This window comes from Rhea americana, unplaced genomic scaffold (assembly GCF_003343005.1).
Source record: "Rhea americana isolate MKP2758 unplaced genomic scaffold, rheAme1 scaffold_83, whole genome shotgun sequence".
Classification (NCBI taxonomy): domain Eukaryota; kingdom Metazoa; phylum Chordata; class Aves; order Rheiformes; family Rheidae; genus Rhea; species Rhea americana.
Genome location: NW_028187012.1, coordinates 3,380,106 through 3,452,194, shown reverse-complemented (window position 1 = coordinate 3,452,194; position 72,089 = coordinate 3,380,106). Strand labels below are relative to the sequence as shown.

At 38.8% G+C, this 72,089-nt stretch overlaps 1 long non-coding RNA gene across 1 annotated transcript; it reads left to right on the top strand.

The window, feature by feature from the left end:
* Window positions 1-37,164: 37,164 nt before the first annotated feature.
* Window positions 37,165-68,121, top strand: LOC146585299 (uncharacterized). The gene is made up of 5 exons (XR_014898036.1): window positions 37,165-37,369; window positions 37,982-38,129; window positions 62,072-62,151; window positions 63,818-63,959; window positions 67,980-68,121. It is a non-coding gene; the product is annotated as an uncharacterized LOC146585299 (long non-coding RNA).
* Window positions 68,122-72,089: the final 3,968 nt, after the last annotated feature.

Below are 72,089 nucleotides of genomic sequence, written 5' to 3'. Positions count from 1 at the left end.
TGAAGTTCTTTTCTCCTCTTTGCACGTGTCCAGATCTTAAATAGCTAAGGTGCTGGTAGCTATGCCAAGGTTTCTGTTAGTAAGGAGAACTACAGGAACCATAAAGGGAGAAGCAAGTGTTCTAATCAGAAAGAATTAATGTATTTGAAAGGATTAAGGTGCGGAAAGAGCAACTGGATACTCCAGTTCTGGTTCTACTTGAACCAAAGGAGGAGCGCTGCCAAGTGGTTTGTTCTTTCCCAGCACTGGCTGTAGGGTAAGCCAATTAAATTTCATGGAAAATGTGAAAAAAATGTCTACAAATTCAGCCTGCAGCAATCCTTGATTGGTTTTGTTCTTTTATTTCAGAATACCTTTTGGTAGTAGTTCTTGTAAACTATGCTCTATGTGTTAAAGCTTTCTTGATGTGTTTTGCCTAGTGACACTGTAGGAGAATGTCAATTGTATTTGTAACAAATCTGCTTGAGGAAATATATCATTACAGTGCTAGCAGTCATTATGATTTTTGTCACTAATCATTCTCCTCCCCCTGCCTCTGCTTACCCTTTTAAAGATGCCTCTTCTCGCATTTTTGGAAATTCTGGTATGTCCTGGTTTCCCTACGGAAACGCCTAGGGAAATAATGTATAAGATTATACAGCTATAAGGTGGTGCCTACAGAAGAGATTTGACTTTCTTTTGAGTTAAAAATACCCACAAAAAGTATCTGCTGGAGCCAAATGTTTATTTACAGTATCTCAACTCCATATCAGATCAGTCTTGAGATTAATATGCCCTCGGATGTGAATTGTTTGCAAGACTCCCTTCTGTGTCATCGAACTTTCATGAACCAATTGCAATTTTCTCAACTGTATTAATAGTTTATTAAACATACCTTTCAAGTCACCTTAATTTCTCCACCTCCCTATAGATTATCCATAGCACGCTGCCAGCTGTGTCTTCTCTAGGCCAAGTATTTGTATTATTCTAATTTTGAAAATCAAGCGGACAGGTCATCAGGTTTCAGGAAATTTGTGTCCTTTGATTGGAAGAACAGGAGGTGCTGTAAGAACTCGGATTCAAAGACGATTTAAAGGGATTTAATTATGGCTCACAAAACTGGTATAATTTACAGGAACTGCCTTAGCATGCATGCTGTGGGAACTGAGTTAAAAGTAATGAGCAGAAAAAGAAAAACCTTGTRTGTGTGTGCATGTTATGGTGCTATGATAATACTTTCTTGTCAATGTGTACCTTTCCTCCAATGAATATACATGAATTGTCCTCAGTGTCTCTTTATGATTCCTTACTCTTTAAACAGGATGCTATGAGCTGTGTGAAGGCGTTGTGAGATGTTTGTACTGCTGGATATGAGTTGTTAGGAAGTACGTTGAAAGTTTTTGAAGGGCATTCAGTACACCTTTGTTTTTGTTTTGGGGTTTTTTTCTTCAACCTCCAAATGTTGTTTGATTTAAGCTAAGAACTAGCCATAACTTTCCACCTACCTGAAATCTTTGCAGTTCATGTCAAAAGAAACATAAAGCCACCCATACTAGTTTTTARATCTTGTACAGCTTCAGTTTTTGAATTACTATTTTACATTCCTTATGTCAATAAATAAATTCTCATCTGTTGGCTTCTCTGAATCAAGGACTCTAGGTATATGATTTGTCTGCAGGACTGGAGTGCTTTTGCAGTGCTACAAAGAAAGCTTTTCTTGGATACAGCATAGATGCAATGATATATTTTTAATTTTGGAAGCATTGCTGTAGTAATAAATTGTAGCCAGCTCCGTAATCTCTTGACAAATGGTTAAACTTCTTATCTGGATCATCACCCCTCTTGGCAGCATGTTTCACTGTGCCTAGCTGGCAGCACTCTGTGGACATAAAACCTGTACTGAAGCCTTGGCAGATGACAACGTGTAGGCAGAGCTGGTTCATACTATGTGGAGAAGAGAGATTTCCCAAAGGTGTTTTTGGTATAAAATGCCTCATTCGGTTGCTTTTACCTTAGGCCATGTTACTATCTACTGTTACAGTGACCTTGCAGATAATCACTGCTTCAGGTGAGCTAGCAGTCTGACAACGCTGGTATTCACAACACAGAAATGGCCATTAGAACAGTAAGTTAGTAGTTATCTACAAACTGCTCTGGAGAAAAAGCGTTTGTTGTTATTCCTTCCAGCCTCACAAGAGTAAATTTAGATAGCTGGTAATACTTGGTTTCTATAAGATAAAATTAGGTAAAAGCCCTCTTATATTTATGGGTGAATACCTTGCAGCGAAAAATACTGGAAATTACGTGTGATTTATATAGCTTTGCTATAGACAGCAATATAAATTTCTCATTCTTCTATACAGTGGGTCAGTTTAGAGCCCAACAAAAGCTGGAAATCTGGCTCACATGTATAGTGAACATACAGAGAAATTGTAAGGCTACCTGTTCTTGTGTCTGACATTTCTTAGCAGCAGGCTAATAATAAGAGATGAGGATTATATCCTTTCCAACAATCTTTGAGGTATACCCTGAAAATGCATTTCTCCAGAGATGCGCATATATACATGTGATCACAACCGTGTGGTCGTATCAGCAAAGCACTCGCTGATGAAGTGCTCATGCAAAGGAGTAGGTAAGCTTCCTGTGATAGCTTGGCATAGATTAGATTTTTGGATAATGTAAACTGTTTTAGCTTCCTCATGAACAATAACCAGATAGTCCAGATACTGACTCTGACTATTTTATGGAGGATTTTCCAGAACACGCTTGATGTAAAACAGTTGCTGAATGATATCATTGGAATGATATCTCTTATCAGGACTCAGGGCATTTTCCATAGTTTCTATCTCCTGGCTGAGGCATGAATATAAAAGTTCCTGATTGCAATGAAATACAAACAAGAGCCACTGGCCAAAGTAAGAACGCTGTCAACTTGCCTTTTCATGCAATAGCTTCTTGTGCCTGCTCTACTAAGCATTGTTATCTTTGGCCTTCTAAAATAAGCTTATATAAAGGATTTTGTAGAAGTGTTGATGGAATGGAGGATGGGGGAAAGCTATGAACTCTACTTTACAAATAATAATTTTTGATTTAAAAGATTTTCTTTATCTGGGAAAAAAAAAACTTCTGCAGAGACAAACTGGAGTATAACATAAGGCCACAAAAGCTTTAGGGATGTCCTGTTCCAGCAAGCTTGTCTGGGTTATGGGCAGATGTCTTGGATGGTAATAACAATGACTGAAGATTCTGTGCATAACTTCTAAAACACTTTTTCCTGTGTTACTCACACCTCAGATCTGACTCTTATTATTCCTATAGATTGAGATAGCAGCTTGTCTCCAAGCATTTTGCTCAGAGTTCACCCACTGGTGATTTTTTTAAAAAAGGCAATTAAAAATAAATTACTTTGTTTTTTGAGAAGAATGCTTCATTCCTTTGCTGTTGAGATAAAAGTTAAATTAAGCCAGAAAGTGCCTTCTTGAATGTAATATCCTAGATAAAGCAGCTTCCTCATGAAAGGCAGGAAATAAATTCACTGTATTACATTTTACTTTTGCACAGCTAGACACAATCTCTAAAGAATAAAACTGAATAGATGGGAAATCATCTCAGGAGGAACTGTTTCTTTTAGAAACTGCCAAAGCATCTACCTTCAAGAGTTCACTTCTCATTTTAAAACATGTCCACTTTTCAGGAATAAAATTGATTTAAATCTCAGTTATCCCTGAGCATCCAAGTTGTAGTTTAAAACTGTGCTGTAAGGAAAGGACACTTCAGTAATATGTTTAAGCCAATCTGAGTCCAAAAGAAGTTGCCATTTTTGTATGGTGCTGTATAGAACTGGCTCAGATCGGTGCTACTTCTTGCCTCTTCCTTATCTATTACAATGTCATTTTCCTTCCTGGATTAAAAACAAACAAACAAACAAACAAAAAAACCCATACAGCGCTGTATGTATGTCAGTTAGACTAGACTGTGCCTTTAGGTCAACATCTATTGCCCCTGGCAGCAGCTGCTAATTATTTCAACCTAGTGCCTGCATCGCCTCATGAAACATAGCCCCTGGCTGTATAAAGGAAACTTTTTGTTTAGGGAAGCTGCTGAAGTGTATGTCTTTTCCTCATTCCARTCGTCTTCCTTTAGTCATCTCCATAGTGACAATGTACACCCATGATGTACCTTCAGCAAAAGGGAGTCAGGAATGAGAAAGAGCAGAGAGGCAGCTCATTTAGCACTAGGGGACTAGACACTGCGGGCATGTACTGCATCATCAGATGGTGAACAGGACCCAAACAACCACCCATAACCTGTAACAATCAGCTTCCAATGCATCCTAAACATGGGCTTGTGCTTAGATGTGAGACTAYGAAAGGTAAGCATCGTGCCTAATGATTCCATGATCTACACTGGTTTTGGCTGGAACTGCCATGTGAAAATTATTATTTTTATATACTATGCTGCCTTTCTAAGCCTTGAGGTGCTGAAGGAGATCAGTCATAGCTATTCCATCTGTGAGGGATTTTTCTAGTTTGTATGAATGGGTTTGTGGGTGATCAAAAAGGAATACAGAGCATTTGGAAGTGGTATGACCACGGTTGCCCTCCCATTCCAAACATGATGTGCAGCTTCCCCTGCTACTCTCTACAGAACTAATTTTCCAGAAAACCCAAAGCAAGGCAACAGCATTGATCAAAAGTATGGAGTGGAGTTCAGTAAGACTTTCAAAAGATTATGACTCTTCTTGGAAAAGAGATGACTTTGGGAAGGACATGATGCAAAGGTAGAGCTATTAGTAGCTCAGAGAACGGGAACAGGAAATGATTATTTTTTCTTGCAGCACRGAAACTAGGAGGCACCAAACAAAATCCTTCTGTAATAGGTATAAAAGAAGACAGTATTCTCACATGGCATAATTAAAAGGTGAAACTCATTACTACAGGATATTATGAATGACRAAAATAGATTTGACAAATTAATGGGAGTCTATCAGACATGATTAAGCACAAAGACGTGGGCTCATCTAGTTCAAGGAAAATCAAAGCTAGTAGGGTAAGGCTGAGAAAGTGTCCCTGGGTGCTTGTAYGCTCTTATATGCTTTCCATGAGCATCCTAAGCCAGTGATGGACTGAATACTGAGCTAGGTAAACTTTTTGTATGATACAGCATAGCAATCCCCGTGCAAAGAAAAAAAATTGTAATGCTACTATTCAGCTAACAATAATAATAAAAAAGCTAACTCTTTAAAAAAAATCTCTTCTGGGGAGAGATAAATATAGTTCAGAAAATGGTATGCAGTGTTTGTTCTCCAGGTTTTCCCTATATTCTGTACTGCAGACCTAATCTCTAATAACAAGGATGAGATGAAATAACAGCCTCTGCTTCCAGGAGGACACTTTATAAACTGGTATCATAACACACTACTATCAARTTGAATAGCCTTTAGCTCTTCCAGTGTTAATTCCTGTAATTTCAGTGGTGTATTGGTGAGGAAAAATAAAAAGTGACAAGCAGTTAGAATGCCTTTTTCCAAAGTGTGATAGGAGACATGAATAAGAGTCGCTTGTTTGTATATTATTTTCCTTGAGCGCTCCCTCAGCTGTTTCTGAATAGTCAAGCTCTTTAGAGCATCTCCAGTTGGCTCCTACAAGTGATTTGGGTTATTTTGAACATGGCTATCCAAAGCTTTCATAGCAGATAATTCTTTTGATTTTATTTTTTTCATTTGCAGCTCTGTTCTGCTTCCAAGCTGCAGTGGGTCAAGATTTTATTCTGCTTTGCAATGAGACAAGATTTCTTGGGTTCGGTTGACCAAAAAAAAGGGGGGGGGGAAGCTGTGAGGACATAAGTACATATAAAACAATTATTTTAAACTACCTTGGGGTGACAGCTGTGTCACAATAGTTATATTCCAAGGTTATTTTCAAATTCAAGGGAGACTCTATTGCCTTTGTCTAGAAGCACGCATGTGAAAAAACATGAAAACAGTATGTAACTTCAATCCTATATCTAGCTGTTTGTAGCAAATAAGCACTGTAGAAAGCCTGGAGGAAAAATACATAACACAATTCTTTTACCAGGGTGTTTTCACTGCGTAGTGTACAGCTCACTCCTCAGTGCAAGAGAGCCTTGATACAAAAATGCTTGTATAGCAAATGAAAACTACAGAATGAAAGATGGGCCATGGGAGTTTGTATCAGTATTAAAGCTGTAAAGCATGCCTTTACATCAGTGCTGGATTGCACTCTCATATGTAATATTTGGGGGGGAAGAGGGAGAAGAGAGTGGATTAAAAATTCTCTAARATAAGTAATCTCAAATGTGAAATAAATTACTGTGAATGGGAAATAGGATGTTTCTTTTAATGAATTCTTCCACCTTTCAGTAAAGAGCTATGCTATGCCTAAAATGTGCCTAATTTTCAGAGGGGTAGATAGAGAGCAGTCGGCATTTGGGCACTGGAGGCAGAAGCAGATTGCAGAAAAGCTTATACCAACAAGTTAGCATGGTCTTGTGATCTTCCTGCAGAAGCTGTTACGCAAGGATGATTATAGCCTACTTTCACTGTAAATTGCTCTTGGAGCTGAGATTAAAAGTATATCCTGTGAAGACTGTTCAAATGGTATGAAGGAGGTATGATGCTATATATAAAAGCTTCCCCCCAAGATTATTTATGAGTACATATTGGAAAAATGGAAACTTCAAATTGCCTTCTGATGGTGGTGTTTCCTTCCTACAGAAAGTGCCAGTGTACACATATGAAGTCTTACGTTGTTCCATTCTCGTCCTTTCTAGTGGATGTGTGCAAACTGCTCTGGTTAAATTTGAGGAATTATTAGTTGAAATTCTCTTGGATGTGATTCCTATTTTGTATTTGTAGTGCTTGTTTTGGTTAGGGAAAGCTCTTCGCTTCCTATTCTGAAGGACACTGTGATGAATATTTCCACTGGATGGAGCATCTGGTGAATGGAGGGCACATCTTTATCCATCAGAATTCCAAGGACGCTCTCCAGAAAGCCAAGCGTAAAGTTAGCATATCTCTGGAGACAAAACTCAGTCATAGCTAATAAGCTTTGGATCCTTTTGCCCCTAAGGTCCTTGTCTGCATTTAATAAATAAAATACATATATAAAATAAACATCAAGGACTGCTTGTTTTATTTATTTATTTTYTCCCATTCTGACAGGATGCTTGTAAGTAACTTCAGACTTGTTTTGAATTTTCATGCCAAAACTCACTGGTATATCTTGCACCAGCTGACAGATAGAGCAAAGTCCAGAATTTGCGCTCCATAGGGACTAAAGGCCTTTTCCCACACCTTGGGGTTGAGATGTGTAGTGCACCTGGGAGAACAGATATCTTGCTATTTGGCTTGTAAGCAAGCCCAAAACTAGGACAATAAACCAACACATTTTCTGGATAAATAACATCTTTTCAATTGATTTTGAATTATATATGTATATGAYACCTATAGTATTTAATAAATCTGTGATTTCTCTTTTTTTTTTCCTATCTTGCTCCTTTATGTAAATTGGCTCACAAGAATCAGTGTTGAATAGCTTCAATATTTGCAAAGAGCTTGTCCAGCCTTTTTGCAGCTGGAAGTATTCAGCAAACCCTGCTGTTAGCTTCAGGTGCTTTGAAACCAATTTTTTAGATTGAATGACTCACTAAAAGGCAGCTTTGCCCAGTTTTACATGTAAGAGCAAATATCACTTTTGCTTGTTTGTTTATACAGTTTTTTTTCCCCAGGTATTTAAATATTTTTCCATGTACTTCAGAATCAGGAAAGTGTCTTTAGTTTAATCGATTGCAAAAATTCCATTAAAAATATTATAATTATTCTTAGAACAAGTACTGTACATTTCATCTGAATTGCTAGCTCTGAAGTTGAATGTTCCTGGATTAGCTCTAACTGGCAGAAATCTCCTTTTAAATTGATTAGTCTCACCTGTTGGTTCAGGTGTACAAAAATAACAAATCTTTATCCTGCAATTTCAGTGGAAGTACAGAAGTACTTCAGGCAGAGACCTGGATATAGCCACAGCAACAGGATACTGCTTTGTCTAATCCTTTACTGTATTTAAAGCTTAGCCGTGGCTAGCTGCRGTAGATCTGCAAAGAAAGCATTTAAAATTACAACAAATCTGAATTGGTGGGAAATGGGTTGACCCTGGAAATCTCTGCTTAATCTTTTCTTGGCTTCCATCAACAAATCGGTTCCAGTTATGCAATGAGCCTTGAGAGCTATCAGCTGGGATTTCAACTGGTGGCTGCAGATATGCCATATGGGTGAAAAGGATTATTTAGTATGCAGGTCTCAGGTTGTACTATTCAGGTTACAATTTCCTTTTTTTCTTCTTCTTCTTTTTGTATTGCTCTGGCATATGGCGCATGGACTTTGGATCTGTCTTTATTTTTATGGCTTTTTTTTTTCAGTGTTTTTGTTTGTTATGGTCCAGCATATTTTCAGTGTTCTCCTCCTGGAGCACTCCTCTTCCATATTACATTTGCTTGTGCCTTAGCAATTTTCAAAAGAATCTTACATTCAATCTAAATAAACTATTACAACATAAAACTTGGAAAAATGAGGAAATGATCTTACCATTAAAACAAAAAAAAAAATCAAAACTTTGCTTTCAGTGAACCATCCACTAGTTATATAAAATGTCTAAAATACTTTCTAAAAAAAAGCTAATAAAAATGATTATGATGGGATGCTTGAAAAATTTTTTTCCCTTCTAGTTGTTGGAATTTCAGTCTATTTTTAACTCCTGCAAATGTAGCTTATGGGTTTGTTTTGTTTATCCTTTTCTGGTAATGCTGTATTAGATATTCAGTACAAAATAGCAAAGCTTAACTAAATTTTGGCCTATATAGATAGACATGTGGCTCTTAAGGCACATAAATCTGCTGCCTGGAATCCTAAACTCTGGTATGAGCCTATCTCTGATTTCAGTGCTGAGACCCACTGATTTGGGGGAAATTCAGTTCCTTGATACAGAAACGCTATGTGTTAACACGGATGCCTATAGATGCCTTAAATTTTTAAACTAAATATATAGTTATCAACAAAAGGCTAAGAGCACTGTACTTTCTCTAGATAGAAACACTGTTACCTAAACCATTTTAAAATGTTTTAATTCTTATTGGCTACCCCTAGGAAGGGAGGAATTTGGAGAGAGAAATTTCATGAGGAATCTACCTTTCTGCTCTTATACATCATATTCATTCCTCATTTTTTGGTTTCTGGCTCTCCCTGTAAGACTTCTGCCAGCCTGGGGCAGTGGCAACTGGTTTAGGAGTCACAGCTGTATACTGATATAAAAAGAAAAATACGGTGTTTGTGTGGATGTATATGCTCTACATCCTGCTGTTTGCAGGCTGGGATCTTGCATGCTGATAAGCTTAAAACTTTACTCAAGGGGAAAAATCTGTTGAGTAACCTTTTCTAACGATAGTCTATGTAGGAACGACTATAAAAGTTGTACAGAGAAAATATTTAAGACTAATCTAAAAAGTCATTTTRTTATTCAAATGAAAGATTCTGGTCTGAAGCAATAGTGTGCAACGTAATTATTAATTCTCAGTAAGTTCTTAAGCTTGTTGCTTGACGTAAGACATGGTATGATGTGAATTTGATGTCTAATCTTTCCTCCCTTGCGAGGTGTTGTATATTATGCTCTGCCTTCAGCTGCTAGTTAGCGCTTATTTATTGTATTTATTTATGGGATTTTTGCATGTTGTATGCCTATTGGGAACCCAAAGAACAGGTTTGAATGTTCTGTTCAACAAGTTATACGCAAAATTTTAAAAAGCATCAAAACTAGTAGATGCCTACCTAAAATGCTATCTAAGCTTTCAGATGCTCACAAGTGAATTGAGGGAGCTATTTATTCTCTGGGGCACTACTGGAAATGTTGCTGTTCTCATAGCCTCATAAGAARAGTAAAACAGCAACAACAAAAATATGTATCCTCCTGTGTGAATGCAGGCAATTCGCCTTATTCTGTCATGCTCTTGTATTGCTTATTTAAATTACAAGTCCTCCATAACAAGGGCTCCTTACTAATGTCCAGCAGAGCAGGTATGTGTTACTGTAATATGGCTATATCCTGTGGCATTTGTATGCGCTCCTCTTTGATCAATCTGTTTTAAATATTGTATAAACTATAATTGTCCATGCTTTGCGAACATGGACTTGCATTATTTTTTAGTTAATCATGACTTCTTTCTCTGGGCGGTAATAAGATGCATCATTTTTCAGTGTTTTTCCTTTATTTACAGAGCAGCATYTGAAGATCTGTGCTTTTCAATAAAACAGTTATATCGCAGTTAATGTCATAGTCTTTTGGAGGAATGGAGTGGAATTAATGGAAGCTTCCTCAGCTTTCTCAATAAACTGAGAAAAACTATATGAACTATTGTGAGAATTTTCCAAATCGTTCTTACTTCCCGGCATTTGTATTTCTGGGTAGGATTCATTAGAATGTCAGAGGAGTTTAGGTAGTATTTTTTCCTTTTAAAAAACAAGGAGGAGAAGTTTGCATATTCCTAATCCTCACTGTTTGAGAAATATCATCATGTTCCTTTCATATGACAAAAACCAGGGCATGAGTCCTACTTACAACTGGAAATTATTAGGCTTTCCATTTGGTGACTTTCAAAATGTGGAGATGTTTATATTTTCCTAGTTTTGCTGCATTAGGAAAGTGAAACGTCTTAAACATAATGTCTTACTGGAGACACTTTTATGCTCATTAATGTCTTGAGAAGTTTTCCATATGGATTGTAAAATGACTGGGGATGTTGGGGGRAGTCTTCTCTTTGCATACTTCCTGATGAAGAGGACATGATAAGTTTTGCTGCCCATCTAACAATCTGRAATTCCTCCAATAAAATCCTTTCTGATCTTTGCAAAAATCCGTGCAAATTCTCAGATGTGCAACCAATGGTATCTTTGACTGTTTCTCTCTTTTCAGTTAGAAATAGCTTTAGTTTCAAACTAGTTTAGTTTCAAACATTCTGTCTGATGTCAGGAACACGACTGAAATAATTATCAAGAGAAAGTAGTCTTTAGAGGGTGTTGAAGGTTTCACKCTAGCCTTTCCAACCCCTGAAAGTGTAGGGCTGCTTCTACCCTTCTGTAACTGGCCCTGAAACACAGGGATATTCCTAAAACCCTAGGCAGGGTTTTCTGTTGCTGGAGGGTCTGGAATCTGAATGTCCTTTTTATGGACTCTCGTTGCCTTTGGGCACGTTGGTGCATCCAAGAAAACAGTCCTTGGACACAATTACTTCTGATGGATCAAGGATTCAGGTTTTGGAAAAGAAAATTAGAGAAAATGTTGTATCTGCTATTTATCGTAAACCTGATGCCTAAAATTGCATGCAAAATTTATCTAGTATTGCCTACGTTTTCTTAATCTTTGAAGACTAAAATCTATGGTTAATTCTTTCTTATTTATAAAGAATGTAATGTACTTTTTGGTTATTTTAGATATTATAACTTAAGCTGTCAGAACAKTATTAATAATAGAAAGATCCTATATTTAAAAGTCTGCTTGCATGGTACAAAGTCTAGGGATATGATAAGTAGAGTCCAAATTAATAGTGCATGTGTTCTGTGGGAGAGGAATTTAAAGATCTCAAGTGCATAGCGCTTCAGGAGAACTGCTAAACTTTCCAAAAGTCACTAATGTGAAAATTCAATGTCTCTGCAGGAGCTCTGCCTGTTTTTAATGTATRTACTGATTGAGCTGTGTAGTACTGAGTTGATTTAGGAGATCATTGATTTTTTTTTTTTTTCTTTTTTAACCCTTCCAGTTTTAGATGCTCTATCAGTAAGATCTCATACTTTAGCATTGTGGTGTTTGAAAAGAAAAGAGAAAAGAAGAAAAGAAAAAAAAAAAAAAAAAAAAAAAAAAAAAAAAAAAAAAAAGCAAGTTGGCTCTAGGCAGCAGAAGTAAAATAACTTTACTTTCAGTCATTTCCTGAAAAAAAAAAAAAAAGATGCTCGCCTAAAAAGAAACAAGATAGTGTGCTTATGATAATAGCTGAGTAAATTCACATTTGTGAGGAAGGAATGTTGCATCTTGCTCAGACRCAGAAAGCTGTTCTCAAGGAACGTAACTGTGTTGATTGAGGAAGAGTGTGTGGCAGTAAAATGGGGTGTAGCTGCCAACCAGCTATCTGAGAGTAGCCGGTTGCTTCAGCATGGAGTGCTCTGAACATGGTGCTGGATACTGCTGCATGGAGCAAGCCAGTGATAYCTTCTGCTACACCCATAAGCCTTTTGGGTAAAATTCAGGCTTTCAATAGACCCCAAAAATGCAGACTTMATTATCAAGTAATCCAAATTAGTACTCCAAACTTAGGACATCTTTGGATAGCAGTGGTTAAATGCCATACAAAACTATGAGATTTTTCCAATGAAATCTGATTCTGGAACRGTGCTGCAGATGGAGCACCATTCAAATTGCCCAGCAATGCACATCAATGGCTGGCATCTTACTCCTGAGAAAACATCAGTCAGGCCTGCTAGATATGTCAGGTAGCATGAGGAGAGACAAATTGGTATGGGCCAGAACCAGACCAAGGTGCGAATCTTCTGCAGTTAAAATAATCTGTGTGTGTGCACACATCAGCACATAAAGTGGTGACCTTTAAGGCTTGAAGGCTGAACTCTGAGCTGACCTTGAGCATCCACTGTGTACATGGCTATTTGAAACTACAGCCAGTGACTGCTCTGCATGTGGCCTCAGAAGGTGCAGATTTGTGCATGATTTCCTAGCATCTGCCCCGTATGCTCTTCCTGGTACATGACAAAGTATTTCAACACAACAAAGTATTTTGAGATACTTTCCTGTGATTCCTCTTACTGGGCAGTCTGATCCCTTGACATCAGCCAAAACTCAGCCTCCCTGGGATCACAAGGCCTTTCTGCAGAAGATTTGAAGAAAATGCGAGCTCTAGCTCCATGACCTCAGAAATTTAATCCTAGGCATGCAGTTTCAGTTGGTATGTCATTCCTCCCCCCTGCAGGTGTATTAAGCCCAAGATCACTGTTCATGTTCCTTTGATAATTACTAGCTGTGTCTCTGTGAAAAAACAGAGCCATGAGAATGTGAAGCCCTATCAGAAAAGGTTGTGGAGCACAAGATGCAGTATACWTGTTGGACCTCAGACGGGATAGTCCTGAAATAAATCCAAATCTTTGTTCTTTGCTTAATCATKCTGATAATGCACTCTTTTATCCAGCTAGTCCTTTTCTTTCTATTCCCTTCTTTCCTGATTTCTGCTGGTTTGGATATGGTGAATRTCACTGCAGTTAACAGAATCATAACTGAGGCTTCATGACCACTGCTGAAGATAGAACATGGGTAGGTAATTTAACAGAGAATCGAGGCATGTTACAGGTGCTAATAACTTTTTCCTCATCAATCAATTTGATAGACTTAGGCAYGTGCCTAAGTGTGTAACAGTAGTAAATCAGGTTGGTCAACGAAGATTAAAACAGCAGCCTCCTAAAAGATTTCCCCTTCTTCGTACCTTATTAGATGTGCAGGGATAGAGACRTTCAGAGCGCTACTCAGGTTTATTTGCAAGTCTGTCTCAGAATCGTGAGAGAGAGCTTTCTGAACCCRCATCAGTAGCAAGGGAAAATATCAATATTTGAAGGCAAATGGCTTTATAATAAAGTGGAAAGCAAACGTCTGAGCACCTGAATCTTGCAACCGTTGTTCGAGGTACAATAGTGGTAGAGCAGCCCACAATTTAATGCAAAGAGTTTCCGTCACAAAATGAAAGTAATCCTGAACGAAGTTTGAGAGCTTAACTGGCAGCTTGAATGAGGAAAGGTGGCATTTGCAGTGTGCAAAAGCCTAAGATGAAAAAGATGTAGTAGGATAGCATTTTGGAATGCAAAAATGTTGCTATGGCAACAGTGTTCTCTCCATGGGCTTTTCTTTCTAAGAAATATTGTAGGTTGGTGCGGGCTACAAAATTGTATGTATGATGTAGAGAACAGAAAGGAATTTCAATCACGATTCACAAGGAAACATGCTGCACAAACAAGCTTTTATACAGAGGTGTGGGTGGTTTTAAATGGCTGCTTAAGTTTCTAATRAAACAGATGTCAGAAAAGATTTCTTTCAAGTACCAGTCTAAGCATAAGCGGGTTTTTTTTGTTGTTGTTTTTCTAAAATACTTTCYCCAAAGTGTTAAAAATAACTCCTTTCTCTTGGCGCCATGGAGGACTGCTACTGGTTGTAAATGAGCTGGGAGGTCACTGCTGCTGTTTTCTGAGAAATGGGGGAGGATGCAAATTGTTGGAATGTGAAAGAAGAAAAACATCTCTGCCTAAAAAACACATCTTTAAAGTTTGCTTTTCACTTCACCTTCAGGCAACGAGGTGTTAAGTCTTGAAGTATGTTACTAGGGGAAACACGTGGTGACATGGAGGGAAACAACATGAACCTGAACAGCCTAAGGCAGTACAGAGCTGTTTATACTTGTGCACWATTTCTGGGTCAGTATGGGTACACATAGGTAGGTAAGCATAGAGAACTCAACAGAATGACAGGGATGCTGAGTCCTATTAAAAATAATAGTAATAATCACATGCAGAGAGTCTCACTGAAAAAAAAAATAAAATCTAGTACGTTGCCTAGATTGCAATTTTTAAAAAGAACATGCTTATTTCAATTCCCATTTTAAAGACAGAATTCCCTAACTTTGTAAAATTAGGTAATGAGCTCATCATGGAATGAAGCTGTTTTTTTTTTTTTTTTTCCTCCTCCCTTACCAAAGAGCATGCGACTAGCCAAGCAGCATCACATCTGTGCTCCATCTGCTTCAGTATTCTGCCCCAAACGGGTGCCAGTGCTCTTGGGAGGAAGGTGCAAAAATTCCATATTTAGATGTGAGAAAATCTGCATATTTACTCAGTCCTGTGGTTTTCAATTTACGTTTCCAATTTATGTAATGTAATGCGCATCATGTGGTTTACTTGTCTTTCAAAACTTTTGYACAAACCCTAGGTAGTCTTGCTAGCAGTTGAAATATCCTCTCCCTTTTTAAACCTTCCAGAGTTCTCATCTCTACCCCTTTCCACGGTGTATAGGAACATACAAGCAGAAAAAGGGAGCCCTGAGGCATCGGGGAATGGAGTGATACATTTTGACATGTCCTTTGATATTAATTGAGAAATCTGTCCAAGGGGCGCTGCTGGCCTGAGCTCAGGCGTCGTGAGCTTTGCCTGGTTAAGCCTTTGCTTTCTCCCCAGCTTCAGGCTGAGGAAGAYGGACTGACTTCTGGTGGAACAGTGTAGTGAGTATTGCCTTATGCTGTAGAAGTCATAGCATGTGAACTCCCGAGCACGTGAAAAGGATAAGAAATAACGTGGACAGTTTTTAATATGTGTGTGTATAGTTTTTTTTATATCTGTGTGTGYATATGTATATATGTGTGTGTATTTATATATATGTATGTATGTGTATACATATAAACACACTCGTGTTTGTGTGTTTATATATCTATATATAGCATATAAATATATACATACATGCAGGCTAGCCTAGTATCAGGATGTCTTAAAGCAAATTTCATTAGAGGGAACATGTACTGTTAATTTACATGATGTGCTCCCACCTACACCACGGAGGCTWGGTTGTTACACCTGATCACCCTGTATCTTCTAAAGCTGTTGGTCTACCAGCTAAAATGCTTCTTGGCCACTAGATAGCTTCTCGTGGAGAAGCTGATAGGCACATCCTTGCAAATGAGGAAAAAGCTACTGGCTTCTTAAGCTGCTGAGAATATTTCATGTGAAGAAAAGGCAGACGGTGAGATGCTGCATGTGTCAGAAGGGTTGAGGGGAGAGCTCCTCAGACTGAATCATTTCTTCTCATTGTAAACATCTGCCACTCGACACAAGCGATCACTGCTGATCTTGTTGCTTCCGTGTTGTTTATTTTGTGCTGATCTTTCAACTTTGTTATCAAATGAAGAMGGGATTTTAATGCATCCTGTTTTCAGTGTAAGAGACAAGTCGTTTAACTATTTTCAACGGAACATTTCCAAAAATGTTTTAAGATACTGGAGAAAGGAGAAGATTTTCARCATTTTCAAAAATGAATGTTTTCCTATCCAAAAGAGAACTCTCTTTTTTCCTCTCTATCTCTCTCCAAAAGTGAACATTTTCAAGGAARCAGTTTTGGTTCAGCTGGATTTTTAATTTGCAGTCATTACTTTTTGATTGTATTGAGTCACTTTTAAAAGTCGAAGTCAATGGGGCATTTTCATAATTGAATGAGACAACCGGGGGTGGGAGGGAAGCAAGTAAGAAAGACCTGAATAAAAGAAGGCTGGACGCTGAAGTGGGAAAGGTAGGCAGGATGGAGAGAGAATTGGTTTGGGATGGTAATAGGATGGGGCAGGTAGATCCAGAGGGAAGATGAGGCAAGATAAAGCAGGATGTGTACACGTYGCCCTTGAACCAAGCTGCGGTTACAACAATTTATGAACTTTCCAGGAGGAGAGCGGGGGGAAGAAGGGCAAATGGAGAGGGGCACAGCTAAGGTCTCTGTAGTTTCCAKGAGACGAGCAGTGTGCACCAGTCTTGCTTACCTGCTGCGCCTTCGCCAGCGGCTAATGCAGTCTGAGGAGACGGTGGGATGGAGGCAGCCACATTACCACGCAGGGATGTGAAAATAGGGCACTATCTTTAGAAATGGCTGCAAAATGTATGCCTCCAGTGTGACTATTTGTCATCGTAAAAAGGTTGTTTCACCCGCATTAAAACTTCTGTGGGAGTCTACAGCTTAGAATGAACTTACGGGAAAAATTCCATACTGTTCACGCTTAAAGAAGGATTTTGGTTTTGCTTGTTTCTTTTGGGTTATATTTTTAACTTTTAAAGAAAAATCTATCCATCCATCTATCTGTGTGTGTGTGAGTGTATGTATTAAAAAGTGAATGTGTTTGTATATACATATATATACACATGTATGTATGCATAGACATATAATTTGTCTGTCTATATGCTGTATAGAAGCAAATCAGTTAGAATTCACATGTAATGCAGAAGACAAAAATGATATGTCACCGAATCTTTGTCTGAAACAAAATAGTTTAAACTGTAGTGGAACACATAAGTATATATGAGCGTTTTGCCAACAGCAATGAATGAATTAGAGAGGCTTTAAATACACTCATATCCATGATTTTTAGCCAAGCAGTGTGTATAACTGATCTAATATAGTGCTAGTAAAGATAATATTTCAGTAAATATCTCAAACAGTATTAACTCCTAAGGATAAAAGTATTCTGAAGTTCCATTAAGAATAAATGTTTATCCTAGTGTTTGTCCTTTACCTTTCTTCATCAATTCAGTTCATGTAACAAATGTCTTTTAACTTTAACCTGTTATTAATCTTGCACAGCTTTCACTTCTTTTCTGTAGTTTGTATTCTGTATTTCCATGATGTGTGGAATAACTGCAGGTTTTGTCTGTGTGAGTTAGTTTTGGTTTGGTCCAAGCTCAAAATAGCATACTGAAATGGGTAGTAACAGTGTTAGCCCAGGCACTCATATCACACTTAGTCTGTTGATAGAAATATCATTTTAACATAAAATTGATAACAAGGATACTTGTCACAAATGGTAGTAATGAAAATAAGTTTAAATTTGTTACCATATATATATAGATTTTTATATATAGATTTATGCATACATGTGTATAGATGCAGATATATCGGCTGCGTTTGGGGGGATTGACTAAAACCACCTCTGTAAATGTACCTCTCCACGCAGAAGAGAAAGGTGTTTAGAATCAGTGCACTGTTTCYGGCTGGTTTGTGCAATGATGTTCCTCAGTAAGATATTTAATAGCCTCACAGGATCGTTCATGAGCTTGAAGTTACTCACAAACAAGTTTTTCTAGGATCCGCATCACTATGCGGGAAATATATTTTGTGAGTTGTCTTGGGCATACCACTCTCTTAGTTGCTTCAAAGCCTTGTACACTGTAGAGGCAATCAGAAATTGGATGTTATTTTATCCTAACTGGAGTCTTACGTGCCTTCGAAAGCAAAGCACATTACACTGCACATAAATGCAGTTTCTCCTTGGGGTGGGGGAGAAGGAGGGGTAAAACCATCAAAATAGTGGAAGTTTCTTGAATAACATGAAAGGACCACAGAACAAACAGGAGCTGGTGTGAAGCAGGCATCGCACAGGGAGAACTTTGGGAGTTTTTTTTTGTTGTTTCACTCGTTCCTGGAACACAGCTGAGAGTAAGAGGATGACAGAGTCAGGCCTGACCCCGAGTTATTTCTGTAGGCTTGAAGAATGACATGGACAGGAACAGGAATTCAGAGCCAAAATTTCTCTAGTGATAATGACTTGCAGAGAGAGCAGCTATGGAAGATCAGCGATAAACTGAAGACTCGAAAGGGAGACAGATCACTTATCTGTAAGTAACAGAATCTGTGTTTTTGAGATAAGGCCCAGTGTGAGCAACCATTGACTGTTTTAGAAGATAAGAGAAGTTGGCAAACTGAGAAGCTTGGCTGATTTTGCTGAAAAAGTCATCAAGTCCTTTGCATGGCTTTATGAATAAAGTAAGAGTCAAAAGAAAAAGGGTTGGTTTTGAGGGGGGGAAACGAGTGAATAAATAAAATTGCTTATCTCATAAGAACATTGCTTATCATTAGAGGTGATGATTTAGTAGTCAAATAGCTTGTTTGGGATAGCTAGCATCACTATTGTGGAAACAAGCCAGAGCCACAGGCTGGTTTCATGCCTGAAGGAAACTGCGCGTGGCTTAGACTTGACACTTGGATAATAATTTGGGGAATTGTCAGCAGGAAAAGGTAAAACAGAGAGCAATTAAGAACCCCAAGATAAGGGGGGGGGGATTATTTCAATAAAGCATTTTGATTAGTGCCAATGACCACTTCTGTTCAGAGTCACGGATGAAGGTTACGTTGTATAATTGCTGCTGACTTGGAAAAAGACCRTTAGTGAAAGCAGCAGTGTAAATGACAGTCTCTGATTTTGGACTGATGAATTTGGGGAAACTAGCGGATTTATATAGTTTTACCATGTGGTYTTTTGTTCTCAAAATAGTTTAAGTCCACCTTTTTAAGCTTACCTCTGGAAAGGTGAATCAGGCTCATAGAGCAGACTATTTCTATCAGAAAAATGTTGTCTTGAATAAGCATGCGGGAGTAGGTGGAACAACACTGTCACCTGAGAAAGGAAAATTAAGTTTTTATATACACAAAATCTCTCTATTGGCCTCTGTAGCTTTGCTTGGTCTGCTGGGGCCGCCTGGGCCGTGCTGTGCGTTCGCTGCTGTCCCCACCTGCCCACAAAGCGTTGCTCACGGGGTACCAGAACCGCGGTGACATTYGGGGAACGGCATGCAAGGAAATTATGCTACTCAGCTGTAAAGGCTGTGCAGACTGACTCCTACGTAGCTGCTCACGTGGCAATGCGCATTCTTCTGCTGGCAGCTATGGGCTCGCCCGTGTGGGCAGGTAGGATGTGGTCCTCGTGTGTGACACTTCCAGCCCCTGCTGACTCCCATTTAATTGCCTTTATATGTATGCATACATGCAGTTCCTGATGCTGCTGAGAGCTCCGGATAATAGCTCGTACCTACGGCCTGGCTTAATCCATAAACGACCCAAGTTCATAAGAGCCTCTGACTAGTTTATTTAAGGAGATACTGAATTAAATCTTTTAAAGTACATGCAGTATTAAATATACAACCTAAATAGGCTCAGCTATTAATTGCATTTTACATATGTAATTAGTGTCATTAGAGGTCCTTATGAGGTGGTCTGTTAGTAGAGTTAATTGGTAGAGATTGCATGTTATGGCTTACTGTTCTTACAACTTCTAAATAAGTCTCAAGAAAAAAAACAAAGGATATTGGAGAACTAGTTGTGCAGCCTACCTTTGAAAAAGGCCATTATATAAATAATACATGAAGTAAGTACTGAGGCGTAGGGTTTATCTGGTGTCTGATGGGGAGACACTGTTCTCGGAGGGTATTTACCCTGTTTGGGTTATCATAGGCTAGGGCTACAGAATGAAACAACAAAAACATCTGGGATACAAAACTTTCTGAACCATGTCAGGTAATGAACAAGTGTTAGTATGAGAACTGAAGCGTTAATTCAGTTTATTCCCATACCATGGCCAGTGGCTAAGTCCAAGGGGCAATGGGACTGAGCTGTAGCTAGGTCTTTTGAAGCATATCAGGAGATAAATGCTGCTAATAGGGTGTTTTATGAATATTCTATTTTACTATCCCAAAAGCAATTTGAGATAACTGGGTTTCATTTGGGCTGGAATTTGTGCTCAGTCAGTAACCACAGATCAGCAGAAAGAGCAGTAAGTTACCATTTCCATCCATTTTTATGACTCAGTCCACAAGCACACGTTTACTTACACCCCTATTAACAAGAGCACTTGTTTACAATGATCTGCATTTAAACCAGTGATCTATTTACACATGGTAGTTAATAGCCAGTTAGTTAATGATGTTCTAGCATTATAGACTGAGGTGAAAGGTCTTTTTTTTCTTTTAGCACAGCCTTTTCTAAAATTAGATAATTTGAATTATTCATGGATTACTTGAATTTGCAGATGATTTAGATTWTATATATGTGTAATGAAAATGCTTTTCCTAGAACACTTTTTCACTATTCTAATATTTAAACTTTAATTGACGCTAATCTTCTGACTAATTAGTTTCTTTTTTTAAATTTTTTTCTTCTCCTTAGGCTCTTCTGCAGTTAYAGCTCTCTTCATGATTCACTGCACTTCTGTCCTTTTCCTAGCCTCCTGCAATTCCTTGGTTTAGAAGGTCACTGTCTGTAGGGAATACAGAGAAAAAATTTATTGGTAGGGTTTTTAAAGAGATATAAGTAACTAGGCTACCCAGGCTCTCTAGGGGTGGTGTATTTGCATTTCGAATAGTACAGAGAGGGATGGACGCATCCACACGGTACCTTTACCAGCAGCTCTGCTTGTGCCAATCGCCAGCCCTAGGCAGATGCTATAGATGCATAGGGAATGAGCACTGGAGGACCCCAGTGCATCCCCACTGCACATGAGGGGCTCTCAACAGTGTCCCAGGCGCGACTTCACTCCCTGGAAGGGAAACCACTGGGAGCTCACTGCTGGGGCACTCATACGCAGCCCGGAGACTCCAGTTTACAGACACCAGGCAAAGTCACACCAAAGCCAATGCTCCTGATGCGCTGACTTGGTAATAGAGATGGACCTAGCTTGATATCTAGRATCAAGCCAGAAAACGAGTTAGGTACCTAAATGCAACTCCAATTTTAGGAGCTATATCCAGAAGATGCACAAACAGTACCATGTCACTGCCTGAACAGTTGGTGACAGGGAAAGTACACAGGGATGTGTCATGTGTGCTAGCTCAGATCTTCCACTCTTCCATGGGCACCTGCTTTTGGTCTATACTGGAAATAGCATCCTAGAGATCTAGGTACATGGGCTTTGGGGCAGATCCAATGCGGCTGCAGCTCTGTTATGATGAGCGCTGCTGCTTCCATTCAGAAGTACCATTGCTGAAGGAAGAGGTGAAGCTAGTTCATTTCAAATTTAGTTACAGTCAAACTTTGTTGTAAATATTACATAGTCATGAAAAGAGGATAAAAAAAATGAGGATTCTTCATTCCCAATGATGGTAGATTTTAGAATTAGTCACTCTTGCTTATGTGTTTTGTGAACCCATGAATTTTAACTTTTGTGCTCTGCTTTGCCTTGGATCCAACCAGAAGGGTTGAGGATTTCTGCGGTTTTTGACTTTTGTGATGTTCCATAGCCTACTAGCCACAGTGTCATAAAAAGTGGGAAAAGCAAATTTAAATCCCTTAAGCTAAGGAGGCCAAGGACAAATTCTATTTTCTAGCTGATTCCTTTTACAATTAGCTTGTTGAGAAATGCGTTGGCAGTCATCAACAGTTGGATTTTTCATAGAYATAAGCTTCAGTCTGTCTTTTGAAAGATTTGTCTTCTAAGGCTTCTCGAAAAAAAACAAAAAAACAAAACAAAACAAAACAAAAAAAAACCCAACTCGACAGCAACACATTTTATCACTCCTAAGTGGATCGAGATGTTTGTAYAAGTCTGATGCAGGTCATTAAGCTCTGGAAAGGATTGAGAGTTCAGCTATAAATGATAATTTACTTGTTTCAATGAAAACAAACATGGCTTGGTTTTGTGGTGCAAAAGAGGACTAAATGTGGTGGGACATYAGTCCTATATCTTAGCTATAATTCTGTATCACCTGTGTGTTTTGTATGTCTGGTTTTAGAAACGCGTGCTTAGAATATAGCTCAGTCCTAGGGAAATGAAAAATAGACAAGCAGATGCCGATGCTAAAGGTGCTACCGTTTTAGAATAACATGAGTTTCTATTTAAAACTTGGATTATTTTGGGAGAATAAAGGGGGAGGTGGAGGACTGAGGAGCTATAACAGATAGAAGAGCTGTCCAGGATTTGGAAGAGATAATCTGAAACAAGCACTTACTTTGAGGAAACRTGGGTGACTAGCTCAAAACTACCTGTGAGTTACCTGAAATATGACAGAAACATTTTTAAAGTTCTATATCTAAAACTGCTACTGTTGGATTTTTTTTCCTTTTTTTTCCCTTCCTATTTTGCCATGCTGTCCACTGAATTATAGGAGGGCATGTTAATAATGTATTACCTCTAGTGCTAATAATTCCCATCTTGGGATGCAATTCTATCTGGCTTGGCAAGCAGAACTGCAATTTCCTTGGAAAGTGTGCTGTAGCAAACTTCCTGAGCCTTGCAGGCAGCTCCTGCCYTGTTTTGGTCCATGGGACATTATATGCATTCCATGATTTGGATGTAAGCCACACAAAGATGACAAATACAAAGTGGAAAAAGGATGCAGATTCTTAGSTTCTCTGAAATTTAATCAGAATAGATCTACATAGCCACAAAATCTTCAGTTTGTTAGTGAACAAAAAGAGCAAATGGAAAACTTTTTTTCTCCTTTTCCTCCTATAGAGGCTCACAAGATCTAATCTCAGCTCAGTATTTCATAGATGAAATCATTTTTACATTTGTCCAAAATCTTTATTAGTTTTTTGGATGCRCACTTCAAAGTCCCTCTTCCATTTCTGCCAGAATTTGTTTGAATTTCCCCCCCGCCCTTACTTGCAGTCTGTCTGCTGAAGTTGGGGTCTCCCAGGGCTTGGCAGTCCCCCACGGCACCTGGGAATGAGGCCAGGGACCTCAAAACATTCATGGTTCTGGGTTTTGGTACCAAGGGCCAGAGTTGAGCAGAGTTAGGTGCTCGTAAYGTGCGTGCTTTATTTGAGAAATAAATAAGGGGGACGCTAGTCTCGCTACTGCTCGGCACTGGAAGCCAAAGGTGGCAACAACTGAGCATCCCAYGGCCCAGCGGTCTTCTCTTGGTCTGGCGTGCGTCATTCCCAAAACAGTCACCGATTCCTCACCGTTTCCAAGAATCCCTTAGCGATTGTGGTCGGCACCTCAGCTAGTGGAAAGCAAGGGGAAACAGCCACACGACCAGAGCTGCCATGAGCAGCGTGCAGTGGGGCAGCGAAGGAGAGTCTTGTTTTGGCTTCAGTTTCTTCTGTGAACTCGAATAAAAGGATGTCACGGATGATGGATTAGATCAGCCAAAAAAGGGTGGTTCTTGCTCTGCTTGACAAATGTTTTGGAGAAATACAGAACTGTAGTTAATGCATAGCCCTAGGCTCTGTGAAAAGGGCAGGTTTGGGGTTTTGGATGGGATGGTGSGGTTTTTTTTGAGTTTGATTTTTTYCTGTTGTCTTTTTCTGCTGTGTGATCTGGTTTTAATCCTACTTTGTTCTCTGCTAAAATTGTCTCTCAAATGTCAGACGTGGGATTGTGTTTGGTTCCACTACTATTTTTCTGCATTGCTATAATTTAAAAAGTGCTACAGAAATTATTAATGTTTTCTATTTAAAAACAAACTCTAAAATTAGAAATGTTATACTTCTAATTCAACTTTCACCAAGAATGAAAGTTAAAGATGTGCTAGTTATGAATTATTAAAAGACATGCTTCACTGGTGATTTTAATTTTAAAATTGGCATTTTGGAAATGGTTTCCTCAAATGCATATGRAAATAAGTGATGTTTTAGTCACATTAATGACTAGGTATATTTTTTATTGTACTGTCACATGACGATGAACGATCTATATGAAATATTGTCTTTCATTTTCTCATTTCCCTTATGTCAATGAAAAATAATATAACAGGATAATTTAATACTTCAAAAAAATTTAGGCAGGYGCGAATTCAGCAGAATAATTAAATGTGCCCAATCTGATCCAATGCATTTAGATAAACTAGACTCTAAATAATATATGGTACCTCTCTACTGTCCTCCTAGTACACTTGATACTGGCTATATTGTGTCARTGAAGGTGACAGTGTTGTGCTGTACATGCTAATTACTCTCAGGTTRCAAGGGATGRTCACAGAATCATAAGGTTGGAAGGGACCTCTGGAGATCATCTAGTCCAGCCCTCAGCGTAGCCTGTACAGGGATTGAACCCACGACCTTGACAGTAGCAGCACCATGCTCTAACCAACTGAGCTAAACCAGTCAATGGCATCATTGTGTAGGTTTGTGCAAGATCGACAGTTTTGAATAGCGTGTTTCTGCCTGAGAACTGATCTCTTTGGCAAAGTGATTTGTCTTCCCTGATTAGTCACCCTGTGCGAATGATCTCTCATTTATGTTTATTGTGCCCCCACTGTACTGGAAGGGAGGAGGGGGCAGTGCGGAGGAAGAGCTCTTCCACTAGCTGCTGTGATAGCTCCTCTTGAGCAAATGCCTGGTTCAGCCCAGCGTTTCCTTTTGTCCCTGTTAGTACGATATCTGAACGGTACTGATGAGTAACTAGTTGGTTMCTGCCACACCCGAACTGTTGCTTGCCCAGCAGCTTGGCTGGCTGGGCCAAGTTCAACCTTCAAGAAACTGGAGACARTTCCCATGGATTTAGTTAAGCATCTAGGATTACATCCAGATGCTTGATATGCCTTGATAAACCTCTTAGCGAAATCTTGGCTAGATGGATGTTACCATCATACAGGACTTATGCTTGAACCTGCAAATCTGCACGCTTGGCTAAGGATAAGGTTACAGCACAGTCAAAGATGCGACTGCAGCTTCGAGCCAGCTAGCTTCGATATTAAAAAGCATGTAGCTGAGGTAGCCCATACTGTGGGGTAGGCTATCTGCTTAGACAAATATCTGAGTAGGTCCTGCAGTGCATGAATTGGATGCCAACGCAGCTGAAAGTCAGCTGCTGTACTGCTGCCTGAGGGACAGTCATCCTTCCATCCGCTGGGGAGACCAAGCCACCTCGTGTTCAGGCAGGAATACTCATGGATGGATTTTAAGCAAAAAACAAAAGCTAGTGTTTCTTTGCTAGTGCTGTTATTCAAACAGGACAAAGAGAGCAGGGCCAATGGCTTTGGTCGGGGGTCACACATGGAACGAAAGCTTTACACGTCTTTCTTCGTGCCTTCCTTCGTCCTGTCTCCTCAGGCCACAAAGCATTTCAGTCTCACAAAGTACCTGCAGATTAGCTATCCTAAAGTCACAGGAAGGTAAAACATGCACTCAAACTGGCATTTACGTTACTCCCAGCAAGTGGGATTCACTAGATACAGGTCACTAGATGCAATTTATTCATGCAAATATAAGCAATCATTTGGCTCTAAAATAAATAAATAAATAAAGTGAATTAGCCATAACACTCTTGCCAGCATCTTCTTTTTGTAAAGTGGCTGTACCATCTCTTCTATTTTTCCCTGGTTCCCTGCCTCACCTAACTGTATAATTTTGAGGGTCTTTTCCTACTGAGACAAACCTCTCCGGAATGYGTCCTGTCTTTCCCTCCTCTTTGTATAACAAGGGCTTGGTCGCTGCCTGAGGCAATCTTTCATGATTACACTAGTTTTTCCATTGTTATAATTTTATGAGGTCAAGTAGGATCTAATGAGTCACTGAATCATATCTCAAGAACATTACTGCAAATTCCAAGATCCATCATCAGTCATGAATTGTCACAGTAAAGGACTGAGTCCTGCAGATCTCTTATCCTTGCAAACCATTTGCGGGGAGAGCACAAAACATTGCTGCTGTTCTCTCTTTAGAACTGTGCAATATTCTACTTTGTAGTGCGGTGACTGCCAGGGTTGTTTCTTATGTAATTAATTATTATAATAATTCAGATGATACAAATTTTAGCTTATTAGAAGTTTTGAAATAAAGCAGATGGTTSAAAAGTAAAACTGTACTGCTTTTAAACTGTTAAGGAATCTGTTCTCCAACACTGTATTAATTTTGCTCATTGTAAATAAGATTTATATTTACAAACTTTTCTGAAAACTTTTCCATTAGTGTATTCTCTTTTTTAGGTGTCTTTATATATTCACTACATCTCATAATGTGTCTTCCCTGAACAGATGGTGTTGTGGAGAGCACAGCCAAGTTTTTTTAGCACCTATGAGAATGGGGGAAAACATACCGTCCCAAGATATCCATAACTCACACATAAGAATTAGGAGCCAGTATATGAAATTAAATGGATAGATGCTTTTTTGTTTTTACATCAAGATTTTTTTTCTGTTACATTTTGGATCTAGATTACCATYTATAAGAAGTCCGTGGCTGTGTATCTGAAATGATACCGCCAGATGCCAATGATTGATTAGGYTAATGAAGAAAATGACAGTTTGAGCAAACACACTTTATTTTCTATTTATGGCTAGCTAGGGAAGTAGACCTGGTGAGTTATTTTGGCTCCATTGACAAGCGGCAAGTCATTAAGCCAYGGTAACTTGGTTACTTTCAATTATTTGCCCATAAAGTTAGTGCGGAAGAACCTYGATTTAGAGGAAAACAGGGCCTGAACAACGTGGCGTTCACAGGAGGCTTTGCTTCTCTGGGCTGCCCTTGTGCAAATAGATCCACTGGAATTATTAACACTGGCTTCAGAGGCAAATTGTGTGGAACTGGGCCTGGAACGGTGGTGGGGAGGAATTYTGTGGGTAACTCTGTTAAGTTTTCAGGGACTCAAGGCTGCAAAGCAGCTGTAATGCCAGTTCATACTGGTTAAATTGGGTGTTACAATTGTTCTGCATTATCAGGATGGTAAAGAGTTATATATATATATAAAAATATATATAGGCATATATGTCAAATGTCAAATCACAGTTGTTTTGTGTTCAGTGTCTTAAAACCTTTAAAAACATGTGCTCAGTAACAGGGAGACTAGTAATTGTAACAGGATTGAATTTTATTGCGGGCACGTAACTGAATGAGCCGACCTTGCGTTTTGAGTTTACTTTTTAAAAAATGCAAGAACAGTGTGTAACATCTGCAGCCTGGTTACCCATGCAGAATTAAAATGGTGAGCAAGCATTGTTCTTTTTATGTACATAAAAGACTCTTACAGGGAGTCCAGAACGTGCATTTCTAACACCCTGGAGATTATGATAGAGCAACTGCTTTTGCTCTTACTGTGGCAGTGAGTGAGTTTAAAGTGGAGACACATACCTAATCCTATTGAGTATTGCCTTTAAAAACGCTAAATGACATTGTGTTAAATCCTTAAATAGATTCAGTGTTTTTCTCCTAAGGTCACCTTGGAAAATCATTGAAATRTAGAGTGAGGCCCTTAGTGCCAGTTTTGCTTTTACTAATTGCTGTGATCAAGGAATTCTTTCCAGATAGTGTTTAATCAACACTCATTATCTGAAGGTTACAGTCTGACTTGGCTAATTTCTCGATGTATTTTATACAAGTTCATTGCTTTTTACTGTTATAAGTTGATCTGAAATTAAGAGTTGAAATGGATCTTTTTTCATTGAGGTGTATGGTGAAGGTATTGTCTGTTTTGAGCAGAAGCACCGTGTTTCCTGCCTAGGCACGCCGCCGCCAGGTTGATGAGGGTGGTATAAAGAGCTGCGCGAAAGCAGCACACCTCTGTGGTGCTGCCTGAAAAGCAGGACTCTGTATTTCTAGGATTTTACAGCATTGCTATAAACAGTATCCGCCACTCTAAGGAGAACAGAGGATGTCTTTGTTAGATTCATCCCCTTAACAACTTCCAASAACAAGCGCCTGCAAGCGGCACTGTGACCTGCCTTCTTGTTCGTGGTAACTTCTTCCAATGCAAGCATCCAAGCAGGTAAAGGAAATATTATTCACCGATCCAAACATTGCCTTAGTCTTGCAAAAGTTCCTTTCTTGATTCGTGAAAATAAGTTCAGGGGTTCTAAGTTAATCTTAGATATATCATTTAAATAATTTATATTAACATTTATAAAATTATAAAGTTCATTACATGTTATGTAATAGAAATACTATATATAATACGTGTAMCATTATATATTATATTAATATATATTAATATATAGTTATATATAGCAATATTATATATTTGTATATGAATAGTATATAGTTAATATTTATATAAATACATAATTATAAGAATGGTGCAGTGCAATTAATGTGTGATGACACTTATGGGAAATAAGGTCCTTAASCATTCTGAAATGTTTCTTGATTCTAATGAGGAATCAGAGGGCAGATCTACAATGTAAACTAAAAACYGATTTTGTCTTACAAAGGTTTTTAAAATTCTTTCTTTTCCTCCACAGCGTCAATGAAAAGAAGTAAATGGACACTTTCAGAAATATTTCCTCTGTTAAAAAGCAGCCTCATAAAAATCTTCTTATTTCTTAAAACCACCCCCCTCCAAAAAAACCTAGAAAACTGCTATGAAAATGCAAATATCTTAGGAAGTTGCTTTTAAAATTAACACCCCCCTTCCCCAGGACCTAATCTTAGGATTGTAATGTAAAGAATTTTCATAACAAATATCTTTTCCATTCTCTCTGTCATGTTAGTGGAAGAGAACTTTATGAAGAACTTTTCTTACAGCTCCATAAAAGAAAGATATCAAAAAAAGATTTAATTAGAAGAATTTTATAATCTATTTAAAATCACAGAGAGACGTAGTTAGAGCAGGACTGAGTTTTTGCAGAAAAGTATAGTTCATTATCACTTGAAAGGTTCTTTCTGAGCTTTGCTGAACTTGTTTGTGACTTAGCTGGAAAACTTCTGGTTTGGGAAAAAATCTACCTCTAATGTTCTCGTATCAGCAGAATGTATATGAGCCTTGGGATTTTTCCCAAAGCTGTCTGGTTCTATAATGTATAAGCATTGTAGTCTACTATCTCTTTCCTTAGYTAGTCTGAAGATTTTGACTTAAAAGAGTGGTTAAGTATAATTTGTGAGCTASTCCAAGCAATAGTTTTTATGCACTGTTTATGTATGTATATGCACACACATATATGTGTGTGCGTGTGTATACACATACGTACAATTTCTAACTGCTTTCTGGAGTTAGTTCCTTGTGAGATTATGATGACATGTCCTCTAMGGAAATACAGCCCATGAAATGCAAATAATTACATTTAGTTCCAAAGAGCAGCCTTATACTTTGACACCATTTATTTATAGAATCTGTATGTGGCAAACGTAGAACAGAAGTGAACTTTGGCATCTTCCAAGGCTATTATGTGCGTGGGTTGGTTGGGCCAGGGTAGGATTTATTGCTAGTGTTAATTGTAAAAACGTAGCCCACTAGAACAGCAACAATTTGCAACTGAACATTGCTGGACTATCACTTCTGTTTGGAAGGTAATAAAATTTACAGGCCAGTTCGAAGGACAGGTTGACCGAGATTAACTTTAGGTGTGAGTGGTTCAGGTTTCTTCTGCAGGTGAGCGAGGAGAGCGGCTCCTCCAGCAATGTGGCAATTCACAGCCCCGGAAGCGCAGGCAGCCCGGATTCCTGCCCTTCATGTTTCTGGAGCCCAACCCAGCGACAGCAGAATGAGAAATATTCCTGTATCTGGAATAATGTGTGTACCTGTAAAATAACAAAGGACTCCCGAACTGGAGAAGAGCTGCTAAGCCGGAGGTCATGCATAACTTAACCAAAGTAACATAAAGGCTGAAGTGTGACCTCTACATACCTTCAAGTTTCCCTCTTTAAGAACATCTAGGTTGTGGAGGTGGATGGTGCTACCTGGTAAGAACCCATCTGCTGTACTTTTCTCTCCATCACCTATTGGAGCTGCAAATTGAAGTCCTATTCTTAAAATTAATTTTAAATATGGAAGGGCTTAAGCCTTGTAAAAACTGGAAAGGATCTGAGAAACATATCTTACTCTTTGGAGAGTATAGCATGCTGATTTATAGAACGTACAAAGATGCAATGGGCATTTCTGTAATAAAATGTTGTGCTTCCGAGTGTAATATCAAAAGTATTCCCTCTGCATGCAGAGAGTGTTCTCACAATAAATGGATTTGATTATACTCCAATAAGTAGACCATAAATCCAGAAAAGAAATCCAAGGTGACAGGATTAGTAGAGTGCTAATGCCAAAATCCTGTTATGATATATTAATATAACATAATGGAATGCAATCTGAATTTTCCGATATGAACTTAGAGCCTAATCTTTCTGTACAGATAGCGTTGGAGAAAACTTTTTGTTCCATTTCATAATATCTCCTTACTGTAGTAATCATTATACCTACGTTTTTGTGTTCCTCATAGTATTTACATGTTTTATACTATAACTGCCCCCTCCAACATTTTCAAACTGTCTCACAGAAATAGTTACAACTATCTGCAACTTTTGTGCATAATCAGCTTTAAAATACTCATCATTACCTGGCAGAAATTCTTGTTAATATTAATGGGAATGCTTTTTGCAGTTTGGATAGTATTTTTCTATCATAGCAAACGTATTTTGATAACTTGTTTAGCAAGAGATGTTTAGAATAATGGGTTGAGTGAGAAATGTTTTTCTTGCCCCTAAAAGAATGTTACCAATTTGTCCATTGCAAATTGTGATTACAAGTCACATAAAATGAAAGTAAGCAAATGTGTAAATACTTTCATATTCATAAATACTAACCTGTTCAGGCTAGGTTTAGAACAGCATCTAGGGGATCACTGGGCTATGGTTTAGGCTGGTACTGACACCAACCATGTTGCAACATTTAAGACTGAAAGGGTAACTGCAGATAGGATAAGAGAGGCACTGGCAAGGGTTTGCACTTACCCTTAAAGGCCAACGAACCAGACTTACGACTGGAAAAGGGAGAATCCGTTGCATTGTATTTAGAAGTGCCTGAAAGTTTACTAGACTTTACCTTTAAGTCTAGGGCTGTGAAGAATTAGTAGTGTAGGTATAAAACTGAGATAAAGTGTCAGTTGGGTTTAGACTAGGAAAGGCTAAAGAATTAGCTTTGCATGTCAGCTCCCRTGGATGAGCACGCTAGGCTTTGGGCTCACACCAGCAAAGACATGCCTGTTTTGTTTGGGGTCTGGCATTCAAAAAGGATGGTAGAAGAGTTTGGCTTTGTGCTAAAATATGTTTTGGTTGTCGGGTCCACATGGAAGACATGGATTTGGAGCTGTAGGAGGCTGCTGTGCCTGTTCGAGGTGGCCTAGGGGTACRTCCCCTGGGCTGGCTGAGCTGGGAGTGCTGCCGGTGCAAGGACCACCTTGTCCAGTTTCCATCTGAGGCTGGCATGAGCAGCAGGCAGAGCTAGAAAGAAGGCTCGGGTTGTGCGGCCGGGCTTGGGCATGGTCTGGGCTGATAAACTTGTTCCAGAGGGATTGTCTGACCTTGAAAGCTGGGACCTTCACCTTAAATATTATTGTATTTAAGTCCATGGCTGGGGATAGCTCAGGATTAAGTCTGGTATTATGGCTCAAGTTTGGATCAGGAGGGTCCTGATGGCCCAGGGACAGCTGTTCCAGGACTGTCTATTTGGTAAACTTCTGCAAACAGCGGGAAGGCTGTACATACGTTGCTGTCAGGACATGGTATCAAATGATGGTGGTGCCGACCTGCTAAAGACATGTAAGGGAAGATATTTGCTTTATTTCCCCGCTGGCTGAAGTGGATTAGAGGCAAATCGTTACTTCCTATGTTTTGAAACAAGTGGTGTGCCAGTGCCCTTATTTTTTCCTGGTGCTTCATTTGCCCATCACTGCCTTAGATTTTGTGGGAAGAGGCAGCAGGAGATGCCAGCAACAGTATTGTACTTTCCATCCGCCTATAATTTTTTTTTTGTACAATTGTGTTTGCATTAGCATACCACCAAATACACAGATGCACGTTCAAATGATCTTTCCCCTCATTTCTTTGAACAGTGCCAAAGGATTGGCCCAAATTTGCAGAACAGTTTAAGAAAAAGTCTTTGTCTCAAGGAACTTGGGTTGACTGACAACATATGAATAATCAGCTGAATATAAGAGAGAACAAAACGCAACTGAGCTGAACAGATGAGCTTAGCTTGAGGTTCACCATTGCCCATCCTCATAGCTTTTAAACTTCTTCCTAGTGACCTATAGTCATTCCACCTTGTTAATATTTCTACTGTGGAAAGATTAGAGATKCCAACAAAACTGGAGAACAAATCTGAGGGAAGTGAAAAGCCTCAAAAAAACATCAGTCAGCACTCAAATGAACAGGGTTTGCAGCCTAATTGGCAATGCTCTGTCCTGGAAAGGTGGTATTTGCAGTTGTGGCTCATTAGGCATCTTATGTCCCTCAGTCAGCCACCGGGTAATATATAAAATACCTCATCTTTCTATTACTGTGCTATTACAGTGAGTTCAATTCCAATTCACCTGGCTTTGTGGGGATMCGTACAGTGGAGCAAACAGTCTGGAACAGTCCCAATGTCATTTTTACGCAGACTCGCTTTGACTCTTTCAGGCAACATGTGCAAAACGGGCCGTGGTRGCCCTTCCGATCGTCTCGAGCGACAGCGTTTGTGAGATTCGTCTCTGTGACGGAGTCTCAGAGTAACTAGGTGAAGCCAGAAGGGCGCTGAAGATCCGGGGATGAGACTAGGTAAGGCCCAAGCTGACACTGAAGGTTCTTGTGTTTCCTACAGTTATCGAGTGGCTTGTCTTGCTTCCTATCTTAGCTTACTYGACCTATCACAGCGAACTCATTGCTCATCCCCAAAAGTAGCCCTGGYATAAAATATGAAGCAAAACAGTGCAATAGTTAAACTACACATTACAGATAAGTACAAACAATCCCAATCTATTTCTTCACTTTTAGGTGTGGCAAAAAAGACCAAAGAAAGCCTACTAGGACTCCAATTTCTCTGAATCCAAGATAATTTTGCAACAACTTTTGTCTGCAGGGACAGATCACTAATGACATTGCAGTGCATTAAAATTCCTCTCGGTTTATTATTATTAAAAATCTGTTTTTATAGCCATGCTTTATCTAACCTTTTTTTGCCCAATAGGATGATAATTAATTCTGACTAAAGTTCTCAGTTAATTAGTATGAAGTGCAGTTACATCTGTTATGTCATCCAGGTTTCCGTTCTCATCAGAAAACATTTAATGATGATCATCTGCAGTCTACTCTTTAAATGAATATTATTCAGGTAGTTTTTGARAATTGAGTTAAATGGAAATTTTAAATTCCCTGTAGCTTTATGGATGAAATGGGTCTTTGTTTTATTATAATTATTAATACTTTTAAAAATAGACTATGATGTTAGCAGAATTATTRGATGGAATTCTAACCTTTTTATAGCAAAAATTAGGCTAAATTATTCCTATATTTTCTTTTTATCTTCCTGCAGAGGACTTTACCTACATTGACCATATCGTWCAATCTGTGTTTATGTCAGACATATGGCCTTGTCTATAGACTGGGCTGAAAAAGATGAGTCAAAAAAATGTATCCACTGTCTGATGTACTTTATAGTTTTTGAACAGGTCACTTCGCCTGTATTTCCCTTTACTACCTGTCAATGCTTTTCCTTATGGAAATATTAGCTYTTTAAGGAGGTCCCACTTTTGTATACAGCACAATGGAACCCTGGTAGCACTGGGGGCTTCTAAAGAAGAACATTAGACAAATAATTAAAAGCAGTRACAATTACTGGATTTAACTGGAGCCAGAGCGACTACTAGCACGGTATGATCAGTGACTAATCCCTGAAGAGTTTGAGTATCATGACGATGCAGGATCATTAACACAATGTGGGTAGCGGTAGGACTGAAGACGAAATGAGAGGCTGGCTTTCATGGTAAGCTCCTGATGGCTGAGGCAGGCACTGGGGAGTGCCATTTTTTMTTTCCGTGCTTAGCAGTTAATTTTATTAGGTATGTTGTCACCAAATAACACCTGTTAAGTTCATATCTTTTGCTCAGGAACGGAGGATACCTCCCTGTTGTCTCAACAGGAGAAGAGCAATGAGAACAGGATACGGCAGACAGATTACTGAAGAGGGGAAGAGCTTGAGGCACTTCAGCTGAAGCCAGAGTGGATTTAGTTGAGCCATTTCAAGGCTGAATTTTCAAAATGAGTTCTTTTTTTTAGTTTGTATGTCAAAAAAATTTTTTTTCTTGATGTTTCTGTGTGCACAGGGGTTTGAGAGAAAGGTAAGAAGAGGGAAGGAGCCCATTTTCTAGCCACTCTTTTTAATAGATGTGGAAGCTGGGGAGCAGGGTACCTTTGGAGACTTAGCAGAGATGCCTGAAATGGAGTGGATTACTTTCTGTTTCTGTTTAGTGTTATTTTTTTTAACAAACAACCAAACAACTTGCTCTATCATTCATACTGTATYAAGGGGAGTGGGAGGAGCTTGCATATAGAAAAAATCCAAATTGCTGAGGTGAAAGCAGTGCAATGCCAAGGGACGATGAGAAATTCTGGCCAAGTCTCTGTCCAGACTCCTGCCGCAGCATCTCCTGTCCTGCCTCATAGCCAATAAACAGTTTGTCCTTGTCACGGTCAAGCCTCGGTGTTGACTCAGCCACAAATTGCGCCACTTGAAAAGCAGAGCACACCTCAAAGCAAAATGTGCTAACCAGTGGCTATGAGAGATTTGTAGTCTGTGAGCTGCAATTGGTCTTACTGCTAGACTCTCAAAGGTCTTAAATCATTGGAAAATGTTCTTGGGTGTAACAACAGCAGCATGCTTGTTTTCCTCTTCCACTGAGGTCCAGTGGTAAAGCACCACCAGAAATAACAAAGAAATGTTAATTCGGAATTGATGTTCTACAGGAAAATGTACTCATTCTGCTCAGAGCAAATGTAGCATAGAAGGAACAGCTAGCTAGGCTAGTGCCAAAGCCATCGTTAACACCAGGACAGTTGTCACTGTGGGTAATGTAAAGAAAAATGCTAATGTTGTCAAAGCCCCTCTTTTGAGGGGCTCGAAACCCTAATGTTACACATAGTATTTGAATGCAGCTTTTCCATGAAGGATKCCTCTTTCTCTCAAAATTAAATGATATTAAATTGCCTCTTTACCTCTGTGGCATGGGCAGCTAGTCCACGTCGTACTCTGCATTCTCCAAAGCACACCTCAAGCATTCCAATTACTGTTTTTCTCTTAACTCCAATTAGAGGTTGTTAATGAATTGCAAGCTTATTTAATACATCAATCCACTGGGATGTCAGGCCAAAATTCATAAAAACAGAAGGGCACRAATTAATTTAAGTAACTTACCTTTTAGGGGTTTTGTACATAATTATAAATAATTCCATATGGCTGCAAGATGAACCATCAACAGAAGATTGTTTGGAGTACACTGATGAAATATTTGAGCCTAAGGCCCTGATTTTCATTAGTYCTAAGAAAAATTTTATTACTCTTGAGTCTGAGAAGTTGTTTTGAAATGATGCAAAGAACTTGTAAATAACCTGAGGTTTGTTTCCTGTCACTTAGCTACCTTTCTTTTTTAGCTGAAATACAAAGGCTTTCACTGACACATTTTGAGCTTAGAAATATATATAAAAAAAATAGGGAACTCATTTATCACTCGTTTAGGCAGGTAACAAGATAGCAAAGCATGCATAGCGCTTTTTGCAGCATACTGCTGCTTTAGTGGTACTATCATAGCAGTTGTATGTGTGGGTGTGTATGGCGGGGGGGGGAGATGTTCTTCACCTGGGGGGTTGTCTGTGCCATTGGGTGCCAGGGGCCGCTCAGCAGCGCGGGGCTGCAGCCACGTGGGATCCCCGCTCTGTGCAGTCCCCCGACACTGCGTGCGCAGAGGGCCCGGCAAGCACAGAGCAAGATGCACGTGCACATCCTCTCCATGCAATAACCAGGGGGAGACAAAGGTAAAATATGGGCAAAACCAAGAGTGACCACACAGCACAGCGTGAAGCAGTCACGYTTATCCACTCGCTGCGCACAGCCGTGCGGTGGGACAGCTCCTGGGCAAAGCTGTTTGGATTTTTATTTTGTAAACAGCTTCGGCTGTTCAGATGTGTTTTCAGTTAGATTGCCTTCCTCAGATCCCCGGCAGAGAGTGAAGGTTCAGATCAGCACYACTGAGGGTTTTTTTACTGCAATTCAGCAGTTGTGCAATCAACTTGTGATGTTGATTAAGCTTACAGTGTTTGCCAAGTAAGTGTAAAGTCTATGGAGAAAGAAGGCAGTGCTGCCTTTGATGTCTTCCTGTTCTACTTTTTTTTTCTGTTACTTTCAGAAGGAAAATGTCATCATTTCTAAGCTACGTTTCTTGGAGAAAACATTTTTGCATAATGGTAGTGTGTCATGTTGAAAGGACACTTTCTGATTCTAGTATTTACAAAGCTTTTATTGTATAACCTTAATTACAGGTTAAGTGCATTTTTAGTTCCTAAGATGGGTAATAAATATAATGCAATCAAAGCGCTGTTTGCAGTGGTTGTTTTCCATTAGTGAAAAATGCTACAATTCCATTAATTATGAATAGCAATAATAATACATAATTCTAATAACATACTTCGTTTAGAATGTGCTTTTAGGCAAGTGTACTGCTTGTTTTCTGTTGTTGCTTTAAAGTAGAATATCTCTGTAAAAAAAAATCCAGTTCATTTCTGCARATCATGAGGTAACATTTGTGGGTGTTTTCCTGCTTGTTATATGTATTAGGTAGTAACCCTTGTACTCAGTAATGCATCGTGGTGCTCTAGTTACTCACAGCTATCAACAAGGAGCTCTAGGGGCACGCGTGACCACCAGCATTTTTCCACGGGCTTCTTCCCCTTCTGCCTGCATCTTTAGCTACAGCAGCAGGAYGGGGGCTGCAGCTGGACACAAGCACAGATGCTCTACAGCAAGGCCCYGTGCATTGGGTCTGGAGAGTCCTGCCATCCCCACAAACTGATACCAGTGCTCTCAGGAAAATCCCTGCTGTGGTCCAGAACAACGGGCCATGGACACTTGTTTGTGCAAGGATAGCCAGGTAAGTCTGTAACACCAATGTGTTTCACCTATCTGTCTACAGCTGGGCCAACATCTTTGGCCTTTAAATATAACATGCAACTCCCCATGTGCACAGCAACCATAACGCATGTCTTTTGCTTGCTTAGGTCAGTTCATCTCTACCTTACGGCCACAACTGCTCAGATGCTTTAACCGGGCTCTGGACTGCTGCCATGTTGCTGCAGGGTGGCCGCCAGCCAAACACCACCTCTCCTGGCTGACTGTTCCCCGKGCTCTGTGCTGTATCCACGCCACCCCCCAGCTCCTGTGTGTTCTTCACCATCACCCTGTGCCATCCYAGGCTGCTGTCACCTCCCACAATCCCTCTAGATCATCCACAGGTTTGCCCCTCTGCCTGTCTTCAGATATCGGGCCCACCACACCTCCCAGGGCTGGGTGAGCTGCTGCATGCATGTTGGGCAGGCAAGCCTTAAAAGGGGAGCTGACATCATGAGGAAGAGGAGTAGTTTGTGTTATAAAGGTTTCCCTCTCCCATGGTGTCCCCTGCCAGGACAAAAGTGCCTGTGGGAGTGTAAAAGACCCCAGGAAATTTTCCCAGGTTAAAACATACATGTCCTCTTCTATTCCACAGGTATGTGGCTTGGGCATGCAATAAAGCTAACAGATGYAAGACCTGTCCTCAGATGTCTTGGAAGAAATGAAAACTTGCCGTTCATTCACAGGAGCTATGTATGCAATACCATAGTGTCTTCAGATGCTCCTGCTGCAGCACTTGCAAGGTCAGGCCACAATTTACAATGAATTATGTCTATGTCCATACTTATCCTTCAGCAGCCCATGTCCCAAGACTGTTGCTTTGACAGAAGTTCCTTGTAGCCTAATCCATAAACTGTAGCAAATTTGTGCTGGAGATTAGGAAGGAAGTGTGGGTTCAGAGATGGGGGTCTGACCCCTACAGGAGGAAGGAAGGATGGAGACACAAACAAAAGGAGGAAGGAACAAGTCTACTTGCCCATGTTTCTGCCTATGGATGGCACTCTCCCACTGTGTGCTTCTTTCTTGCCCTGGCATGGTAAACCTGAATTTCTCAGACATGTCTTCATTTAGATCAAACAGAGGCATAGGTTGGCCCATGACTTTATGGGGGAATTTATAACGAATAAGGCACATCTACATCCTTCATGCTGAAGGGCATGAAGAAATTTAAATAATAATAATAATAAAAACCYAACGTGAAGCTGTGCATGAAATTTGATTTCCCTGTGTTTGCATTTCTTTTGTATTTAAGTACTCTATTTTTATTGTCATGATTATATGCAATGCACTTCAGGAGGGGTTGTCCAAAGTACTAAGTATGGTCTAATTTTCTTTCCACTGAAGTCAATGCGGTCAGGTTAGCATTCGATGTTTTTGATTAGCCACATGTTCCAGTATTTTTCTCTCATGGAAAATTGTTTCCAATATTTATGAAGTTTCATCTGAAAGATCAATTCCACTTYAAAACAGAAAACAAATTCTGTCCTGTAGTTTCTGGCATGACTGCACAATCCTCCAAAACATTACAATTCATAGCCTTACATACTAGTAAAATAATCCAGACATGTGTACCAGTGCTTAGAAATAAACTGAAGGTGTTCTATAGTTTTCAAAACTTGCATGTCCCATACGTCATTGGTTCCATTGGATCATATGAACCACTTTAAACAGGTATATTTGCAGCTCATCAGTGTAACTATAATACGTTGAAAAACACTAACAAAATGAATTGTTTACACATAATAAATATTTAAATATTATAAGCTTACTATAGACACATTTTGAAATTATTGAACGTCCTCACTGACTCAGACAGCTGAGAGACTGTACCAAATATTACAACATTAGTAACACGTTGCATGGTAAATACATTCACGTTATTTTCCTTGGTTTGATACACAGCGTATGGTCGCTGTGAGTAAAGCAGCAAAAYATGGTATTTATTATTGGTTGCACAGATACGTACTTGCCACTCAAACATTGTCTCACTTAATACTTAGCCTCGGGCTGAAAATATTGTTGATATAACCCAGCCTTCAAACTTTCTCTGACAGTTCTTTTATTTCCTCAGTAGTCAGAACCTTTTTTCTTTTTATTGCCATGTTCTTTCCCTCTGGAGGAGAAAAAGACTAATATACTGCTTTATATACTTTGTCTGGCAGGACAGGGGAGTGATCTATGGATGTAATGGATCTTTGCTTTCTGTGACTTTTAGCAGTACTTTCATCAGCTTTGCGGTATATCCAGAAATGGACTTTCAGCCAGAAAATGCTGAAACAACAAAAACAAACCGCAGCATAGGAAGGGAATTGGTGAAGTGATAAAAAAAAAAAAAAGGGAAAAAAAAAAAAAGGAGAGATGATAAATAAGCAAAGAAAGGAGCCTGGTGACTGAGAGTTGCAGCCGTTTGGTGCACAGAATGGCTGAGGTTGGAAGGGACCTCCAGAGATCATCTACCCATGGAAGCCACTYTGTACAGAAACCACCCAGGAGATGCTGCAGTAGGAGTGAGCTGAGGGAAAGGGCAAGGTAGAGGGGACAGGCTCATGGAGGAGCTACTGGAAACAGCTTTTCCTTACAGCATCCTTGATATTTGTAGAGGATTTTTTCCACCAGCAGCTAACAGTGCACCAAATAGCTTGAATTTCTACTTTGCGGGTGGCCCTCCTGAACTAATAGAGCAGCACTACTAAGGAGAGAGAAGGTTAAAGAGCTGAGACAGCAGGGAGTGAGCCTCCCCTTAGCTGCAGGCAGACTAATGGGTCTCTTCCCAGACCTGTGGGAGAATGGAAGGTCCTCTTCCTGGCTGTGTCCTCCAGGCAGTGAATCACAGTGGAGTGGTATGCTGGACTCTGAATGATGGTTCCTTAGGTCAAATTTTCCTTCACATGGATATTTATTGTGCCACTCTGCTTGCTTCCTAATGTTCTTGTATGAGAAATGAGTGCTTCCTTAACCTCTATATCTGTAAATTGTGCTTTGTCTGTTGTGATCTAGTCATCAATAAAAGAAACAGTGCTAAGTGAAGTATCCTGGGAAAAACTTAGTTTYGCAGTTTGGTGACAAGTTAGTCTGGGGGAAATAAATAAGCTCCTGTCTCTTTGTGGTCTCACATATACCCAAAAGCGCAAGATTACAGGTACAACTTCTACTTAGCATTGCCTCTTTTAATGTGATTTCAAACAGGCAACACAAACTCCTTGCTAAAAAATGCTGCAGTAGGTAATGCTACACTTTCTCACAATAAGTGATTTCTTATGCATCTCACAGTCTTAGTTTATAAGATGCAGTTCAGCAACTCTGTTCATACTATACTCAATATGATGTCAGGTGGCAAAATCTAACCCTTACTACAATTACTCTTTTAATTAGTAGAAGCATTTTCTGTTAATTCTTTTTATGACGTAACTTCAAAGAAGTTGTTCTTCAGTATAATTTTCAGCATTGCTCTGCAGTCCTCATTTCTTCAGTGAATAAAGACAGCAGGAATATGGTCACAGTGTTTATCCTGGAAAATATGAGAAGCAAGCATTAGAAAATCAGTGTTTTTCATTCTGAAAACTTCAGCTTTCATCTCTGCCTTCAGGGCATTCTTTTCTCTTTTGTAGAATGAGACTCTTTTCTTTAGCATTAAAAAAAGAGAGAGAAAGAGAGAGAGAGAGAGAGAGAGAGAGAAGCATGTAGTGTGGGTTGATCAGATTCCAGGCTAAGACCTGTACGTGCCAGTAATTGGAACACTAAGAAATTAACTTCTGCAGCTAAATGTTATGCTCAAAGGTATGGAGTAATAACTAGGATCAAAGCTCTTGCAAAACTCTCTTAACAGTCTGGACTCATCTTCCAAAGGGCATCAGAGTAATAACCTGGGACTTGAGACAAGAGAAGCCAGGAAATTCTTAGGATGGTGAAAGACCAAAATGTGTTCTARCATAGGGAATTTTTCTTCTTGATTTAATCGTATTCATGTACTCCTGTAAGAGAGTTTTATTCTTTCCTTCATGGTCCATAAACTTTAAATATTCAGGGTGTGTGTCAACTGCTTTTGCTTCTGTTTGACAAGCTGTGATCCTGGATTTCATTTTTTCATCAGAGCGAAAAGTAAGATCTTTTGCAAATGAGTATATGGCCTGGGGCAGGCAAGTTGCATGCAATAATCCAAAAAASCAAGGGAACCTTTTGGGTCCTTACATAAGCAGTGCAGTGCACTCTGCTGATGTAGCAAATCCCTGCTAATTCTCCAATGTTTGGAATTTAGTCAGATGAACAGGAAATGGGATGCTGGGTGTCAGTGCTAATTTTTTATAACCATTTTTTTCATTTTCCTTGTGTAAATGTCTATACGAGGAAATGGAGAATCAGGTCTCTAAATTAAGGCTGTAACATGGCTGGAACCAGCTCAGAAAGGGCTTTGAAATCCCATAACTAAAGTTCTGGGTGGTTTTTTTTTGTTTGTTTGTTTTGTTTTGTTTTGTTTTGTTTTGTTTATTTAGTCTTTTCCACTTCAAAGAAAATAAATATAGTTATGCAACAAACTCATCAAAAGATTCTTTACTGTGTTTTCTACTTTCATCATGTAATAATGATTACTTCTGCCCAACTGGAAATCTTTATCTGGGAAATGCCTAGAGTAACAGGGAAATTTCAGCTCAGGAGCAAACTGGGTAAGGGCACTCAGGTATAGAAAATATCTATAACCTCTTCTGAAGCAATCGTAGCTTCACTRGCCACATTCATACTCTCTTTTTTTTTCTTTTTTTAATAAAACTCTCCCAATCGCACTACTGAAAGAATATTCAAAAGATATGGCTGACCCTCCGAGATCGTTTAAAAGAAATTCTATTTTTTTTTTAATAACAGCATGTCCTTGTTATTTAAAGGAATTTTCATCCTCTTAGGAGAGCCTTAATCTATTCCATGAGTTATCCACTTACCAAAAGAACTTCTGCTTTTCTAGTATTTCAAACAGATTGTTAGGCACTGGGGAGGAAGCCTGCTGTAAACAAAATCRCATAGCTGATGTTTAAAAAGACTATTTTATACCATGTCCATGAGTTCTATCTCTTTATATGGGGATTCTCTTTCATTTCTCTTTCTTACATAAAATATTAATACTTTAACAAGCATTTTTTTTTTTTTTTGTTTTGAATGTTTTCTCTGGAAGACTGCAGATGTTAAGGCAGAAAGTTGGGAAAAAAATAATTTGAAATCCATCATTCAGGTTCATGCTGGACTTTGAGAACTTTAATAAGAGCAAAATTTTATATCCTCCTTGGTTTTGGAAAAGATGTTGATATTGCAGTCATCAGAAGTTATTGATTATATGAATATGGTACTAGCTAAAAAAAAAAAAGGCTTCTGTGATAAAATAAGGAAAAGTATTGCCTTGTTGTGTTATGGCCTAGTAGATGACATAAGGATTTGATATAGGATGAGAGGATGCTGCCACTGACCCTTCTGCCTCCTTCCTTTCTGACTTCTSCTGATCACTTCGTTTCTTTTTGCTTTACTTGGGTAGAATTGWGTAAAAATGAATTCTTTGCTGTTTGGAAGGTGCTGTCATCTTTTAATACTGAAATCYAAGTCAAAGTTAATTGAATGTTGAACCTTAAAATCTGGAATAATTTCCAAAGTAACATTCCTACTTCATTTTTGACAAATATGCCTTTCCAGTAGTCTGCCTTTTTTTTTGCCTCTTACTTCTATTAGGGTTGTTAAAATGGATCATTTTAGTACTGAGGCTGGATAACTTTCTGTGAATTCCCCAAATTTATGAATATCATTTAAGGATTTGAAACTCGTTGAACTTGTTATCATGGTAATAGAGAACTGTCAGCACTTCTATTGTCAACACTGGCTTTAGCTTTGCCATCTCAGTGGTTTCTAATTATATAGCACTGAACTTTCACAGGAAAGTATAATTCTTTTCCAAAAAAAATGATCAAAATTCATGAAGTCAATTTTTATTTAAGTTTGGGAAGCAACTTACTTGGCTATTGTAGTAAATTACAACATACTTTGCCAGCTGTAGCTAAATGGAAAATATAACCACTGTATTATTTAAGAAAAAGAATAATCCAGATCCACTTGTGCTGCTTAAAATAAAAAACATTTGAGATGGCATTTTACATGCTTGATAAATAGCTGTAGGAACCACAAAACTGCTACTTTCTAATGTGTTCTTAATTTGCATCATTTCTACGTTGTTCACTACGCTTATATGTCTGTTTGTGAACCAGCAGGTTACCGTTACTACAGTAGAAATGTTGGATCTTGCAAGTGTCTGAGCAGTAGAACTGCTGTCATGGGGCATGACATACTTGAGGACAGATTTTACGTTCTGAAKCTGAAGTTCTAAGGGATGTGGGACATCTCCGAGACATTCATTTTCATTGCTACCTTGCTACAGACATCCCAAGTCAAGCAGAACACACCTGCCCTTCCCCTAGCCTTGCAGGTTATGGTATTTTGCTGCAAATGTTTTTACTGTATGAACATAGAGCCACATCTTTGGCACTGAAAAGCTTGAGTTGCACCAATAGAAATGTGTGCGCCATTCTTCTGTAAGAAATTCTCAGCTGCTAGGGAAGCTGTGGAAATAGAACAAACCTCATGATTTAGTGTCCATTCCTGTGGAACGGTATTATCTCATGCAAATGACCCATTTGGCTTTTGGTCTTAATCTCTTCTGATAGTGAAATTTGGATGAAGATGCTCCAGGGAGAGCATCTTTACTTGTTTTGCTTTGGTTTTCTTTCAGTATTAACTTACCTTTAATTCTTTTCTTCTTTTACAATTCCCTCCGTGAAGTTTAATTAATTCAACTTTCAGCTATATATAAAAGTGTTTTACGCAAGGGAGTTTTCTTGACGTTCCAGGGTAAGATTTATCAAACACTCACAGCAGCAGTCAGACAGGCTGCTGTTGCAGAGACAGATCCATCTCTGGGTGAGATACACGTAGTGTCATCTTTGGATATGTTCCACTAGGATCTTCTGATTCTAAAGATAGTGGGAAACCAGTGCCAGAAGCTTGTAGATGAGTGATTGCTTGGCTCTGGCACAAGAAGCTGTCTGAATACTGGTAATTGCCTTGTTTCTGTTTTCCCTTTTCTCCAATAGATTATGCAGAAGAATGGAGTGACATTATTTGGAGGTCATCTAAAAACCTTTTAGTTGCTGCACTGCTTTCTGATTATGAAACACAAAAGGTAGTAGCCTTAATGGGGAATGAATTTTTAGTGATGGAAAACAGTCACATACTTGAAAATGATCTGTAATATTTTCACCAAGACCTTGGCAAATAATGAAAATAAACCTAACTTGTGTTGGGCTGGTGCTTGCRTGCTTCCTCTCAAGGGATATTTAAGCAAGGTTTGAAACTGTTGACATGCAGCCTTGTTCATTGTCATCAGGGGAATTTCAATGGGCCATTACRTTCTTGAATAATAGCAGCCTTCTCTGTAAACACTGAAAAATGTATTATTTGACATTTTTTCACCTTAWTCTTGGTAACTTCTGAGCTGCTTTTCCCAGGCCATTGTCTTCCCTTACAAAGATGTTCATCAATATTTTTTTTTTACATGTTTTTAGTTCTTTAACTTCAGCTGGTATTTTTTTTTTTACAGATTTAAGCTCTAAGTTATACTTCAGAGGTGATCATCGCCTATCTTTTTTATTTTTTTCTCATCTCTGACTCAAACTTTGAAGGCATAGGATAAAACAGTATCCTGAATTGTAGCTCTGAAAAATGTCTTTCTGATATTTGAGGCCATTTCATGGTGATAGTGATGTCATGTTATTTACTCTATAGGATAAAAGGACATTGTCTCCAAACATTTATTTTCAAAAGTCAGAGCTGCTGCTGAAGGAATGCCTTGCATACAATATTAATTGCGTTTTCTTTCTTCTCTGAGCCCACAGCAGTGGCTAGACTGCTGTTTCCATGGGCTGTATGGTTCTTAAAGCTATAAACTGGAGTGTGAAGCTCAGGATATTGCAATAAACCTTAGTGAAAGTCTTGGGAAAWCCTCTGTACACAAACTGTGGTAGTGGCATAGAAAGAAGTAGTGTTAAAACTCAGGGTTAAGTCCAAATAATAGGTAGAGTTTASTGCCAATAATAGCAGAACTCCTTTGATGAAGAGGACAAGAAGGTCAAGAAGGACTATTTATGTCCTGTGAGGTAAGCTAAGGAAAGCATAACTTTTAACACTTAAGATCAGGCTCCACTATATTTTATATCAGAATTGTATTTATGTTTGTGTGGAAAAGGGCAAGGAAAGGGAAAATCAGCAACATGAATCTTCCTGGCTTTCTTTTYCGAGGCGCTGCATGTTGTAAACAGTGGATTGGACTAAAAGCACAAGTTATCACTTAAAGTAGATAGAGGACTAGAGAAAGGGGATCACACAGAATGACGAGATGTTAAAGCCTATAAAGAAAGAAAGAAATCAGAGAGGAGRCTAGCTAAGGTGGTGTGCAGGAAAGGGTGACTTGAGGAAATACCACCCATCTAACACTGCAGTTGGAGGGAGGAGACTGACAGAGTTCTTCCCTTTGGGAGATGACAAGATCTTTCTTTCTCTGTAGGTCACTAGCCTTSGGGTATATAGAGGTGCTGCATAGCTCTCTCGTTGCTATAGTCACCTCCTGGGTTTTTCATTGTTGTTTTTGTTGTTGGTTTTTTACAGTTGTCGAAGTTGGCCAAAGATGAATTAATGAACAAATATAAAAACAGCAATCACACATTCCCCYTTTATTTCCCCAAAAAGCTGTTTCCAGCCTTTCTGACTCAGGAAGTCCTCCTGTTCAGTATGCTCCTGTTCAGTTTTGTTTCAAGATGGTCCAGTAGAAGGTCTTACCTCTTCTCATAATGCTATATCATCCATGGCCAAAATAACATATTAATACATAGAAATAACCATTATTCATCGATCCTGAAAGCTGTTACAGTCCCATGGAAGTTCATGATAGTTTCAAGTATTGAGTACCATTTGGCATTACATCCTAATTTTTACTGAGTTTATGGCAGCTGTAATAATCACTCAGTAATGCTCAGAATCACACCTTACTTTTAGAGAGGAAACCAGAGTTTATTGTTATTCTAGGTCTATGAAATGCTATTTTTCTGTCATGCTTATCCTTTAAAAAAAGGGATCAGACAATGATTGTAGTAGACCTTTCACAGTCTCCAGCAGTTAAGAGTATCTTTATGGTATAGGGAGTACTTTACATTTTGTTTATATATAAACAGAGTATTCTTTCTTATGTGGGTAGGAATAATATTTTTATGAAGCCTTGAATCCTCATACCAACAACTGAAGTGTGATGGGGTTCTTTAGCATTTGCTGAAGCTCTACTCTGGTAGTTTAAACTACACAAGCAATCACTTGTATTCATCTTGCACYCTGTTAAAGTTCATGGTGCACTGTSTGAGCCCAACCATTTGCTTACATAAATCAACTGACAGTAGAGGGCTTTGAATGGTTTCTAAGAAGCCTGGATTTTAAATACAAAAGTTGCATGTTTTTATAAGTCTTTGTCTGTAGCACATAAATAACTCAATAAACACATGCATTTTAAATTAATTACAAAACTGTTCTAAAACCAGTGTTAAATGTCTGTTTGGGTTTTCTCTTCAAACCTGAACATCTCCAAATGGTTTGGCTTGAAAATGTATCCTCTCTATTCAGCTCCAGTAATTATTTTAGCAGTTGCAGCCTGCTATGTGGCCAGATTTCAGCTTGCAAAATTAGGACAATCGCCTGGGGCTATGAATCATCCCCGGGGGATTTGTGGATGTCTCTCCAGCTGCTCTTGTTTCGCATCCATGCTGGAGAGTAAGCATTTAAAATAAGTGCTCTGCAGCAGCATCTTGCTCGCTTTGCATGTGAGCAAAAGCTCAGGAAATTCACGCAATCCTGCTAAAATGTGTACAATGCTATGCTTCTGGTGTGCCATTTGAGTCTGCTCTTCCTTTTAGTTTTTAGCCGCTGGTTAACTACTTGAAAGTTAATTTAGCTTTTCCATAGGGGAAAAAACAACAACAACAACCACCAAAAAAAAAAAACCTCCAGCTGTTCTATTTTTCCAGCTAATGAAACCAGAGCTTTGACCTTAGGCGGATGTGAAAATAATATTTACTCTGAGGTTCTAGAAAGGATGTCATCTGCTCATTTCTAGAATCAGAGACTAAATATTTAGTCAGATATCCACTGCAGCCCCCTTTTACCGTGTCGGTGTGTGGATGTATCTAAAAATATCTGCTTCAAATCAATATTGCCTTGCCATATGGCGTTCGTGGTGGAGAAAAGCTGCCACAAGAGCTTTGTGTACCACTGCGTTTCCCTGCGGGCRGAGTGACTAAAAGGTGATGTTCAGACAGGTCCAGCTCTGCTCTAAATGGCAGCACAGGATAAAGGGACTACTGCAGAGCCAGCAAATTCAGGGCAGCGCTAACTATTGGTAAATCATATTGGGATTAGAAATTAGAAGGTGATTTATAATGGTGGCCGTGTTGCTTTTTTATTTTAATGAGTGTGAACCTCATATCAGGGAAGATTTAGCAGTAGTCTTAATCTTAAAGAAGCAGCATAGTGGGTGCTCAGTGCTTGTAACTCTTTTCTTCATAACTGTCTTTGGAGCTGTCTCTGGCATTTTTGGTGAAATATATGCTATCTTGTAGTGAGATCCTACAATGTGGCTTGAACAAACCGTCCTGTTGATGGGAAAGGGAATGGATGCTTGCCTGCATACCAGTTTGTTGATTCCGTCATTTCTACACAAGCAAACGGCAAAATAAAAGGACTTTGGTCACCAGTGTTGTATATCTGCAATACTACTCCGTACTGTCAGGACTCAGAAATCATCTGTCTGAAAACATCGTAGGTCCATTTTGGAATGGGACTTGGGCACAGTGATCCCTAGAGACCCCCCTTCTCCTTCCCTACCATAGCAGAGGAACTTTGGCAAGGGCCTCCAGCATGATCCAGCAAGACCAGTSAGGTACCAGCATGGCTATCTACTGTGCTGAAGTTTGACCACTGCTGGTTTTGTCTCGGAAGTTATTGGCTCTTGAAAAGAACCTCACAAATGTGAGCATTTGTGATGCTCACAAATATAGGTTCTCCAAGACTTGATTTAGAGATGTTTCAGTATTCATAGCAGCTATATCACTTCAACGCACGTTCCAAATCAATTTCCATTTTATAGCATGTCTTTGGGAAATGACAGCATTCCTAATAAACATCTTATATTTTGCTCCATGTGAAAAATTTACAGGGGCTTTCCCACCTCTTTTTTTTTGTTTGTTTTTAAATTCTATTTTTACTAAGCAGGTTTCTATTCTTTAGATCTCTTCCTCCCAAGGGAGTTTATCCTTGCAGTAGCCTTTATAGTGTAATGTGCCGTTCCTTATGTAATGAATTGTCCACTGAAGCTGTCAGCTATCTTAGACATTTTTCCCCCCTCTACATAACACAGTATCAGCAAGAAATCAGCAAATGTTCCTTAGTGTTTTAACATCAAGTTGCACATCCTAATGGCAGGGTTAAAGGCTTGCTCTGATAAAACTTGTGGTGGAAAGAAATGCCAAGCACCCAACTTATTTAGGGATGGTGTGAAAGAGAGTATAGAGGCTGTTGAACTGAACCCTTGCAGTCATCACATAGGATATCTTGGCTCTTCTAAACCACACAGTGTAGGTGCCAGTGGGATTATGACTCTAGACTAGATATTCAGAGGAATACTTCTACCATTCCCACTATCTTCTTTAATCCCAAGCAGCTGAAACTAGACCTTAGGAAAAAAAACACAACACACGCGCATACACATACACACATGGGAAACAGAAGAAAAAATAGAGAATGAGGAAGAGATGACAACAATTATTTAAAGAACAAAGAATTGACTTTTGAGGGATGAAGTATGGAACAAGGAAGGCTTAGTACATTTATTTTGGAGAAGTAGTGGGTGCTTCTCTTAGAAGATGCCTTGTTCTATGGAAAACTGTGTAAGTTAGTGTCTGTCCTGTGAAAAAYAGTATGAGATATTCTCGACTGAATAACCTGAAATGTTTTAAGATATTGTACATGATAGCTGATGCAGAAATACTTGTCAAAGTGAATATTGCATAAACTGGAATAACCAAGAACACCCATGTTATCCAGGAATTCTCAAATAATCTTTCTACCACTTCTCTACTCCTATGCTTTTAGTGGGGAGCTATAATAAAATAGCTATATGCATGTCTTCAATGTTCCCCTTCAGCTCTTTCTGTTCCTCTGACCTTGCCTCCCTTTTTTTCTTTATTTACACCTTTCAGTTGACCATTTCTCTCAGATTTTTCCAATGCTGGGCAGTGGTCTCCTAACCTACCAAAGCTGATGATGAAATAACGAGGCCTCTGGCTACCTAGACTTCCTCTTACGGTGATTCCCTGTGGTTTATAGTCTGCATAACTGTGCCTTAAGGGACTTTTACTTTTTTCTGCCCCTTTAGGTATTTAATACAAAAGAGTAAACTCRATAAAGTAAACTTTCTGAGCTGAACGTTGAAAGGTTCCTGATCTTCTGATCTCCACAGCTGACATCCTTAACAGTATTTCATTGAAACTGAAGTGTTCTATTAACTATGTAGAAGAAACTCAAGGCTCTTAAACTCCTAGATTATACCACTATTAGTAAATTAAGACATGCTAGGCATGTTTCTGGGCACTGATCTTAGGCAATAAACTTGCAGATGCTGCTGAATTGCTAGAACAAGTGCTGATGTGCTTTTGGCTCCTGTCATCCGAAATTCTTCAAAGCAATCCTCAGATATGGTTCGGGAATCATTACAGGGCACAATTTGAATGCTGTCACCCTGTTTTGGAGTAGAGAGCAGTTTATAGTGTGAACACAGGCTGTTTTGCTATGGTGACAGAGCATAGGTAATTTAATTTACAAATACTGAGAAAGCTCATATGAAGCTGCATAAATTAGAGGCACAGTAGTATGAGTATTTGCATCTCGGTAGAAATCTGCTCTCACTGGTTTTATCTGATTTCTGTGGGAGCAAAGCTAGTTTTTTGTGAGCAGCAAACAGCAGTACAGTTTAATGACAAGCGGGTGCGATTCCGGATGGATTGGCATCCTTTGAGATGCAGAGCAAGTTGCTGTGGGTGAAAGCAAAGTGAGCAGCACAACAGTTTTCACGTCAGCGCTGCTGTTCATGATCATCCTGTGAATGTAGCTGTAGGAAGTCAGGTCACTTAAATAAACCGCGAGCCTGAAATCATAACGTCCGTATGTTTTTTACTTTATTCGTCCATCCAGTGCCTCAGTTTTTTTTTCTTTTAATGAAACAACTAATTATTTTCTAGGAAACACAAAGACCTTTAAAAAAACCACCATGATTTAGTTAATTAATCCCTCAACACATCCCAGGGAGTAAACAAATTAACCAGCAGTTCTCCCCACTGAAACCTGCAATTTTTCTCTCTTTTTTTTTGATCACTGTAATTACCAGGGGGGTTAATGCTATTGGTGCTGTCAGTTGCCTGTTTTAAAAATACCCCCTTGCAGAGCACGAGGTCATTATGGTTATTTACTAGATGCATAGATAAAACTAAATTCCTTGTGATTAGCTCTGAAAACACTTTGTTTCTGCAGAGTGGGTGTCACAGAAGGGAGCATTTTCTTTTCAGACTATTTTTGCCAAATCTCTTATCTATTTTCCCATATCAGATCCATAGTCTTGCACCTATCTAGATGCATGTGTGTGTCTGTAATCTATTCATGGACACGTTTTCATCCCTCAGAGCGGTATAGCCTCCAGTTCTCTGTTACAAGGAAAACGATGTCAAAAAATGTCTGTGTTATCCTGCAAACACGAGTTGCAGCTGTAAAATGGCAGCCTATAACATTTGAGTAGATGTGACATTATGACACAAAATAGTTTTATAAGGATATTTTTGCAATGTTCTCTTTCTCTGGTTGAAGGCGGCAGGAGTGTTYTTCTTCTGAAAATATAGACCAATTGGTTTTCTCTTTCCYTCTTCTTTCCCCTTTTATGTTCCTAATGCAATTTATTTATTGTACTTTATGTCACATTCTCTTTGCCTCTTTCTTTCCTTTCTTTTTTTTCTTTGAATATTCCTGGACCTGTCGCCTGAAATTTCAGCTGTTAGAGCTTTGTTGTACTGCAGAAATGCGGCAAACTGTGGCGGTCCCACTTCGGTGTGGGGAATGATCTGGGCTCTAATTCCGCTTCAATTAAATCTAAAGGATCCTTTTTATTGAGACTCCGTTGGAAGTCATACCAGGCCATTGGGAAACTGGTACCCTCAAAATTGGAAAGAGGGTGCTGGGTGTGAGGGCAGCCATACTGAGTGTCATGTGGGTAGCTCATTGTGTACACCATGTTACAGAGTTTAAATTCCTTCAAACATTGCCAATACCACTGTGGATATCTTTAGAAAACCTCAGAAAACATTAGTCAGCTTGTAAGATGAAGTACAAATATGCAATAGTCCATCAGAGGTAATATTATAGAACAGCTTTCACTCTACCAAAACAATTAGATTAAATAATAGTTCTTTTTCCCAGTAGCAGGTTTCTGTAAAAAAACAGCTGAGGAAAGACTGTGGTCTTCCTTACTGTTATTGGCAATTTTCTTTCTTTCTGTTTTGGTKTAACACTATTATTTAGAAAGATATAATCCTTGATGCCATTCCCAGCCTGAGTGGAGGTCCGTATAAACCACTTGCTGAGGTGATCTGCTTATTCAGACTTCTCCTCTGTCTGCCGAACCACGCCTCTAAGAAGGGACCATGACAGGACCACAGATGTTACGGTCCTTCTGTCATCCAGGAGAGAACGGAAGGGATCCTCTTCAAGAACTCCAGCAGAGATTCCTTGTCTTTCCTGATACGCAGAAGGAAAGATCTCTAAATGCTCAGGACTCTGTATTCTCCTGTATGTGTCTACATGACTAGCATATATCCACTGCATGTCCTTTTTCCACTAGTGTGATACTGTTTGTCTCCAAAATACATGCATCTTCAGGCTGTGTGGAGACCTCACTCTAGTAATTAGACCTGCAGCCAGTGTTTGCATGGTTGTATCTGCAGCCACAGGATCTACACTGGTGCTTGCTCTGGAAATCTGAGTTTCTAATATGATCGTGTCATCACAGTCCCTTGGACTAAAGCCAGTGGCATGTAGAATTTATGTTTTGACCTAGTTCTTGCTCATGATAAATACTGGTGCCTAGCTGGGAAGGAGCTGTGAATTGTTATACCTTCACAGTCCCGGCTGGCTGGCCATAGGGTTATTTAAAGACACTGGTATTATTCTTCAGTGGGGTAGTATTTCAGCTGAAATCAGCCTGGATGATATAAAATGGATCAGACAAGATGTGCTGGAGGAGTTGGCTTTCAAGCTTTCACACACCTCCTGACACCCTAGGGGATATATACACCAGCTTTACTGCTTAGTGCTTCTAGTGATCTGCAGGTTGGGGCCTGAAYGCAATCCTTTCCCTTCATACGCAGCTGCTCATTTTTATGAAGCTTTTTTTTTTTTTCTGTAATATTTTTATGCGTACTGTAGAGTAGTGAATCAATTTTGGAAAGAATTTAGGTATGCTTATTGATAATAAACATTCTGTATAGAAGGCTTATGCCTAAATACATTGAACCTTACGGATAAGGCATATATATATAGCTCATTTTGAAATTAGATCAAATTTTCAAATGCCTATCTGCATCCTTATAAAGCACCAATTAACTGAGTCTTAAAGTTTGGCCTAAATTGCCAGATATACTCGCTAGCTTTGTGCTCACACTGAACTTGCACTTGGAGTGTTTAATGACCAGGAAATGGTCATTATAGCTTATATAGAAGTGTCCAGTCTGCCTTCTTAAACTAAAACTAAGCAAAAATTCTGGAAAGCTAAATGCAGCCAGGATTTGAATACATTTCCTTACTGTGCAAACTTACATTTTGCATCAGTCACAAATGAAAATATGATCTGGAGGTTATTTTTCTCCCCAACAGAGATCAAAAAGAWTTGATTTTACTTTGGAAAGTATAAAAGAAATTATCCAATACACTACAATTGTAGGTAGARTATTTTCTCAATAAATGATACTGAATGAACGCTAGCTTCTTGTGACACAGAAATCCTTGATATTGATATATGTTTTTCTCTTTGACAGTCCAAAAAAGCRAAGTACAATGTTCATGATGGTAAATTCTTCAATTGCCTTTTACAGTTAATGAATGCCTCAGCTTTTCTTCAAGTAATATGAAAATCGTATTGCAGTTATTTACAGAAATGTGTATTTCAACCATGAGCTATTCTGGGAAAGGTTGAGTGAAAAATAATTCTGTTCTAATAGATCTTAACAGGAAGCATCTGAAGAGAAGCAGTTCTAGCAAGAGTTCAATTTTTTAGGTCCTTTTATAGCATCAAATTGATATTAAGTTTTTAAACAGAAGTAAAGCGCAATTATTCCTGCTTCCTCCCTTCACAATGGTAGGAATCTACACAAACAGATCAAGGCAAGAAGTGTATCAGCTATTTAGGCACCTGATTTTATTTTAACAGTAGCTAAATATTACAGACTTACAAAGAATTAGATACCTCATTCCTGCCTTCTACTCACTTTAGGATGGATGTTCACAATGTCTTACTGTAAATAGCTATCTTAGGTGATCTGAATCATTCTCTGGAGAATTCACTTACTGCATAAAGAGCTTAAATTAGGCACCTAAAAGCTCGAGGCCTTAAAACTGAATAGTACGRCTGTCCTCTTCCCTAAGTACCTCTGTCTTGACTGCTGTATTTTTCCTAGCACTAAAGTCACTTTAAAGTAGGTTATATGGTACCATTCTAGGCATGATCAGAACAGGACTTTATGCTTCTAGGAGTTAAGACATGTGCTTCTGAGTTGCTGATAATGAATTCTGTTTCTGAGACTGCCTAGAGCATCCCAAAGCCTGATACAGTGGACACCTGAGCACCTGCCTTGCCTTTCAACTTCACCGAATCCCAAGGAATTTGTCTGTGACCCCCCCCAGGAGCAGACACAGCCAAGCACCACATAAAACACACAGGAGAGGCTGCTATTCCTAATTTCTCCCACATCATTTCCACTGCTAGTTCCTCTTTTCTTCAAAAAATCGGTAACTGGAAGGCTCACCCGGGGTGCGGGATATACGTCTGTGTTACGTTTAATGGCTAAATAGTCTTTAGACACTGAAGGAAAACAAGAGTGAACATAATTATCCCACCTACTGATGAGAGACTGACTCAGAAGAGAGGAGAGCTAATTTCCAGTCTCTGCTCCAGTTGTTATTTAAGCATTTTATCTAACGTCCGACTAATTTGCACTGAAGCAGCTGAGAGAGCTTTTGTTGAATTTTGAGCAGCAGGAAARCCTATGAGATTTGCAAGCATGAGAAAATGTTGCACTTGAAAACAGGAGGAAAATAAATAGAATATGTGGATATGAGGGATAGATTGCACATGCTGTTTAGTGCTTCTGTGCTTAACTGTTAGTGCAATGTTCCGCTAATGTGACTTTTCTTTAGAAATGTATTATTAATACAAAAACCTTTGAGTAGTAGCCTGTTTTRTTCATACTTTAGCAAAGTCCTTTTTGAGCTTACTTCCTAAAAATTTAAGGTGTAAGGTTAACACAGTTTCAAAATACTATACAGTTGAAAAAAAAATACACAAGCACAGTAAGCATAAAAACTAATCCATTCTTATTTTCTTTTTAAACACTATGAGTTTCAGAATGTAAAAAATATAAATGTAAAAATATAAATGTATTCTCTGATTATGCAGTGCCATGTCTTAAAAAGGAAGATGAAAAGCCAAAAAATGTGCTTGAGCAGACCAGCATTTTGGCAGATGAAGGCAAGCTGGATTGTTGGGCTGAGGTAAGTCACACAACTATCTTCTTTCTTTTTCTTCTTCTTCTTCTTCTTCTTCTTCTTTTTTTTCTTTTTCAGTGTAATTTATGCTTTTCACTCTGTTTTGTGTTACTTAACTGCTGTGTGTTAGGTTGAGTGTTTTAGTAGGTGGGACAGTTTTATGGTTTTAATGTTAGACTAAGGCTAAAGAGCTAAATAAGACTCAGTTCCTTGTTATGAGTTTCTGGGTGACGCTGGTTAAATCCCTTGTCTCTTGCCCAAATACCAGACTTCTCGTTTACTAGTGTTTCAGCTCCAGGAATGGACCCATTATTTATTTATTAATTAATGTAAGGAGTACAAATGCCTTGTGAAGTGCAATTTCACTGATCACTGTATGTATTTTAAAAATAGGAGTTCTCAGATTTTTTAAAAAAATGCATAAAATTGAAAAAAATGGACCAATGCTGCTTTTGGGTTGCATTTCATCTTTTTTTTTTTTTTAATTTTAATGACGAATAGAATGAGTAATCCCAGCAAAATCAAATAATTCTGTAAGGCTTACTCAAGGCAATTCAGCAGCTGGAGGGAGCTTAATTTGAAAAGGGTTGATCTGAATATGTAAGCTAACRAAGGTTGGTGCTCTACACAAAATGCTGGCTGTTAAATGTTGCGAGTGATGACAGACGGGCCTTTCTCTTTCGAATGAGAGATTGCACCTTTCAAAAAAGGTAGTGGCTATACATTACAGTGAAAAGTTTACCTTTCTATCTATAGTATCTTATCAGATAAATAGACTATTCAGTATCTCCAGGAACACGAGCACTTTTTTTCACTTAAATTTTAAAGGTCTTTAAATTTGAATTAAATTAAGTATTATTAATTCAATTAAGGTTTAATTCAATTTTAATTTTAACATAGGCTCTAGTTATAGCACTTTCTAATGATTCCAGTTGCACGTTGTTGTTGATGGGGATGATTAGGGTTCATTCCTCAGAAAGATCACACTTCTTCCTTGCTGCGTGCTGAAAAATGGCTGTGTATAAACTTCTGTTTCCCGTGGATGCAAAAATGGTTGGTGAACCACGTGTAGCCAACGGATTTGTGGCTAATTTAAGAGTAAATAGCCATATTTAGTTACTCACTTTGTGCTGCAAAAAGAAAAAAAAATGCATATTTAGTGAGCAAGGGCATGTCTATGCTGCTGCTGAAGCTGTGACTGTGAGATGGGGGTACATACTAGACTAAACTAACCTAACTTTGGCAGCAACCATAGTGAAAAAGGTCACAGCTCTATTCTCCATAATTAAACAACTCCTAAAACTGGAGATACTGGAATATGTATTTAGTTAGTAAGCTTATACTGAGGCTTATGCCTCATGTCTTCCCTGCTATTTTTTTACTCAAGGCAGCTATATTAAATAACTATGGGAAAAAACATGGGATAATCTCATCATATTTTCCATTTCAGAGTGTTGACATAACTTAAGCTCTGTGCTTGAAAARTCTTTCCAAACATGAAAAATCGTGGGCATGTTCTTTTGGAGAAATTTACCTTAAAACTGAAAATCCTATATGTAATTTTTTTCTGCCTAAGTCAGTCAGTTTCTTGATGCAGCATTCACACCTGCTGCGACAAATCTTGGGTTTATTTTTCCACTCCTGCTGGAATCAATCCTTCCCCTCCTACTTGTTTCTGTAAGTTTTTTCCTGTAGGGTTCATGGTGTTTATCTGTATCCCCCTGTGAAAGGAACTTGATACCAAAGAACGATGGAAAAGCTGAATTTGTCGACTGAAGAATAGTGGAGCTTGACCTGAGAGGTTTCAGTGGATTTATTTTTGGATGAAGTTCTGCTGAAATGTAAAGGTTTCGTTAAAGGAAGAGGCTGCAGTTTTACCCAAATTGTGCTTCAGAAGGAAGAGGAAAAATTCGATACAGGCAAACAGTTTTGAATCAAATTCTATCAAAATGAAATGATCCAGCTGACACTGCTAGGGTTTTTTTTTCTGTTTTTGTTGTTGTTGTTGTTGTTGTTGTTTTTTGGCAGAAGTTTTCCCTGATGAAGTTTGAAATGCTTGTTTCTATTTGGAATGAAGTCAGATTTCAAAATCGAACTCTGCATTTTCTAGGCAGCTCTAGACAATATCTAGTTCCACTTGCAAGCTTATTTCCTCGGTAGCAAGTAGGACAAACTGTAGTCAGCATCAGGAAAAAAAGAAACACTCCCCCAAAATGTCTAGAAAGCACTAAAGAATGAAGGTTTCAGTTGTTACCTCTTATGAGCACCACAAAAAATAGGTACAGGATAAAATCCTTATTAAACAGAGACATTTCCTGCATTTAAAAAGGAGTTACCAGATGTGGTGGAAGGATTGCTGTCTGCTTAGTGCACAGGACAAAGATCCAGAAATTGAGACGCAGGTGTTCAGACTCTCTCATGTACACATTATGTTAGGGGAGTCTTAAGCTTTTTGTGTTCTTATTTTCCGACGTACAGAAGGAGCCTCAGATGGTGAAACCTTGCTCTCTGAGCTGATGTAGTGACTGATTAGACTGCTTGCAGCACTTAGATGCTGTGGAAGATTACAGAATACTGGAGTCTATGTAGTGCCTCATCCCATCTTACTTCCCCTGTACATGCTGCTGAATTATTGGTGATTCTGGGTTGAAGTCTGGGTCAGCTCTGTGGAGACATGTGCATTCGGGGATGTGAATTAGTGCTGCAAGTGGAAGAGTGAAAATCAGAGAATGAAACGTGAGGTGAAAAGTAGCATTTAGCTGCTTTGCATTTACTGAAGTAAGTGCTTTTTACTYGATAATAGTGAGGCTTTAGAGCAAAATATGGTATCTGCAGGATTCTTATTTGCTCCTGCAGACACTGTGTAGATTGCTTGAACAGTATCGTAGTTACTCCTTTTTTCTTGCTGTTCTAGATTTCTCCTGAAACAGGTAATGAAATGTTTGGCAAGATAGTGTGCCATACTTGTTAAATGAGCTGCCAGTAGTCAGTCATTTATAAAATTCTTACCCGTGTCTTCTCAGCTTGCTTCAACTTACATCCCGCTGGAGAGAGATGTCTGTTGTGGCCACCCCCGTTGCGATCAGTTTGTGGTGCACCCTTTCCTTCCTCTCTCTTRTATCCTTAATACTTGAGGCAAGTGCAGGTAACGGGTCGGTCTTGGTTCAGAGAGGGGCGAGACGAGCACCGAAGCAGAACCCGTCGGCTGGCAGAAGCRCCCGGTGTTTTCAGGAGAGCTCGTGCTGCTGCCAGGTGTGACGTGTGCCGCAGAAGGAGCTACGGGCGTGCAGGGACGCCAGAGGTGCTCAATGCACAGCTTATTTATTMATTTTCTATTATCTCTGTGTATTTTAACAGCCATGCTTCAGCAGATACTATGCTGAAAGTCATTTTGCAGTGCACTAGCCTCAGCTGAGGCACTGCCACCAGAGCTGGGACTCTYTCTGGGTGTGCATGTAAAAAAGAGAATTTAAAAATGTAGTTTATGGTTGACACTTCTCATCTTTCTCTTGTATTTTCAGTACACTGGAAAAGCATCTAGCATTTTGTGTTGACATTATTTATTACGTAGCTTTACTTAATTTATCATTCATGTAAGTACAAGTGTTTAATACAACAAATATCAGATTTTTAAATGTGACGTTTGTAAAAACAGTTACAATTAGCCGGAGTGCAAGTATAATTAAAGTAACAACATATGCAAATTTTATGCAACTTCTTTCACACATACAGCCTAAAAAAAAATAGATATTATGTCCTTCCAGATGTGCAAGGTCCTTACCTCAGAATAGGGCTTCTCTATACTATGCATTCTTTTATTAAATAAAACTTTAACATAAACCCTGAATGACGTCAATAGAAGTGGCTGTAGCTATTAATTTCATTGTAACTTTTAATACAGAGTTTCAGTGTTTTGAATCAAGGAGCAGTCAGAGTAGCACAAATGAGTCTAGAGTATCCTGTAAAATGTTGGACTCTGGCAAGAATATAGCAGTTACCTAGTTTAGCAGAAACAGATTACATATGGAAGTGCAGGTATACTTCCACAGATAGCACGTGCTATGACACTCGTGGTTCCACAAGTTATGTTGAACTGAGCTTTGCTCTTAAAGCAAGTGATCAAGCATATGGTGGCATTCAARGCTCATTCAGAGATGTATAATCAGAATTAAAATATTTAATGTTTTTTCATCAGGTCAAAATAAATGGATTTTTATAGAGAAGAAAAAGATTGTTTTCTATACATTTCCTGTAGAGAGATGTGTCTTGACGTGTGTATCTACCCAAAACTTTCTGAACCTTTCTGTAATTCCTTTTAGGAAAATAGGGACACAACTATCTCAAAAATCTTTGTAATGATCACTTCTGTAGAAAAGAACATTTTAGAAAAGGTTATGTCCTGTTAGATGGTTTAAAATTAGMGGGAACTTCTGTCTCTTGGTTTTAACCTATACACAGTGGAAAACTCAAAGAAAGCTCAGCATCACAGAGAAGTCTTTCTATAAGCATTTTCACTAATCACGTTTTCCATAGTCAGTGGACATTAAAACAGAGGAGAAAAAAAAAACAGGAATGATGAAACAAACTTCCAGTAAAACATCCAATGTAAGATCACTTTCTTTCATCTGGTAATAGTTATCCTTAAATTATAGAGATGCTGGTGTCACAAGCGGATAGTAACAGGATTAAGGTTGTGTCAGATTTGGCAGATCTGTGGGAAGTGCAGTGTTGGATGTGTGAGGACAGCAGCCAGCAGGACCAGAGGTGAGCTATTCAAGCCTCACTATTAGCCTCTGTTATCCTTTAAGTTCTTATTCTGCTTCCAGTATAAAATCTGAAGCCGACTGAGAGGCAGAAGATCATTTTGATGTAGGATTTACCCAGAGTAAAATTCACAAATGCTTTGATTTGGTTGGCCTTATTGATCATCTTACTGAGCATGTAGAATGACTGTATCACAAATAAAAATGGCAAGGTACAGCATCTACTAAAAATGTTGTTTTTTCTGATGCATGCTTTGTGTTATGGTGTTTGTCGTTATTTTATCCTGTTAGTTTTAATTACGTTGTTGTCTTCTTATAGCCATCAATTCAGTAAATGAAGGATAAACAGAACAAAAAAGATTCCTATGTTTGGGTAGCCCAGAATGAGCAAATTAATTTATGGCTGCAGCATTATACTAGTCTAGATCTCAAATAGATTAGTCAGTGGCAAGACTCACATTCACTTTAAGGAGCAGGATTTCCAGAAGGACTGGGCATGAAAAGACTACCTGGTGTTATAAAAATATGATGGCATTGTTCATACTGAAAATATGACAAAAGATTGGCTGATCTCCTCTTCCCTGGAGCACAAGGAAGCTTTTAGAAGCAGTTTGAATTGTGTGCACACCCATATACTTTAAGGAACAACATGTTACATTTTGGAGAAAAACAGCTGAGTGGTCTTCACATTTGGGAATGAAAAAATTGCACACTGTGTAGTGAGTCTGATCGTTTAATTCTGCTTCCCTAACTTGTGCATCTGTAAAGTTGTGAGCATAGTTTCTAAGGAGGAAGGAAAGACCTTTGAAAACATATTTTCCAAAGGGTCAAGTCACCTTCCCTTTCAAAGAGATACTGACATTTTCTATTGACTGAAAATACAAGGGTATCTTTTTTTTTTGTTTGTTTTGTTTTTTTGTTTTTTGTTTTGGTAAAGATGAATATCTATGCTTATTTGACCATTACTTATAGAATGGGATAAACACTTACTTAAACATAGCAGTATGACAATGATACAATCTTGTAAATTCAGTCTAATTTATAACAGTTGTTGTGTTGTTGGCACTCAAAAATATTGTTGGTAAAACAAGTACTTAGAAGACAGGATTGAATTTTTAAACTTTTTGTGAATATTAGGAAAAACACTGGTTTCAGTGAATGAAACGAGCTTATCTCATTCATTCCTCTTTAGTGAAACATTAACTGATCCCATAATCTAATTTACTAGAAGAACAAACTTCTAATAGTCTCCTTTCTCTGTTTCGTCTCCTTCGGAGAGATTCTTTTAGAACTATTTTTGTTGTTATTGATACTGCCTTACGTTACTTCATGGCACGTTGCAAAGCTTTCATTTCTTTCCTGTCATTGCTAACGTGTGGTATAAGTTCAAATTTGTCAAGTGTTTAATTTCAGAGTTTCCCTCAGCCCCCCAGAAGTATGCTGTCCACGCAATAGTTTTAYATTTCTCCTGGCAGATACTATCACCACAACATAATGAGTATTCCAGGGTTGTGCCCCATGATGGGAACAGATCTAGGTTCTTTGAAAAGATGCAGTTGAAGTCCTGTCAAGGTGTCGTTCAGTGTCCTTCCAAGATACGCCAAAACATTACAGCAGTGACAAAAACTGAAAAATAAGATCCTGTGAAACTTTACGGGGAGGTCCCAGCAGCTAAGGCTTTCCGAGTTCTCTAGATTCCTTTATTGAAATAAAGGTGTTGGTAAAGAGCCTCTGTCTTGCAATTTTAGGAATCCTTGTTATTTCTTAACAAGATACTCYGGGGTGTCTTGAAAAGGCTGTTGGTATGTGCAGTCTGTGTTTGAGTGCTGAGCAGATAAGAAGGTTCACTCATTCATCTGAAATTAGATTCAGGCACAAACTGTGAAGTTAACTTCAGCTCAGAAGTTTTTCRAAGGAACCCGAACGAGGATGCTTATGCCTGCTTTTAACTACGTTGATGGTAAAAACATTAGAATTCAACATCCGTCTCTAATTTGTAGGGCCCATCTCAAATCTGGGCAAGCACTCACGCCTCTTCAGATTCATCAGAACTACGCAGATGCATAAAAGCTGAGTACAGGTAAAACAAAAGCAAACAAAGCTTTTTTTTTTTTTTTTTTAAAAAAAAAGTATAATTRTTTACTCTAGAGACATGAGAAGAATCTATTGAGATATTTTGACATTCTGCTTTTGGGCCTGGCCAAATTCCACCTTTGGGGAGGCTCACAACATGAAAATTAATAGGGAAAGAATGTTAACCACACTTTTTCAGATGTCGTATCTTTTAGATCTAAGATTAATTTTGGATTTGAGTCATCGAGTAAAGGAGTTACTCTATGTGAGCCAGATTGCCTGTCCTTTAATACATGCTATACGTAGATTTATACAGCTGTACCTCGTAATGTGCTAATATTTTAATATTTCTTTCATGTTTTCTGCCTTCCTTTCCACTATCGGACAAAATGTCGCAGGAAGCAAAATAAGCGGTCAAATCCTACACACTCATTTTTTGGGTAATTCACTTCACTTTAAGCTTTGAGAAATATACTGACTATTTAAGTTGAAATGTGAACATTTTTCTCTTCTCTGAGTACCACCTCCTTGTTTTTGGGTCTATTCCATATTTTAAAAGCTATGTCCATCATACAAATTATCTTTTAATAGATATGACTCGAGGTGACTTCTGTGATGTCCCTTCAGTGTAAAACTTGTGTGAGGAAGAACAGAGAGTTAGTCATCTTATTTGTGCTAAAGAGACATCTTCACTATGCCTTGCATACCAGAGGGCCCATGCCATCACTACTATATTCCCAAAGCCCTCTACATGTCCAGATTTTTTTTGTTAACTGAGCTCTGTGGCAGTAAGAAAAACGTGTATGGAAAGTAAAGTTGAATAGAGCTGGTTTTCCAATGATGTCTTTGCCATACAAAGCTGTGATTTCAATAGTTTCATCCTGTTAGAATCTATATCCAAGACGTGAATTTATGTGACAATATTCTCTGCTGTGACCTTTTCAGATGTTACATTCTGTTTCATCCATTATCGTATTTTTTTTATCTGGAATGTGAATTCAGTTTAAACTCTTTGGAGGGACAGCCTAGAACAGTTTAACACAGAAGGTCTAATTGACTGTGTCAACCCGAAGAGGGCTCTGACGACTTGTTAGGAGTGTTAGGTGACAGGGGTATACACGTTGTCACTAAGCATAAAAGCTTGAGGAACAACCTCCTTTCAGAGCACCGCTTCCCATGCAGAAAGGGAGGAGTTTTGCGGGGGAAGAGGAGACAAAAAAGCGTGTTCGTATTTCATGTTTTACATTTTACAGTGTTTCTTTGAAGCAAAACTGAGGGAGTGCTTCTTTGATCCCACCACCCTAAATGTCATTAGGGTAAAACACAGGAAAACTGGGAAGATGTGTAATAGCCTGCAGCATCTTCAGCCTCAGTTGTTTAGTGCACGGGATACAATCCCTTTTTACAAAGGATTTATTCACAGGGAGGATATTTGCTGTCTGAGAAGTCTGGCGTTTTCATGCATGCCTTCAAACCATTTATCACTTGAAAATACAGTTACAGAATTAGGCCAATAGACAATTATTTAAATTGGCATTGCCTTTACGCAAAAAAGCTTGCTTAGCTCCTGAATGGAACTGAGTGGAATATTCCCAGTGAGTCAACATTTTTTCTTCTCTGTCTCTAAACARTGTTATAACTTAAAATGTTCAATTTGCCTTTGTCTTTTGCAGCTCTTCCCTGTATGTTATAGGAAAGTGGACACTGCGCAGCGGGTAGGAATRCAGCACGTATGCTATGTTTGCAGATGTGTTGAGGCTGTTCTCTCGGATCTGTGTGAGCACGTGTTTAAAGGAAGTAGCCAGGCTGCGGAAGGTGGGTCTGCGAAGGAACTGTAGTTGCAGTTTACCTGGAAAGATGGTTTTCGAGAAGACAGGGTGAGGGGTCTCTGATGGGCGGTTCTCGTGAGAAAGGAAGACTCGTGAGATCCCCGTGGACCCGATGCGACCACGTCCAAAAGAGTACGCAGGATGATGAAGAAACTGAGGCAAAGACCGATATGTAGGGGTTTATACATAATTCCAAGCGATTACAAGTTTGGAAAGCACGTAGTTAAGTAACAGTGAATTTGGGGGGAAATCCAAAATCTCAGCAGTTGTCCCATGGGGTATCGACGTGAGCGTGGGGCCGGGCACGGCGGCTCCCTGCGGTGCGAACCCCGGGAAGCRCTGTCGGGGTGCTCACCCACCTCAACCAGAGGTCTCTCCTCAGTCGCCTGGGGAAAAAAAAAATCCCCGTTGATCCCTGCTAAGTGCTTGTTTTAGTTACTTAAAAACGAAATATTTCAAGGAATAGGCAGGGTTGAYGGGAAGCCAAACTTAGGACGGATTTCCAACTCAGACCGCTGCAGTTAAGAATATATAATTTAATATCCACAAATAAGGATCTTTTGATACAGTCCGATGTCGTTTCTGGGCTTGCTCTACGTTGACAAATGGACGCAGAGTTGCGCAGAGTACACTGGAGTGTATTAACGGGCGATGATTCATAACTAATTGTCTCAGAACGATTTGTTAGCAAATAATTCACCCTTCAAATGAAAATATGCTGCAAGAGAAGAGCTTTTTTCTATGCTTTTTTTTCCTCCTTGAGGAAAAGCAGGTACGGCTTAGCCCGGCTCCGTATGCAAATAGACTGAGTATTCTAGGACTGATGGTRGTAGTTGTGAGTTCATTTTATTAAAGCCAAAAGGAAAATTGAAATAATATATATATTTTAATGCTTCCATAACACACAATTAAACTGTAATCGGCTATAAATCAACAACATCCACCAGTTCACAGGCAAATACTGATTTTCTCATGGTATTTCTTTACTTTTATGGCGTATTTTTGTGCCTATACAAATGTGCTATGGCCTGTTAGGGAACGTGTCCATCTGAGAAATACATTGTAATTAAATGCAATACCAAAAACACCGTTTTCTGGGAAAATTGCACTTGTCCTCATTATCTCTAAACCAGACAAAATCCCTAACAGTGTGCATTGAATCTTGCTMTAACAGTCATGCTTCAAGTGTTGTTCTTACAGTCACAAAGCCTCAGTGCTACTCAAATTAAAAAGTTGCGTCAGAGCAACCGCGAGTACTCTGCGTCAAAGCCAGGGTGTCCGTGAGGATGTCAGATGCTCTGGTTTTGTTCTTTCTAGAGCAGGAGAAGTATCGTTAAGATTTATACAGCACTGTAAACCTGGGGCGTAAGGAAGGAAAACGAAGTGATCAAGCCTTCAGCTAGAACAGTCTATGAGTTTGTGAAATTCCTTCAAGATAAGGGAAATAAAAAAGCCTGAAGTTAATTAGGTTGGATGATTATCTTTCATAATTCTGCTCTAAAAGCTTTGCGACTGCTCAGCAGGAGATATTTGAATTACTTTTAATGAATGTTTCTAGCCTTCTATCTCCTGGCATACAATTTTTAATAGCTCTTTTATGGAAGAGCGTCCAGATTTGCCAGGTATTCGGAGTTCACTGATGTTTGGATAATTAATTGAACTGAAGTGATGAGCCACATTGAAAAAGGAGGGAAACATAAATGAAAAGAAAGTAGTAGCTTGTTTATTTTAAGCTATTTTCATTGTTCTTACCTATACAACTCTTGTGTGAATTTCTATTCAAAATATTTCTTAAAGCTCCTTTCTGTTTATTCATCTTTTCAGTTTCTTTTTCTTCYACTTCTTCCCACATTTCTTTTCCCTTTCTTTTTGTAACTGAAGGAAGAAACCAACTATTTTTTCCAGTTTATTAAAAAATAGCAGTTTGAGAAGGATAATGTTCTTTCCCAGTTTTTTTGAAGTACAGAGTATCAGGGCCCTAMGCACCACAAGGAACCATAGGGGCATCTTTAAACTTCTGCTGCAGGGCTGGGGCTGCAGTTATACCTGCCTGAGGAAAAGAGCTTAGCTTAGACAGGGCTTCCTGGAGCAGGTCAGGTCTCCTCCGTCCCAGCTTGTGGGGCAAAGCAAAAGATGCAAAAAAACAAAAAATAATAATAATCTTWTAAGGAGGCTAGGCTTCCCTGCTGTTGACTTCATGCATAACCTTTAATTTTGGTGGAACATATTAACTTCCAAATTGTGGAGGTGATTTCTTTTACTTTGATTCTGTGTGCAAGCTTCCTAGATATAAACATTATTTACGAAATAGCTGAAAAGGTGCCATTCAAGTTAAAAATAGTGACTGCTTAACTCCTTGGGCTGCTTAAAATGTTTCTCCTTGCTTTTACACYCAGAGTAAAGCAGCACAGTAGATATGCTGCTCCCTTGCATAGTGGCTACTACAAGAAATTATCTCTGTTTCACAGCCCTAATGCCATATAACAGAGCAAAACAAAGCATTACTTCCAGACTACTTAAATGCTTCTACTACTGAGTTAGATTTAGATATCCAAAACCAGATACATGGAATATTTACAGGTGCAGTATAGTCACTGCAGGATGAGCTTAGCACAGGATAATTTGCCATGCTAGAAGCAACAAAGGAAAAAAAAAAAAAAAAAGGAAAATAAAAAAAAGGAAAGAAGAACTTATGTTCCATTTCAGCAATCACTTACCTCCCCTCCACAATACATTGAAAGGCTTTTTGATTGAGAAATGTAGCCAAGTGCATAAAAACAGAATGTTATTCRTTCTGGGTAAAATGGAACAGAAAGTTTGATTTTATAATGTATGCAAAACAAATGTGTCCTCTTTCTTATCAATCTGGAAAGCAAAATTTGTTTGGAAAAGGAAGTAAAGTCATCAGCAAAACAAAAATTAACCCGAAAGTAAAGTATCTTATATGAGATAAAAGAATATAGTCTCTTTGGTTTTACTAGGTTTATATATGGTTGAGCTACTTTGCTAGTAGGCTATGTTTATTATTCCACTCAGTAATTTACTTAATATTTATTGCTTTAAGGGTTTCACTTGTGTCTTTTTATGGCAGCGAGATGTCACCTTCGGTGTTTCTAACAGAGGCATTGCAGCAAGCATAAAAGTGGGATTTTTTTCAAAGCAAGGGGTGGCATTTCAGGAAAGCGCTGCACAGCTAGCAACCCCAAATGGGAAAGAACAGGGCCAGGCTCTCAAATCACATTAAAAAAAAATGTGATGTTAGTGCTGCAATTGTAAATTGGGTTGTTTAATACCAGGAAAATACCATGTAGTCAGACTTGCCTACACATAGTGAATGGCAAGGTTTGCCCTAGAGAAGTTCCCTTTTTTATTTTCTGTCTTTATTTGGCTGAGGGATAGAATTGGTTTAAAGCATGCATCAAAACCATTCTTCAGTTTGGAGCCAGAGCTGAAAATAGCTTTGCATGACCATAAGCATGTCTGACGTTTCCCCCCTGACTCTGGATTGGACTAATAAAATAAATATATGACTTCCTCCTCCTTCTGCTAGATAAGCTCCTGTTAATTCTAAAGATCTGGTGAAAATCCAGTGGGAAATGATACTGTGCTCTTTAACTCCTTTTTTCCTTTTCCTCCTTCTGAAAACTTTTGAGTTCTGTAAAAACAAATACTGGGGAAAGCTAGATAAATAACAAGGGAAGCTTTTTTWAAGAAATTTCATCATATCATCCTGATATTCAGTAATCAATCTCACTTTTATCTATTCATTACTTCTTTCATTTATTTAAATGGAGGTTTACAGTGCTTTTTTCATGCTTCATTATACTATCTGCTTCCCTTATGCAATGGAAATTTATCTCTGTGTTTCAGTACATTGTCTCTTGAAAGAATTGAAAACTATAAAAATAGTATTTCTTTGCTTATTGGCAGAGGATCTCAGTGATAATATGGCAGAATATTGTCTGATTGCTGTACTTGGCCACACCCCTTTCTTTCTCTTTTTTAGCCTGTTCCTACTTCAGAGTTGGCTGGGTTAGACCACTTATTTATGAAGCTCACAGTATGTATGCCAAAGCTTGTCACGATGTTCATTGAATTGCTGTTTTCCCCCCAACATTGCTGTCTAAGTAAAATCTGTTTTGTCTACCTGGACTCCTATCTGCAGTAAAAGTTTTATTGGCAAAATGCAGATACACTATGCTAATGTAAACTTTGATATATTTCTACGAATGGCCACAGTGAACTTAAGACAAAGYCTAAATCACCATTTGTATTATCAACAAAAGGGAAGCACTGAGGTTTTGTAGTTTGGTAGAAACTGTGTTTTCCCAAGTCCTAGAATTAAAATAAATTTTTTTGAGTCACTATTTTGTGATGGATCCTATTTCCAAGAATAATTATGCAAACTGTGTGCTCATGTACCATAAGAGTATGCAGTCAGTASATACTGAGATCTGTACATAACTAAAATCATAGAATTAGATAAAATGATCCTGTTTGTCTTTGCATGTTGTTGTTGACCTAAATACATGAGATTCAAATATGKCTGTTTTAGGCTTTTATAATTTAATAGCACAAGATGCAAGATCTTAAACTTAGAGACTAATAACAAGTATTTCTGTTAAGTGAGAGATCATCTGTTGGAACTAATGGGAAAAGAAAAATTCTAGCTAWAATAATCAGTCAAAGGATGACTATGAGATAGCCAAAAGAGATGGTTTGGGGAAAAGTGAAGACCTACAATGTATAAATTCTAGTTTTTCTGGTGGAGAAAAAAGAGAGATTAATGCTATTTCATAAAATRCTAGTGAGACTTTTTCACACCTATGGACAATTCTCGTTAGGCGTGTTTTGGAAAGATGAATTCAAAGCAGAGGAAGGACCGGAAAGCTTAGAAAGATAGTAAATAGTAATTAAGATAGGATTTGGAAGATGACTTCAAACTGTTAGCATCCAGAGCTTCTGGGGCAACCTTCGAGAAGTCTTAYGGGGTCAGTTCTTTGGTTATTATTCTTAAAATGGAGCATCCACAGCTAATGAGAAGGACGGTGTGATTTAGACTAGATGAGGTTAGCCAAGTATGGAACTCCGAGTCCTCCTACTTGGTTTATTTTTCTTGGCCTTTCTGTGGGTGTTTCTGCAGCATCTATATCTAAATAAAGCACCTATGTTTGTAGTGCTGGAAGGGTATGTGTTGATCGGATGCACTGCATGACAGTGTGAGTTATACTGTTACATATAGACACTTCAGAAATCCTTATCTAAAAATTAAATTAATCCTAGGTTTTTATTCAAAGTTCCCCTGTAAGGAACCTTGTTCTTCTGTTGATGACTCTGGAAACTGCATCAGATTCTTCTATCCTTTTTTTTTTTCTCATGCTACTTGATTTCTCATGCTACTTGATTTCAGTTGGGTTGGAAATATCGTAAACATATCACAGGAGCAATCTTATTATGCATTATTTTGCTCTTCAATACAGGGACCTAGATAAAATCTTGAAGCACAGTTGCATTTATTAATAAAAAATCAATTAGTCAAGGTAGTATTAATCTGACAAATGGTTGTTCAGTGATGTGAACAGGGAGCTGTATGGAAAGACAGATACTCTTTGGGGAAACAGTCTTGAAACTTGAATAGTATAAACCAGTATAAGTAGTATAAGCCACCACAGTGGCAAAGCTCTAGCCCAGAATCAGGGTTAAATAAAAAATCAACTAAAAATTTGGAGGACTCAGCTAGATGAAAGGGCACTAGTCTTAGACCTACTTTATGTTGAAAGTAGAGCCACTTAGAGAATTTTCCACTGTAAGAGAGATTTATTAAAGCACATCGATTCAATAAACCCAGAATACTTCACAGAAATATCCTAGGTCAGTCACTGAGTCTCATGAAATTAAATCTCTCTGGTTTTCTAGTGGCTCCATGGCACTTTCACCATGCAAAGGCACCCAGCTGAGGAGCAAGCAGCTGACACCCCTGGGAGCCCTTGAGCTCCCAGCCTGCTTGGAGGCCCTGGATGCTGGTTTAGCTCCCTGCCCCATGTGTTTCAGCTCATGGGGTCACTTGGAAGTCCTTGGTGATCTGGTTTCTTCTTGCAGAATCAGGAGACTTGGATTCTGGGGCAGAGCTTACCTACTAGCATGTTTCCCTGGACTGGATTCCCAAAATATAAAAAATGATGTCATTGTGCCAAACTGCAGCACATCAAATCGCAAAATACTGAAATAAATCCCTTGCAAACCAGACACCCCACATTTCCATCCATTTCTCTCTCTAGGAAGACAGTTTTAATGAATGGGTTATCCCACTGCTAGATAAAATTGAATTTCTGTTTTTCTAGTGAGCTGCTACTGATTGCAGATAGGGGAAGTAATGCTCTGTTTAACAGTGATCGCCATTAACCCTGCATAACATTCAAACCCAATTATTCTAATAAAAAGTGGAATGTATATGCCAACAGTACAGTCTAACTGGAGAAAAGCGACCCTTGTAAACAATTTGTAATTGAAGTGAAGACAGTGATAGTCTAGGTTTAAAATTATAGACTATTAAAGCAAGATACTGTGTTCTGAGTAAGTAAGTGAAAGCCAGCATTATCAAGAAAGAAAAAAGTCTGTGCATTGAAGTCTGATCTTGGAAAAATCTGTATTTTCAGGCATCGGGCTAGGCTCCAAGTGCAATTTAAGARAGTCTAAAAATTATTACATGCTTTGTAAATGTTCTCATCTACATGGTGTCTTGCTCTGAATTCTGTGCTGAAAATAAACCATCCAACAGTCAGGAGGTTAAAAAAAGTAACACTTAAAGGATGTGAGATCACAGTCCTTGTGAAACTTCCACAGGGATGAGAGATGCATAAAAATAATGCACTCTTTGAGGCAAGTAGGATGGCACAGGATGGGAATATCAGAATAACTGTTGATACCTTTTATTGGAGGGAGGGATAGTACAGTTTTTCCAGCCCTGAAAAGAGAAGTTTGAAATTCAAAACCCAAATAACCACTTCCRTGATTTATAGCCTAAATCCAATCTGTATCAACCAAGCCAAGTAATTTGGTAGTGTGCTATTTTTGTCTAAACTGAAATCAGGTCTCCTTTGTCACAGATATCTAAGAGTGTAAATCAGTATGGTCTTACTTGGCCCAGTGGCTGGATCTTCACCACTGTTACCACATCCCTTAGGTGCCTTTGAGGGCACCATATTTCCTGACTGCTCAGTGTGCAAGCTATTGGGGCATATTCAAAGCTGTTATGAGACCAGCTTAGCTAGTATGTCAGAAAGGAGACATTGGGGTATCTATTTTTTAACAGTACACTCCATAGCATGCCCCTGAAAAGTCTAGATGAAGCAATGCAAAAGAGTCCATGTTCAAAAAGAGCTTTTCTGGGAAGAGCCAGCATGGATTTACCAAGGGTAGATTGTGCCTGACCAACCTGATTACCCTCTCTGATGAGATAGCTGGCTTCAGTGAATGAAGAGCAGTAGATACTGCTTAACGTGACTTTAGCAAGGCTTCCGGTGCAGTTTCCCGTAAAGTCCATGTAGCCAAGCTGGGGAAGTATGGATCAGACAGGTGGACTACAAGATGGGTAAAAAGCTGGCTAGATTTTCAGCTCAAAGGATAGCGTCAACAGCTTGAAGTCTAGCTGATGGCCAGTTACTAGTGACATTCCTCGGGGTTTAATACTAAACAAATACTGTTTACCATCTTCCTGGCCCGAAGGATTGGATGGAGTTTCTTACCAAGCTCACAAATGATGCCTAGCTGTGGGCAGTGGCTGATAAGCTGGAGAGCAGCACTGCCATTCATAGGAACCTCAATACACTGAAAAAACACAAATGGCAACAAAAGCAAATGTGAAGTCACACCCAGGGATGGATGACCCTCATGCACTGGTCTGGACAAGGGGCTGACTGGCTGGAAGAGAGCTGTGCAGAAAAAGTCTTGGGGAGCCTGGTAGACAAAAAGTTGAAGAGGGGTCAGCAATGTGATGTTGCACTGAGGAAGGCTTACTGGGCTTCATTAGCAAAAGCATGGGAAGCAGCTTGAAGGAAATGGTTATTCTCCTCTAATCAGTACTCGTAAGCCCACTCCTGCAGTACTGTGCCCAGTT